Below are 53,675 nucleotides of genomic sequence, written 5' to 3'. Positions count from 1 at the left end.
CTCAACCATGAGATGTTAGGAATTGACTTCGCTTAAGAGAAATTCCCTAGGCTGCGTTTGGTTGCAATGCAATTTTAATTATGGCAGTGCAAATGGTTTGATCCAAATTCTAATTTATTTTTGTTTCAGGTTCGACTATGATATTGGAAAGATATGATATCCAAAAAATTTCCAATTAATCAAGTGGGATCGTAAATGTGGTAGCCAATCAGGTGTTATTAATCAAAATTCAAGCACGGGTTTTGATTGGTCAAAATTCTTCCAATAGCATATCCAAGATTTGAAATTTTGATACGTATCAGCCAATACGTTTTGTATTAGTGACTTCCCAATACACCCCCAGAGGGGGAATTTTGGGGTTTAATCTGGTTCAGAGGGTAGACAGGTCTTAAATCAATCCCTCTGAACCAGCTTTAAAAGAAAAACTAAAAAAATAGGAGAAATCAACTTTGATACAGGCCGATACACCCCTGCATATCTTTTCCACATCATAGATTTTCCCTTTTGTTTCATTTATTTTGTTTGATTTCAGAACACAAATGAAGTAAAATGATGAAGCTGAATAAAGTAAAACCCAAAACAAAATTAAACCAAAATTTCATTCTTTTCATTTGTATTCCCATACGTTTGTGTGCAAAAAAAATTGCACTGCAACGGTGCAACCAAACACAGCCTTGGGTAGATAAGATGCTTTAATCCCATGATCAGTACCCTAAGTTCAATAATATGGGCTTAGACTTTTTCTTTTTGGCCTTTTGTCTCCTTTGCCTTTTCAAACGAATTGTCTTTTAAACTTGTATATATACTCCAAAGTCTTTTTTAAGTAAATATACATGTTCATTGCACGTGATAATTTCAGATAACAATAATAATTTCAATATCCTTATTAGAACCCATTAATCAAAGCATGGTGTACTGATGGATTTAAATTTTGTATTTTATTTTATTATTAATAAAAGTACTTAAGTATCATATTTATTTTATTTAATATGATAAATATACTATATTAGAGATATTCACAAAATTTCATATCTTCTATAATGGTGTATTTCTATATATTTTTTGAGTTTTTATTATATAATTATGACATCATGTGTTGATCTATTTGACTTGAAAGGAAAAGTGATCTCATTTTTGGATAATTTTAAATTTTTAATATCATTTTCATTTCATAATTAAAAAAAAAATCTTGTTTCACTCTCATTCACACTCATCTTTATTTAATATGATAAGTTTATAATATCTTAGATATGTCAATCTTTCATATAAATTTTATGTATTTTGTAACTTTTACTTTTTCTATCTATTTTTTGTTAATTTTTATAGTTATTTATAACATCATTGATTAGCTCATATCAAAATTATACCATCATGGTGCAAGTCAAATAGGTTGGGCCAAATGTAAGCTCAACCAAGCCCAACCGTATGCATTGGGCCCAAGGCTCAAGACCAAAGTCAAGCTTGACCTGTCCAACCTGGCCCCAAATTGCACTTGAAATTTGATGCACTTGGTAGTGGCTTGAATTTGTGTTTGTCAATCAGTCGCACAACAAAAATTTGACATAAATAATAGTATATGCTTGTATATATGAAAATATGCGTCTATATATGTATTTATGTATGTAAATAGGTATGCCTAACTTGGGCTATATAAGGGATAGGATTGTGCCCAATTCAAAAAATAGAAAAATCTTTACATTTGAGTTTAGGCTTAGACCTAACTCAAGGATTATACAAACAAGCATGTCTAAAATTATGACCTGGGTTAGTCAAGGCTTCCCCTAAGTCTACCTAACTTGCATTCTTACGGACCATTGACCACTGATTATATGCAAAACCGATTTTCATTTCAAGTTAACTTACTTTTTTATTATATTTCTATTATTAATAAAAATAATTATTATTTATTACATTTATTTTTCTTTAATATAATGGATAGAAAATATTAGAAATGCACTAAAATGTTTTTTTTACAAAAATTATATATTTTTAATAATTTTTTGTTTATATATTTTTTTCTATTATTATAACATTGTGGATTGACTCACTTGACCTAAAAGTTTGAACCATTGATGCACCACTTGAATAGGAAAATAGTTTCTTGTTATCAGTCAATTTTAAATCTTGTATTTTATGTCAACCATTAATAGAAATACTTCTTATTTACCATACTTATCATTCTTTAATATGATAAATATATAATATTAGAGATGTGTGTAAAATTTTTGTAGGTTTATATTTTTATTTATTTTTAAATGTTTATTATTAACTATCATGAGACCATTGGTTGACCAATTTTGACGTGGATGGTTAAACTACTTACCCACCACCCTTTTAATTAAAAGGGAGATCTTACATTCATTTATGTTTTGTATTTATTTTTCTTTTAAAATTTTCATTATCTAACTATGACATCATGGATTGGCCCCACTTGATCTGGATGGTTGAATTGCTTACCAGCTACCAAAATGGAAGAATGGTTTTATTTTTTAGTCAATTTAGAAATAAACATGGGTTCAAGATATATATGTTCATTGTATGATCTAAACCGTAAAACTGAACCAAATCAAATTGAATTTATGGCTTGGTTTGATCGATATTTAAAAATGACTTGAATCGGTTTGACATTTTTCTGAAATTGTGACTTACGATTATGGTTTGGTTTTATTGAATTTTATAAACTATAAATCACAAATGGCAATTATATATATATATATATATATAAACTGAATGTATGCAATTATAAATATATAATAAACTCTTTAATTTCATAATGAAATAATAAAATAAAATTTTAATTTTTTACTTGTAGGGGTGTTATTTGGGCTTTCTAATTGGGTTAAGCACAATAAAATTATAGAACGACTCAAAGTCCCCTAAAAACCACACCAAACCATAATAAAATAGATTGGTCTAGTTCGATTCGAACGGTTTAAGATTTTAGTTGGGTCCAAGACCTCCAAACTGCACCAAGCCTGACTGTAAACACCCCTACTCTCCATTAGTCCATTTCTTTGTGAGAAGAATTTAAGATTTTAGCACAGACATTGACTCCTCTATACTCTAGTCCTTCCCATCTACAAGTCAAACTTGGCTCTTATTTGGTTTGATTTGGATCGAAAGCACTTACGTCGGGCTTGGACCTAGGCTTTTTGTTCAGGCCCAAGTCAATCATGGACCCACAAATTTCAATACTAGACTTGAGCCTAATACTTCAAACCTAACTTGGGCCCAACCCACCCTATATATTCATCTATATCTATAATATAAAGAGGAACAAGAGAACGCAAAAGGGCTCTCACGAGGTTGCTCACCTGAGTACCTCTGCTCTCTCCCTTCTCACATGTGTATTTTGTTTAAATTACAAAAGTAATCCTTAATGTTGATATTGCCACGTATAGAGCTATTAAATTCTTTTTCATTATTCCCTATTTATAAAGAAAATTATAACTGACAAATGGAGACAATAATAATCATTTACCATGTTATTAATGTGTTGCCTAGAGAGATTTTATTCCCCTAACTTGAACTATTTTCTTCTATCCAATTTTCCCTTCCAGCTAAGTTTGGAAGGAGTGCAAATACAAATATGTACAGTACAAATGCATACAAAATAATACAAAAGATAAGGTTTTTCACTCTACATATTTGTATTTGTACTCCTTCCAAACTGAGCCTCTATTTTTTTTTCTCCTGCCCTCATATAGGGGTGTCAATGGACCGGTTTTGGGTTGGACTCTGTTCAAATCAAAATCTATTTGGACGGATTGGATGGACCAATAAGACATATCGAATTTGGACAGACTGGATGGACCAATATGACATATTCGATTGGACCTGGTCCGTCTATAATGAATTTATATTAAATTGAGCCAATATCTGGTCCATTGATAAAAGATAAGAACATAGGTGTCAATGGGCCAGGTTTGAGTTGATACCGATCTAAATTAACAGGAATTTGAACAGATTGAACGGTCTTTGGACTAGTCCAAATTGGTCCAAAATATTCATTAGACTGATTTGGACCAGGTCCATTTGTAATGGACTCACAGTGGATTGGACCAAATCCAGTCCAATTGACACCCCTACCCTCATCCGTTTCTCTAAACCCAATTTGGTAAGCCCCTATATTTCACTTTGTAAATAAACCTTCCTTAATGGCTACCTGCACACCCCTTTGTAAATGAACTGTTACAAGTTGATATGTTTAGCTCTCTTAAATGTGTAAACTCTTTCAAATGAATACGTTTTAGGGCTTTTTCCAAAGCCGAGCTAATTTTTATGAGCATTTAATTTGTTTTATTTGTAAATTATTGGTTAACCTCACAAACACTTCTCTCCAATTTCTCAATTATGTGCTCTATATAACTTTTCATGGTAGAATATTCTTAGATCTTTCCTAACCTAATTTTTGTACATCTCACATATTCTCGACTTGTTCTCAACAGTGTTTAAATCTCAATAATCCTCTTCCAGCTTGGAATGGTTGGTAGAAGTATATTAAAGTCTAAACACTTTTTAAATCTAGGTAATGGCTGCCTAGATCCTCTAAGGCCGATTTAACGACCTCCTCACCCTCCAGTGCCAATTTTACTAACAAAGAAGCCTAGCCTGTCACTTTGTTATGATTGATATTCATAATATTTTTCTTACTTTTAAAATTTATCCCACATCCTCAAACCCTCCTACTCTATTGAGCTGAATAGTCTTATTCTTAATACTTTAACTTATATCTCGTGTGTATTTTGATTTCACCCGATTCAACTATCATCAATTCTATATGCTCCGGTGCATTGTACGGGTTTTTCGCTAGTATATATGTGTTTCGTATATAAGGTATACATATACATATGTTATTTCATGTAAATATTATAATCTTATATAAATTATATAATGCATAAAATAAATTTATATAAATACTATATGCCATTTAATATAAAATGTTATGTATGTATATTATACATATAAAAAACAAAGGGGTGGAATAAGACCTTTGTTCACCCAGGGCCGTATATGCAGGTTTATGTTTCAGATCCGAACCCGGACAGGGCTGGGCCCAAGCCTAGGTGCCCAATTTATGATGACATATGTATATGTCATCATATTTGCATACAAAATGCAAATATGTATAGTATAAATACATACAAAATAATACAATATATAAGGTTTTGCATTTTACATATTTGCATTTATATTCCTTCCAGAATGAACCTTAGGCTGTATTTGAATGTGGTGTAAATCAAGAACCGATGTAAAATTTACATCGGTTCGTTTTTATAAACGTAAAACTACACTCTGATTTAATTTTGCATGCGTTTGCCACGTGATAGATTTAAAGATTATTCATCAGTCTACCAAATAATGTTGAAAATTTCTGGGCAACTCGGGAGGGATGAACCGATGCTGGAATAGGAGGCTATTTCTGGCCAACCAGATGTGCCACATAATGTTGAAAATTTTAGTACAAATTGGGATCGAATTCATTACCAAACCTGAGTCATATGAAATGCATTCCTATACCCAATCTGCAATACTTCTTTCTGGGTGGGATGATGATGGCTTGAAACATAAGTTCGAACCAAACCATACCTTGCATGCATAATGACATTGTAAGAATAAATGTCAAGAGTTACCAACTGAGGGCTAGTTTGTTGGTGTGTTAGCTGGTTTATTCCAGTATTGACGTGGAACCGAATCCCGCAACCAGCACACTTTGGGTAAAAAGGGGGTCAAGGGGAAGTTATAATACCAAAAAAAAAGGTCAAGACTCAAGAGTTTTCTCACAATTTTCACACAGAGGACAAATAGAGTTCATGTCTTTGACAAACTTCTGCAAATTAAACGACATCTAGTATGAAGAACATTGTTGAGAATACACCATATGAAGATCATCAACTTATGGCTGGTATTTTTTATGCTCCAGAATTTGCACCATGTTAATGAAGTTGTAATCAACTGTGAGTTAGATGTAGCTGGCTGTGTGGAAAGAAGTAATTTGTAGCTGGCTGGTATTTAGAGATGTTTACCTGTTGACCAGACCAGCCACAGAATTTGGATAATTAGAATGATGAGAATAGTGATCACCTCTCTATCACTACAGCGACCAGAGAATAAGAGTCTGTTTGGTTTGCAGTCAGAATTGGAATTGGAATGGCCTATTCGCATAGTCTGTTTGATTCAGACAGGAATGAGAATGAGAATTGGAATAAACAGGAATGAGATTTCATTCCTAAGGGAGGGGCAGAGAATGATTATTCCCTCAAATGGGATAATACCATTTCAACAAAAATGGTAATGGGATTCCAATTCTACTCAACCAAACATTTGGAATCGAAATAACCCATTCCAATTCCAATTCCAGACCCTTATTCCTGCAAACCAAACGGGGCCTAAGATCATTTGCAAAGAGAAGATGGGACAAATGAACACCCAAATTTGTATCCCTGCAGAGCATCAAGCCATACATAATATAAAAAGATAAGGTGAAAGACAACCTTATGTTGGAACTCAGTTGTAGGCTGTCCCTTGACAAGAATTGACATTTTGCAAGTGGACAGACACACGACAACAAATCAATTCTTAGAATTCCAAAGAAAAGCCCAATTGATATAGAATAACAACCAAAAAATTCCATTAAACTCGACCATAAGCTTTGAATAAATCTAACTTCAATAAGAACAGTTTTCATTCTTCTTGTGATAATCTTAGCTACCAGTTTGTAGAGAATATTATACAAACAACAAACTGATTGTGATTGGACGAATATCTATTGCTGTTTCTACATTTTTTCACTTCAGGCATGAGGCAAATGTTTGTGTAATTAACTTGACTGATGTCTTGAGGACAGTGGAATATGTGCTGAACTACCCACCCAGTATGGAGGCCATCATGCTGCTTTCCATGGTTTCATTGAGAATAAAGCTGCTTGAACCGGGTCCGGATGTAGTAGGCACGTTAGGAAAGCATATTAAGTAAGCACCTAATAGATGTGTGACACCTGTTTTACCTATTAAGTGCCTTACATCCAAACGTTTTTGTTCTGTTAGGTGTTTATCTATTATTTTATTATTTGTGTAAAAAAATAAAAAAGGAAAACCTATCCTAGTTAATGCGCCTTTCTCTCCATCTCCAACCTTCTGCCGTTTAGGGTTTTCCCACCTCGGGACCTTCAGCCGTTGCAACTAGTTGGTTGGGGCAGCTGTTCTTGAAGCCCTCACTTGCGATTTCATCTCAAGAAACCCATTCATCCAATCTCTAGTCATCGTATTCCTCATTCGCGGGTTTTGAACTTCTGCTATGAGTGTTGCTTTTTAGGGTGCAAAAGGGCAAGAAAACTACATGATTATCATAAAATTTGTAAGTAGAAATAGAGGTGTAAAGTGGGGCCCACGCAAAGTGCGGGCCATCATGGGTCGTGCCGCCCTCCCTAGTGAAAATTTTGGGGGTTGGCCCCGTCCCGTGTCGTGCCGCACTGCAGGCCGGGCTGGCCCATGGGCCGAGCCTTGGGCCAGGTTGGGTCGTGCATTGGGACAAAGCTATTTATTTAAAAAAAAATGACAAAAAACAAAATTTTAATTTTATATGAATTTTGTGTATAAAATTGCTTATATATGCAATAAGCCAATAATTAAATAAATTAGTATAAATAAATTAAAGAAAAATATTTATTTTATTAATATATTATATACTATATATTATTATATAATTATAACTTATATAATATTATATAACTATATATATAATATAAATATATATGGACCAAGCTGGGTCGGGCTAAGGGTTGGGCCGTGCTAGCCCACGGGCCACAGGCGGCAACCTGCTCGGTCATGCCGTGTTGTGCTGGGCCTGGCACGGCCCACAGACCGTCGTGGCGGGCAGCACAACCTGATTTACACCTCTAAGTAGAAACACCTGTATTAATTCTATTAGTTCATCACAATAGTTTATGCATATTCCTAGAAAATTGATTCATGTCTTTTTGTTAGAATTAATTATTTCTTTTTTGGTCAGAACCATAATAGTTTATGTCTTTCTCAATAAACAAAAACAAGACAAGACAAATACAATAAACATTAAAATTCATCTATGCTAGTATCATGAAATAAACAATTTTTGCAAAAACTAGTAATTTACTTAAAAGTTTTTTATTTTTGGTGAATGCTCTAAAATAAACAAACTACTGCCCCAACCAACCAGTTGCAACGGCTGAAGGTCCAAAGATGGGAAAAGTTTAGAACCCACAAATGAGGAATACAATGGTTAGAGGTTGGATGAATAGGCTTCTTGAGATGAAATTGCATGTGAGAGCTTCAAGAACCGTTCTCCCAACCAACCAGTTGCAACGATTGAAGGTCTAGAGGTGGGAGAATCCTAAACAACAAAAGGTTGGAGATGGAGAAAAAGGCGCATTAACTGTAACAGGTTTTCTTTTTTATTTTTATTTTATTTTTACATAAATAATAAAATAATAGATAAACACCTAACAAGAACAAAAACGTTTGAATGTAAAACACCTAATAGCTGAGACAAGTGTCACACAGCTATTGGATGCTTAATGTAGTTTCCTAACGTGCCTACAACATCCGGATCCGCTTGAACCTCCGCAAGGTCAAAAGGATGCATTAACACCAATTTGATATCATGAGAAACTACGAAGAGGAAGGAAAATTAAAATCAGAGAACTTGGATTCAAGGAAAATAAATTTACATTGTCCACAATGATAATAACATTTCACACACACACACCCTGTGGTCTTATAAATAATATAATACTGGGCCAAACAATTTATCGCTTGGATTAGAATCTACCAATCTTCAAATCAAACAATTAAAATTAGGGCTGTTCACAAAACTCTGGAAACCGATAAAAAATCCGACTCGATCCGGGTTAGTCGATTTCGATTTAGAAAAGTATCGAATCCAATTAATTGGTTTCGGTTCTCAATCTACCAATCTTCAAATCAAACAATTAAAATTAGGGCTATTCACAAAACTCTGGAAACCGATAAAAAATCCGACTCGATCCGGATTAGTCGATTTTGATTTAGAAAAGTATCGAATCCAATTAATTGGTTTCGGTTATCGGGTTATGATTTTATAATCCGAACCGCAATCAACATGAATACAAAAGAACCGACCCATGTACAACCCTAGATTTGTAGTTGAACCTTGAACGGTTGACCCTCTCATCCCTTCTAATCTCCAAAGCTTTCTTTCAGTTGAGAACTGCAGATCGAAACAAACGTCTATAAACAATACAAATAAAAACACCGTCTCTGTCGACTGTCGATCCATCTTTGTATGGGCGCCTAGGCGGGCTAAAAAAAAAACACGAACCCGGCGAGTCATACAAGGTTGCAGAAAGCCGGAAACCCTGAAATCACGAAACTCCACTCTCAGTTCGCCATAGTCATGGAAGATTAGCGAGCTCACAGAAATACCGCATCTCGACGGTCTCTTCTCCACTTCTCTCACCTCTCTCTCTTTAAGTGCGCGAGAATGCCCTTTTAGGAGACTCGGAGGAACTGAAAGAGATGGGTCGTCCCGAGCCTGGTATCTTGTTCGCTCAGACATTCGTTCATCCCCAACTCGATGAATACGTCGACGAGGTAACCTTACCCTTGTTGATTCCTTTTCTATATTTTTTTACTCTTTTTAGTATGCTTCTAGCACTGCCTTTTGTTCATGGATTTTGTATATTTTCTCAAATTTTATACCATCTTCCACTGTCATAAATTTAGGAGAATCTCTTATGTGGGGTTATAGATTTTGGCTGCTTTTATTACTCTTTTCAGTTGTACTCTTTTTCCTGTTTCTGATGCAAGTGCTCAGTGCTAGGCATTGTTTTGTATTATATGATGGGGTTACCTCTACTTACCATATTAAGCAAATAAATTGTTTCCAGTTTGTTGCTGATAAAGAGGTCATCTGCCACTCATATCCTTTCAAATCCTAGAGAACATATCAACCTTAATCCTGTGTGTGTAAAACTAAGTACTCCCTAATTCTCTAGTTCTATATACAATTCAGCATGCATATTAATTAGAAAATAGCATTTTTCTTTATTAGTAACACTAAATTTGCTCTGTAAACATGGAAAATCAATAATATTTTAATTATATTAATTTTGATACTTTCAAAAATGATATATAATCATATCAATTTAGCAACTAAAGAAGGTTAGAGAGGGAGAACAAATTGTAGACCAACTCTTTGTTGCAAATCAGAGTTATCAAGACTTGAGAAGGATTGGTCTTTCTTGGCTTTTGTAAAGGACAAATGTTGGTTTTGGACATAGTGGAGGAAATGGATAATGGGATGCTTGGTAAATGATGTCACTAAAAACCTCTTTCCTACCAAGATTTGACTAAAACAAGGGGATCCTTTGCCTCATTTTCTTGTCCACAGCTATCACTGATGTTTCTAGCAGGTTGTTTTCAAGAGTGGATATATGTGAAATCGTGAATTAGTTAGAGGTTGGAGAGTAGGTAGGGATAGGATAATGGTTAAGCATATGCAATTTGCGGAAGATATTATAATCTTTTGTGAGGATAGGGGGAAGGTGGTCGTTATCTTCAACTTTTGATCAAATGCTTTGAGAGTCTTCTTAACTTAAAAATGGACTTTGGGGCTGTCCATGGGCAGTTTTTCAGTTCAAGGGGTCTGAACTATGGGCACCCTTTGTCCCCATATCTGTTCATATATGTTACAGGGGAACTGAAATGATTGATTTCTAGGGCAGGAGATGGGAGCTTTGTGGAAGGATTTAGAGCGAGCGGAACAGCTGAGAGAATTTTTCTTTTACGTTACAGATGATATGCTATTATTTAGAGCGAGTGAAACAGCTGAGAGAATTTTTCTTTTACGTTACAGATGATATGCTATTCTTCTGTGGAGCTTCACACATCTAAAATGTATTTTGACCTGGTTTGAAGTGGTTTAGGCCTTTGTCTTAATATGCACAAGAGTGAGTTGGTACAAGGTACTAAGTTCCTTGCAGAAATTTTGGGCTGTAAAGTGGGTAAGTTGCCTAAGAGATACTTGGGGTTGCCATTAAATCAAAGGTGTATCTCCAAAGCTGTGTGGGATCCTATATTGGAAAGGTTTGATAAGAGTTGACATAATGGAAATTGAAATGCTTATCTAAAGGAGGGGGAACACATTGTTGAACAGCATGCTTTCTGGCCTTTCCACTTTTTATCCCTCTTCCCACTTCCAACTTGAGTGTCAGCACAACAGAAAGAAAGATGAGAAATTTTCTATGGAAAGGCTGGAGTGTGAATTAGAGCAAGCTGTGCTCACCTAAGAGTTGGGGTGGGTTGGGTATGAGAAAATTGAGATTGGTAAATGTAACCCTACTAGGGTTTGGTGATTCAATGAGCAAGCTGACAAATTATGGAGATAGACCATAGTAGCCAAATATGGGTCAAGAAATCTAAATTGGGACCCGAGGCTGGAGTCATATGGCTGTGCCTGAAAGGGGTGGAGAGAAGCTATAAGCCAATAACCATTTCTCAAAAGGAATAAGGTATACGGTGGATAATGGTCAATGAGTCATTTATTTATTCTATATGAAGTGGTTGGCTTCATTTGGAAGTTGTTATCAGCTTTATTTGGGTGAGATATCTTTAGCCTGCTTCTCCTTCACAAATTTTCTCCTTGTGGACAAAGACTAGAGGTAGTAAGAAGGCTAGAGTGCTTTGGAGCTGCATCACATTTGCTATTTGCTGGTGCATTTGAAAAGAAAGAAATAAAAGATTCTTCGAATACAAGTGCTGGAGTCTGACAAGATTAGTGGCGGTATTGGCAAAGCTTCTTCCGAATGGGTGTTGGTTCATCCAGAATTTGCTCAAAATAAAAAGGAAGACTTGGGGGAAAGACTATGGGAGGTGTTAGAGTTACAAAGTTGTGATGCGACATTGATAATTTCTTTTACTGATGTTGTGTATGCCAATAGTTCTGAGTTGTGTTTTGTAAGTGTGTGTTGTCTCAACACTCTATCTGGATTTTATCTTTCTTTTGGTTTGGCTAATGACAGTTTTCTTTTTACTTATCCAAAAAAATGGTCAACGAGTCAGATTCTCTCTGGTGTGCTAACAGACTGTGGAGTTGTTTCTAGCCTTTTTTTTGGCTGTTAAGAACATAAACTCTTCTGTGGTAGATTGTTTTCATGTGTCAAATGATCATTTGGTATGGAATTCTTTATTAGTCCAATAAAAAAAATGTTCTTAGAAGAATATAAATGACTGGGAGGTGGAAGAAATGGTGGAGCTTTTACTCTGTGATTCAAAAGGTAAAACCTGATGTGAGTCAGGAGGACAAGAGGATCTGGATGTTTGAATCCTCTGGTGCCTTCTCAATCAAATCCTTTACAAGTCTCTACAAGGCCAACCAATCTATCTTTTCTCATGTTCAAAGGTGTGGCTTCCTCAAATTCCCACAAAGGTTGTCTATATGGTATGGTTGACTGCCTTAGGTAAGTGTGTGGCAATGGACAGTCTGAGTAGGAGAGGGATTATTTTGGATTTAGTGGAATGTTTGTTATATCAGCAAGAGGTGGAAACTGCTGATCACTTATTTCTGCACTATAAATTCTTGTGTGCTCTCTATGAACCAGATTATGAGATGCTTTGCCCTTTTGGTATCAAGGAGTGTCTACTAGCAATTTTGTTAGGTTTGTTTTGGGGGTTGACATCCGACTGGTCTAAATAGGAAGGGGAGATCCATTTAGGAGACCATATCTGCTGTAATCATTTGAAATGTTTGGAAGGAGTGAAATGATCGGATTTTTGATCAGGTGTTGGCTTCAGAGGAATCTGTGGTACAATTTACCCTTGGCTGTCAATTCTGAAAGTCTTCAAAGGAGTCTATTACAACAGTTTTCTTTTCTTTATTTTTTTTTCAATCATAGGCCAAGTTTGGGAGTGCTTAAAAATAAGCGCTTATTTTTTAAGCCCAAATTTCTAGCTTTTTTTTTTAAGTGCTTAAACAATAAGCACTTATTTGATTTTATTTTCTACCAAAAAAGTCTCCATTTATTTTTGAAATTTCTAATTATGCCCTTCAAAAGTAAAAGCTTAAGGTTTGACACATCAAGGCTTTCTCTCCTTTGCCTTTTGCAACCAGCGGCAGAACTGAGGTAGAGGAGAGAAGTCGTCGGAGCTCTTCTTCGACCTGATATGGCGTATTTCTTCTTTACTAGAGATATACTCAAGGTGGGCATCAAGTATAGTGAGTCGTGGTTCTGCTTGATGTATAAAGGGGTTCCGCTCAGGGTGGCAACGATGCCATGGTTTTATCAACCAACACACAGTGTGAGGCGGGTGGATACCACCGTGGGTTTCAATAAAGTCAACTTGTTTTCGGCGAATGCCACTGATTTGGTCAGAGATGCCTCTCTTAATGACTGGGTTGAGCTCAGGATTACTTGTGATGTTGGGGAAAAGATCTAGATTTTGGATATCACTTTGCCCAGAGTTCAGGTTGTAGTGGATTGTGCAATAGTGATTAGTCCAAGGAAGCAGTCACTGACATACAAGCAATGTGGAGTGGATGGCTTGAGCGTCTGAGATGAGGAAGCTCCCATTCTCCTTGTATCTCTCTGTACCCATCTATGCTTTTCTAGGACATCCAAATTTTTACGGCTTCAGCTCCACTCTCCAAGCAAGGAATTTGGTTTGCTTTTGAGAGGGAAGAAAATGGGAGCAAAAGAAATGGGGTTACCCTTCTCCCACTGTACGAAAGAAACTTTGGGGATTTTGGGTCTTGTTTACTTTACATTGAAATATGAATTGTTATTTAGATTGAAAATGGAAGGAAACTCAGAGTTAGCATTCAACAAAGAATGCAAATTCAGATGAGGAGCTCAGAGAGCTTCAGGGTATTTTGAAAATTTGAAAGAAATTGAAGGACAAAAGAGTCAGAAGTGCTTATTGTAGAAAAAGAGCACCAAATGCCCAATATGAAAAAGTTGGGTGCCAAATGCAAATAAGTGCTTATTCAAATAAGCATTTGTTTTAAGCACTTATTCAATAAGCACTCCCAAACATGGCCATAGTATCCTAGTGGTGATCATATATTAATTTACAATCTTGTGGGTGCAGAATCTTTTGTACAGGGGGCTATGTCTTGTAATACTTTTGTTTCGTTTCCAGTATTGAAATATATTCCTCACCATTTTCGGAAAAAAATCTTATGGATTTTATCCAATGAACTGCATTGACCAAATGTTTTTTTTTTTTTTGATAAGTAACAAGTAACTGATTTCATTAATATAAACAGAATATATGTACACATTAGGATCCCAAAGAGAGGTACCTCGTAAACCATTTGATTTGTTTACCTACCTCTCCACAATATAACAATTTTGTACAGAGCCCAATACAACTGTCCTCTATTGACCCCTTTTTAGCTCTTGGAACCCTAAGTATTGTTATTATCATGTTCTTGTTAACCATTTGACCCCATATCAATTGGGATAAGGCTTGGATGATCATGATGTTCCTGTACCCCATAGTTGTCAATGCAAAACCTAAGTTGGTGCACAAGTGATGCCTAGGTGACAAGGTGTTTTCTGGGTGATGTTTTCTTATAATTCTCTTTTTGCATACATGTTTGGCACCTTCTTGATCAAGGAAAAGGGCAAGGCAAGCACCTTTTAATATCTTATGTACTGTGTTGTACTTTATTTATACTCTATGATACATATACTCATTTAGGGGGTGTTCGCCATTTAATATCTTATGTACTCTGCTTTGGTTCACTCACTTCGCTTGCTCACCGAAGCTCTGAGAACCCCCCCCCCCCCCCATTTGCTAATGTTGTTCATTCATTCATTGCAATAAAATATCTTCTTAAAAGGCAATGAAAGTTATAAAGTCATTATTTTTTATGTGAGAAATAAGAATTTCAGACCCTAACATCAACTTGTTCAGGCTTGCCTTGAGGGGCGTGGTACAAAAGCAACTCATAGAATCAAGAATGCAATATGTTTTACATCAAATTACCTATCCATGGGAGGTAGAATAACCCTGGTTAAGTCCACATTGACAAATCTGCCTGTATACTTTTTTTTGGTGTTTAAAATGCCCAAAGGAATATGTGGAATTTTGGAAAAGTTGATGAGAGACTTCTTATGGGAACCAGGAGAGGAGAAAAAGGATCATAGGGTCAGGTGGGATATAGTTACCAAAACCAAAAGTGATGGTGGGCTTGCTTTAGGCAATTTGCAAAAAAAGAATGAAGCTCTGCTGGGGAAATGGCTTTGGAGATTGTCTTTGGAAAGGGATAAATTATGGGCTCAAGTTGTCTTAAGTATTCATGGGCAAGCGGTGGATGGCTGGGACTCTGGAGTTTCAACTAGGGCTGCGAGAGCTTCTCCTTGGAAATCAATTCATGCCATACTTCCTTCTTTTCTTCCTTTAATCAGGTATGATATGTGCTCCGGTAACTGAGTGAGATTTTGGGATCATGTTTGGGTGGGAAGCACTCCGTTGAAAGAACTTTTCCCTTCCTTGTATTCTTTATCTCGATTTACGGTCTCCACTGTTTTGACCACCTCTAATTCAACCATTGATTGGAATTTGGGTTTTAGAAGGGCCCTTAGAGAACCGGAACTGAACCTCATTGCTGACCTGCTAAATATCCTTGAGGGGGTGGTTATTGACCCCCTTAGGAGGGATAGTAGGATTTGGGCTCCTTCTCCTTCAGGTATCTTCTCTTGCTCCTCTTTCTTCAAGGAACTGGATCATTCCCTTCCTGTCTTTGGAATCCCTTTTCCAGTTTTGGAAGTCTGGGGTAGACCAATTCCTCCCAGAATTAGTGTTTTTTGTTGGGAAGCTTTCCTTGAAAAGTGTAACACTTGCGACTTACTTCAAAGAAAAAGGCCTAATTGGTGTTTATCCCCACATTGGTGCATCCTTTGTAAGAAGAATGGTGAGACTTGCTATCACTTATTGGTTTCTTGCCCATTTGTTTCAGAAATCTGGTGTTGGTTTTTCTCTCTTTTTGGTGGCAGGTGGACCCCTCCCCCAAATGTTCAAAGCCTATTTCATTCTACTACTGTTAGGGGGCTGAAGAAGAGAGAGAAAATTCTGTGGAGGTGTGTAAGAGCAGCTGTATGTTGGACAGTCTGGGAGGAAAAGAATCAATGAACCTTTCATGGGAAAGAAAGAAATAAGGGTGTAATCATTGAACTGATTTTTATAAGGGTGATCCATTGGGTTTAAACTTTGCAAAGTTTTGAAAATTATTCAGAAGGAGACATCATCAGGAAGTGGCTTGGTCAGCTCCAAGAAAGAATGTATCCCACCCAGTTTGGTCCCCTCCAGTTTCAGGTTTCACTAAACTAAACTTTGATGGTAGTAGTGAAGGAAATCCAGGTCTGTCGGGTATAGGGGGAGCCTTCAAAGATGATGAAGGTTGAATTATTGCATTGTATTCTGGTTCTATTGGATGGGGGGACTCTCTTAGAGCTGAAATATTGGCCGTCTTGGAAGGGTTAAAAAGAGCGCAAGAGTTAAATATCAGAAAATTGATAGTGGAAGGTGACTCTAAGTTGGCTATAAATTGGTTGATGAAGGATACTTCTAGTCTGTGGAAGTTTTTGAATGAAGAAAAGAAAGTTAGATATCTCACCCAAAATATGGAAGTAAGTTTCAATGGATAAAGAGGTGTGCCAACTCCTTGGTAGATTCATTGGCCAAACAAAGGGGTAAGAAGAGTTAATTTCTTCTGGGCAACATTGTAATCTGAATTGCTTTCTTGGGAGGGTTAAGAATTTTTACCCCTCCTTTTGTACCTTTTCTATTATTATCTTTTAATAAAAGTCTCTGTTATTTATCAAAAAAAAAAAGAGATTGTGGGTTTTACATGCTTGAAAATGCTTTATATTTTTGATTTTATTTTTAAATTTTCATTTGAATACGCTTTACATGTTATGCTCATGTATTATAATTTTAGATAATAGGTTTTTTTAAAACATTTATTTTAAAATTTAAGTTTATATTTTTTATTAACATTATGTTTATCATTTTTTGATTTTTTTGTATATTTTAAAAATTTTTGCGTTTTTTTTTTGAATTTTCTGACTTATTTTGTAATTTTGCACCTTGCTTAGAAAGGCGTGCACCTCGCCTTGCGCCTTGCGTCTCAGGCGCAAATTGGCCCTTGTGCTTTTAAAATACTGAGTTTAGTACAACTGTTGGAGATTTCCAACACACCATAGTCACTTGAGTTTACACCCAAAATAAATTAGGTCTATCGACTCCTTGTTTAGCTAGAATATCTGCCACCTCATTTGCAGTTCTTCTCACCCAGCTGACACTAGAATTTATTTGCTTTGCTATGACATCAATTTCCATAGAAGTTTGTTGATACTTCCAAGCTGCTGATTTGACTTGCTTTGTCCAACGAATAACTAGTTGTGAATCTCCGTCAACTTCAGCTGTAGTGCTAGTCACATTCCTTGTGTGAGTGCCATTATTTCAGCCTTGACTGAGTCCCCTAAGCCAATTGGATCTGAAAACATCACTACCACCACTGCTTGGTGTTTTCTAATAACTCCCTCAATGCCTGCTCTTCCCGGATTGCCTATAGAGCTGCCATCAAAGTTCAGCTTCAACTTATTTACAGCCAGGGGTTTCCTGTCCATTCTCACTTCTTCAATGCGTCTAACTTGTGCTACTCCAGACCAAGTTCTAACAATGTTATTGACTGAAAAGTCTCTGAATAACTCCAATGTGCAGCTCTAACTAAGATGGCTTCAGTTAGTTCCTCCTTAGACGGTTAGACTTGTTCTTTTCATTCACTAGTTTATTGTTTCTTTCTTCCCATATCATCCAATCATTGCTACTCTTACTGCCTTCCACATGATCTTTCCTCTCTTTTCCTTGAGCCTCAGGAAGTTGGGATTGAATATACTTTTTTTTTTGATCAATAATTGGGATTGAATATACTTACCACTTCTTGTGGGGGGACCCATCTACAACCAAAGAGAGAACAGAAAAAATCCCAAACACAAAATACGAAAGGACAGGAGATTAAATTCCCTTTACTGGAAGATTCACCCCCAAGAATCAGAGTGAACTAAAAGGTTAAAGAAAGAGGCACAAGAGAGAAAACCACCAGAGGATGGAGTCCAAACCCTAACATCAAGAGTATTTTGGTCCACAAGTACAGTTTCCAGTTTTGACATCAAAAGAATGAGGGAATCACATTCATTAATATTTGTTTATTGCATGGATTCAATGTGTTGTAATGTTTGTTTGCTGGATTCAATGTGCTATTGACTTGTTATTATGAACATTTATGGTTTTAAATATTCGACTGCTTTGCTGAATGGAATTAATAATACACTATTGAAATTTATGTTTTGATTTAATAAAACCTTTACTTATCAAAAAGATATTGAAATTTATGATTAAAAGTGATATTGCCTTGTTAAATTTATGATGTAATGCGTCTATATGCAAAGCTTATCATTATTAGCTTTCTTTTACTAATTTTCAATTCAAAAATAACAAACTAAATATATAGCACATATTAACATGGATTATTTCCAATAAATTGTGGATCTTATTTGTCAAAGAAACAACCAACCTATTGGTTCCTAGACGCCTGCCTAAGCACAGGTGACAAGGTGGAACCCTTCTGCTCTGTTTCTTATTGCTGCCTTGACAACTATTTCGTGGCCTCTGCTTTGTCATGGTGTTGTGATTGTGATAACATCTTAATGGTTTTATAAGTTGTTGTGGTTTTTTAATTTCTGCTTTGTGGTTTTAATTTACTGTAATTCATGTTCTTGTTGAACATATTTTAGCATGTTCATTATCTTTTCAGGTAATGTTTGCAGAGCCCATTGTTATTACTGGCTGTGAGTTCCTTGAACAGAATGCATCGTCAACCTCTTCAGCCATAACACTTGTTGGGTATGTCTTGTGGTCATAGTACCTGGTTCGTGATGATTTATTTCATTTTCAATTATTTTGTTTGCAATAGCCTTATAGTCTCTGGTTTTCAATCGTCTTTTCATTTTGAAGAATAAATAGAAACCGAATATTATTTTTTTAGTAAATTTGAAGATTGTATTTGGGCTGTTAGCAAATTGCCTGTTTTTTTTTTCAGCCTCTTTTCTTTTTATTTAAATTATATTCATATCTTATCATAAAATGTCTGGTTTATATTCTATGGTAATTGGTAAATTGGTAATATTGTTAGTATATTCTGACCATTGTGATGGTTGCAAGTGATTTCCTTTTTCCTTTGCAACATTGCTCTAAAAAGCACCTCCAGGCAAGGTGCTAAGGAAAATTTTTGAAGCATACAAAAGAGGCACTGACATGCTTGAGGTGTATGCCTCTAGTATAGAGGTGCTTATAAAGGCATACATCTCTGTTGCACTTTAGTAGGCATATGCTTTATATGCTCTTACCTTGTAAGCTAGTTTTTGATAACAAAATGTTATAAATATTATAAATAGTACTAGTTGCTTAATTTTACCATGTTCGCCATTACAAATTAACGTAATACAGAGGAGGTCCAAACTTGTTTATTATAGTACTTACAATACAGTATTATAAATAGAAGTGGGGGCTCTATTTCTTTGATTGTTTGAATTACTTTGCATTCATTTGAATATGAGATGACACCAGTTGACACAGATACAGGAGTTGGCACATGCCCTGTATACGCCAGTAGACACAGATACAGGAGTTGACACTAAGAGTCTAACTTGGCAAGATGAGAACACATGGACTCATATACACGTTTATAAAAAAAGTATATACTATTAAAGTAGTTCATATTTTTGAAATCTAACATTATGTACTTAGTAAAAAAGGGATCTAAAATGTTGCCTTTGTTACAAGTAACATTTGATACAAATATTTCATTCATCTTGTATATTAGCTGTTCATTTATGTCAAATAATCTAGGAGATGAAAAGGAAATGTTATGTAAAAGTACTTGGGTTAACAGACATCAATTATTCTGCTTCTGGGCAAAAATGTAAATCTTGGCATTTGGGCTTGGTTGAAATTTTCCAACATTGTACTAAACTTTTATGGAGCAATTCTCTTGATTCAATGCTGGACTACTCAAATAACAAGTGCAACTTGATTCAATGTTGCTAAAGAGAAGGGCTGGTCTGCTCTAACCATTAGAGGAGACTCTGCAAACACAATAAGATTGCTAGGGGAGAAGGTGGGAGGCCCTTGGAGACCAGCTCATTACTTGGCTGAGGCCAGAGATATTCTGAACACCATGACTGTAAATTTAATCTGGATCTCCAGAGAATTAAATACTGCAGCTGATGGTTTAGCTAAATTGGGTACCTTTAGGGAAATAATGTACAGTGAAAGAAATCGGCCCCTGTAATTTCCTCTTGTTGGTTCAGCTGTAGCATGTACATCTCCTCATGTGCCTGTCTTCTTTTTTAATATAATCAGGTAACTTTTTCCAAATAAAAACATGAGACATCCTTTGGGTTTTGAATGAGTAGTTTTTGGGTTTCTGACCTGATGTTGTCCTGTCTTTATATATTACTGGTTTGAATAGTTTGCTCATATTCTGGCAAATCTATGGTTGCTTGGTCTCACTTCGGTTTTTGTACCTACAGGGCCACTTCACCTCCATCATTTGCTTTGGAGGTTTTTGTTCAATGTGAAGGGGAAACCAGGTTTAGGCGTCTCTGCCAGCCTTTTCTATATTCTCCTTCTTCATCAAATGTTCTTGAAGTGGAGGTACTAAGATAAATTCTTGTTTGCCCTTCGTATTATTGTTTCCATTCTCTTATTAGTTGTGTTTTGTATTAAATGCCTTATACAATTTTCTACCCTCTGTTGATAGCCTTAAATCTCCTTGTTTTCTATTCTTTTCTATCAGTTTGACAGGTTGCCTTACTCCAATTACATGTAAAGTTTTTGAGTGTCCAAAAGTGTCTGATAGATCAAACTCTGGAATTCATGTGACAAGAGCATGGCCTCGAGTGCATGTTAAATTGCATTAATAATACAAGAATTTAGAAGTAAGAAATTTAAGGAAAAATATAGAAGTTCAGAGTGTTGCAGTGTTGTCAAGGACTGTTTAGTGCTAACTTGGTGGTCCAGCTGGTTGTAGTACTGCTGAACCATTTAACCTAGTCAGCATGCCATGGGATTGGCTTTAATTTTCTTTTTTTTTTGCATTTTTAGTCATTTACATCATTAACAATAATTCTCATTTATCACACTTATTTTTGTTTAATATGAAGAATATATAATATTATACAAATATGTGATTTTCCCATTGTTATGCATATTTATTTATTTTTTTCATGTCTTTGTAATTTGATTTATGATATCTTGGTATGACTTATTTGACCTGAATGGTTGAACCAATGACATGTCACCCGGAGGGAAAGGCAATTCCATTTTCGGATATTTTCTTTTAAAACATTGATGCAGATTACTATTAATGGTAAGAAAATGGGATACAACTTTTATATTTGCATATGGTCCATGGATCTATAGGATATATGTTGTTCCAGTCTGGATAAGGTCCATGGAAGCAAACACACATCCAATTCATTTTGGATTCAGTCATTTTATCAATACAAACTCACTAAATATAGATACTGTTCAGGGTAGATTTCAGGTCAACCCACTTCATTCAATTCCCTGTATTTGGTAATTAATGGAGCAGTTGATAAAGAGAAGATTAAGGAGAGATTTAATAGATAGTATGACTTGGGAGATTAAAAATTGGAAACATTTTAATGGATACTCCATATTTCACTTTCCAATGTAATTGTGTGATAGGGTCTTGAGACACAATGGTGAGGAGAGAAAAACTGCTGACACAGAACTGGTCCTTTTTCTATATATAATATAGATTTGGCTTTTTGACTGATTTCTTAGTCATGATATTAAGGTTTTAGTTCCAAGGATGGTAATTTGGATTGACAAGAAAGGGTAAAATGGTAACTTCAAAATGGATATTCTAGTATTTTTTTAATGAGTACATGGAATTTTCTAGTCTTCTTAAACATGGGTAATGTAAGTAATTTTAGTTTCTAGTAGTTATTTCCTTAAATGAAGTTTGTTGAGTCAAAGGTGAAGCTTAGAAAGTTGTTTTTTAAATCCCTGTATCTACTGATAAAAAAGTCCTGTATCAATTAATATCTTGGAAAGTGTAATCAATATTTAAGTTCAGCAATGAATTTGTGGTGTTTCCTGTGTAGTGTTTAACAACCAAAGAATGTATTAGACCTGGGTAAGTTTAGGCTTACTGTAATCCTAGATTTTGAATAGAGAGTGCAGATATATGGGTCTAGGAAGCCATTTGTAGTGGATCTCAAACATAACATTTCTTAATTTATGAAAACTCATGCTTTCTTTTGTTTGTCCAAACATAATTGACTTTTCCTCAACTGTTCTACTTGCCTCTTTCTGTTCATTCTTGTACGATTTGGTTTACCATCTTGGCTCATAGATCTTTGATTTGTGTGGTTACTCCCAAGGTTATCTTTTCTGTACCAATTAAAGAAATATGGAATGTTTCAGCTTTGTTCAAGAAAATATTTATTATTGTCTTTTAACTTTGATGGATTTTGATATTGGAATATCAAGTTTCCATAAAATCTCCACAAAGAATGATTTCTTCTGGGGAATAGTAGTGGGGTTGGTCCAACTCTTGTGATTTTGTCTATCTGTTGTTGTATCTTAACTTCATGGCATTTTAAGAGCAATACTCTAATTGGATGCAGGCTGTAGTGACAAACCATTTGGTTGTACGGGGCAGTTACCGCAGCCTTACCTTGGTCATATATGGCAACACAGCAGAGGATCTGGGACAGTTCAATATAGAATTTGATTTGGATAGTTCTTTAGCTAACCAGGTTTGTTTGCCATCTGAAGGAAAGCTTGAGGACCTTCCTCCTGCATTGCATTCAAACAAGCTATCATTTGAGGAGACGATATTCTCCCTAAAATCATTATCTTTGCCAGTTGCCGAGTTAGACCTTTCTATCGAGATGAAACAGTTCATTCAACTTGTTCTTAAGATATTTGAATTGTCAGATTCTGGGGATGGTATAAATAAAGTTGTAAATACTGTTGTATCATCAGTTTCTTCTTATGCCAGTAGTAGGAATGGTGCTGCAGTTTGTTGGAGTCAATACAAGAAAAGCAGCTCCGTACATCGCAAGGAAGAATCACACCGTGTTCTTATTGATGCTAAAAGTGAGCTCCTCGAGGTTTATAAATTGCTTCAACATGAATCAGGGAATTTATCTGTTGAGGCATCTGGAGAGGGACTTGTTCTTGATTTTGCTGCTGATTTGGCAACTTCAGAACTGTTAAGTGAGGTGTTCAACAAACATTTGTGCATGAAAATGAAGTATGCAACTTTTGGGTTTCCAGTGCTTTCTCAGGTGATTTGTATTCTAGCTGGTAAAAAGCAAAATGTAAAGAGAAATCAGTTGTCATGTATAATAGTTTGTGTTGTATTTCTGACCTCTGATCTTGTTTTGCAGAAAAAGAACATGATTGTACTACTGGCTGTAGTTTTTCTCTTGTGCTCCACTAGGGAGAGTTGCTTTCACTTTGTGAATGGTGGAGGAATGGAGCAGCTTGTACATATTTTCTTCCATGAGATGCCGAAATCTACAGCTCTTCAATTGATGCTGCTTGGAGTTATTGAGCAAGCTACTCGACATGCCATTGGGTGTGAAGGCTTTTTGGGTTGGTGGCCTCGTGAGGATGAGAATGTGCCAACTGGTAGTAGTGAAGGCTATAATCAAATATTGAAGTTGTTACTCCAGAAGCAGAGGCATGATGTTGCTTCTCTTGCAACTTATATACTTCACCGCTTGCATTCATATGAAATTGTGTCCAGATATGAGGTACATTCTTATAAGATATAGGGGAAGCTGCACTTATATTTTTAGCTTCTGTAGAAGGGGGAATTCAGTCTCATTGTTTTTTCTGGCAGGCTGCAATACTTAATGTACTGGGTGGTCTAACTGCTGTTGGTAGGGTTTCTGAAATTACTTTGGACAAGCTTATCAGTGCCAAATCTCAGCTTAAAAAACTCTTGGTTAGTTGAAAGCATCCATCATTTAGGTGCTCTTTAACGAATGTAGTTGTTATTGTGTCAATTGCATGGCTTATTAATTTGTATATGTCAATGAGTATGATGCAGAAGTTGTTAAATTCATGGGGGCCAATTGAAGATCCTTCACCAATGGCTAGTATTAGCAGATCATTGATTCTTGGCCAAGCAGAAGGATTGTTATCTTACAAAGCAACAATTGGCTTCATTGCATCGTCTAAATGCTGCTTTTCAAATTGGGATATTGATCCACACTTACTATCACTGCTGAAGGTATATGTTCCTTTTAGCTATGCATCATTCTTGGTAATTTACAACTCTGTTTTCTTCAGCATATGTTTGCTATCCAAGCTTGTTGTATTTAAACAAGTAACATTTAAAGGAATATTTTTTATTTTCTAGTTAGTTATAGAACTTTACTAGAAGAGACCTGTTTGATGCACAGACTGGTGTTGAAAAAGATGCTCATGTTATATTCAGTTTCTTAACTGAATTGGTTTTGGGCGAGCTTAAATAGACCCATATTTATTTATTTTTATTTTTAAAAATTCAAAAAAGCACAAAATTCTAAAAGGGTTGGGAAGTAATATGAGGTGTCTGATGTGGACAACTGCATTTTTGAATATAGTATAGATGATAGTGTGATCAAATTGTTGACAAGTTGACCAAACTGAGGGCCATAATGCCTACTACATCTTCAACAATTTAGTTGATAGTTGATACTCTTCTTCTACACATCTTCTTTTCTAAGTTTTCTATGACTGGGTTCCAAAATCTATTCTCCTTAAGGTTTGCACCTGGGGGAAGACCTAAATGGGTTAAAGGCCAAGAGGTGGTAGAACACTCTATACAGGCCGCCACAAACACAACAACCCTCTCCTCCAAATTGATTCCTGCAATGCAGCTCTTTCCAAAGTTGATTTTCAGATTCGGAATCAATTCAAACTTTTTTATCAACTCCTTTTAACTTACTTGCCTATGTGGTATCCCCCCCCCTCCCAAACATAAAAGAAATAGAGAAATGGCATAGTAGAGAACTAATTCTTAATTGAATTTATTCGTATCGCCTGAATCATAAAGATTCAGTGATCAAATCTTAGGATTTGAAGGGACTGAATGTATCATGAATTCTGTGGGTTTTGATCCAAAGGAACTTTAGGAGCCATTACTTGGTGTAGTGGTAAAATCTCGGGTGGTAAACATGAGAACATTGGTTCAAGTATGAGAGCAGCCACTTTGTGCAAAAAATGCCAAAGGTTAGGATTGTATCCAGTCTACTCCTCCCATGACCCCAGATAGCTGGGATCAACATTGGGTAATGGCCTTTTATTTTATCTTTGATGTTAGTTTTGATTTGACCACTACTGAATTTACTGTTATTTCTGGTGTTTTTCCATTCAGAGACATATGCACACACACACACACACTCATACTTGTGTTGTGTATACATTTTTTACCTCAAAAGTTGTGTGAAAACAGGAAAGGGGTTTTCTTCCTTTATCGGCTGCTTTGTTGTCTTCTACTATTTTGCGTTCAGAGAAAGGACATATTATGGATGCCTTTGTGAAAATCACATCATTGTTTGAGCGTATAATTCTTTCTCTTCTTTTTTGTCGTTCAGGTATTGTTAACCTCTGCTCAGTATTATGATTTTTTTTTTTTAACGTTGACTTGTCTTCATGATAATCATTCTACTCTTTCTTTCTTTTCAGGCCTGATTTTCCTACTGCTTCAACCTGAAGTTGCTGCTGCTGTAACTCTTTCTCTTCAGGGTGCTGAAGATGTGAATAAGGAAGATTGTGTTCCTTTACGGTATGCATCAGTTTTGATATCCAAGGGATTCTTGTGTCGCCCACAGGTGGTTGGAATGATTACTGAACTGCACATGCGAGTGGTTAGTTCTGTGACTTCTGTCATCTTGTTTCTGAAGATTGTCATTTTCTTCTTTTAATTTATATATTCCTGACTATGTTGATAATAAATATCTGAAGTCTTCTCATTCTTGGATCCAGGTGAATGCAATAGACCGCTTGCTTTCATTGTCTCCTTGCTCTGAAGAATTTCTGTGGGTTCTGTGGGAGTTATGTGGTCTGTCCAGGTGGAACTATCATTTCAGTTATTTTCTTATGTATTTGAGTTTTTATGTTGTGTGAATTATTTTCACAAACTTTGGTAACATGATTGCCAGGTCTGATTGTGGACGCCAGGCTTTGTTGGCTCTAGGACAGTTTCCAGAGGTACTCCCATTGTTGCAGCCACAGGGACTGCACATAACTGTTTTACCAAACAGCTATCATTAACATTCAAGAACCTTGAAGTTTCTTTCAAGAAACAATTGAACAATGTTCTGAAAATCGTAGTTCTATTGTAAATTGTAGACAAAGTTGAATTGAAGAGAATTATGAATCCCATTGTAAATTGAAAACTTATTTCTTTTTTATACTTGTCAAAAAATTAAAAAGGTTTTAATAAAAATCTAAATCTATATAGGAAAATGATTTTACCCTACTTTTTTATAATTAACAGAACATTTTTTTTGATGTTTTTTAAACTGGATATTGTATTAGATATAAATAGATTATATAGAACCAGTTAGTGGGGAAACCCCACCTAATGCCATACAAGAACCAATCTTAACTATACCTAAATTACAGCTTTTCCACCTTAGTTCAGGAATGCTTATGTTTTAGCCCTGAACAAACTATCCACCCACCTCTTGTATAGCAAACTTATCAGCCAATACATTAGCTGATCTTTGTACCCATTGTCTGAGATAACCATATCTCTCCAATCAGCTGATCTCCTTAATTTCTTTCTACTGCCACTTTCCCCTGCTTAAATCAGCCAACGAACTAATTACCACCTTCATCTCCAACTGCCTGTACTTCAGTTCTAACCGAGTTCCCGTTACCAATAAGACATGAGAAAACTGCCACCAATGAGCCATTTCCATCTCTAAAAACCCCTCACTCCTGATTGACTAGGATTACCAAGGGTACACCCATCAAAATTTAATTTCAAGTTTTCCCCTTGTGGTGGTGCCCATTGTACTCCTTTTGAGATCATATAACATCTTTATGTTCTAAATCCCAATGATGTTTCTAGACTTTTAATCTGCTTTTGTTTCATTTAACCATCCAGTACTTCCTCTTTCACAATTTACTAGTTATGTTTTCTCTTGTTTTATTGATTATTTAATCTCTCTTCTCTGTCCAGTCTATTTTTGCTTGGTAAACCTAAGCTAAGTGTCAAACTAACAAGTTGAGAGTTTGCGGCTTCAATCTGGTTTGATTGGACCCATTACATCCATTTCAATTAGTTGCTGTTTGGGTGGGTTTGACATCAATCCTGTTACAATTGGGACTCAAAATACAGACTCAAACCTTGTGTATTGGGGTCTGATTGGTTGATCTGTTGGATTGACTGGACAATCGACGGTTATACTTTTAACTAACCTCAACAATCCCTTTTATAAAGCTTCCTTAGTGATTTTCTTTGATCTATGTTCATGAAATCTATAAGAACTGCTATTAATTAAATTAAGCATTTGACTATTTGACCTTTCTTGACTCTTTGGCCCATGGGTTTCCATGCTTTAGTAGACATTTTATTCGGTACATTTCTGGCTTTCATAGAATGAGATTGCAGAACATCAAACTCCTTTTATTTCAGGCTTTTCTGGGTCATAATCTACATTAACAATTAATATCTTATTGAAGGCAACTTGATCATTTGTAGAATGATAATGCTTTAGTCTTCAGATCATCTAAGACTTGGGTTGATACATTTGGGTTGCCAAACTGGGAGGGTGGCATATTGAGGATGACACTAGAATTGTGTTTTACAGGTAGTTTCTCTGTTGCTTGAAGCACTGCACTCAGTGAAAGAATTGGAGCCAGTGACCCCAACTAGTGGTAGGCCTAACTATTCTTTCTTCTACCCATTAAATATTTGTACTTTCTGCTTGTTCAGCTGTGCATGATGATTGATACTCATTTACTTGAAATCCTGGACAGGTTCCTCACCACTTAATCTTGCTATCTTTCACTCAGCAGCTGAGCTATTTGAGGTCATTGTTACTGATTCAACTTCCTCTTCTCTCTGTTCCTGGATTGAACATGCTGTGGAGCTTCATAAGGCTCTGCATTCATCTTCCCCAGGGTCCAACAGGAAGGATGCTCCAACAAGGCTGTTGGAATGGATTGATGCTGGTGTTGTTTATCAGAAAAATGGGGCTATTGGTCTTCTACGATATGCTGCTGTTTTAGCTTCTGGAGGAGATGCACACATAACTTCAACAAGTGTCCTAGTCTCAGATTCTATGGATGTCGAAAATGTTGTTGGAGATACCAGTGGTTCTGACATTCAGATTATAGAGAATATGCTTGGGAAACTTATTTCTGATAAGAGCTTTGAAGGAGTTAGTCTTCGTGACAGTTCTGTAGCACAGCTGACAACTGCATTTAGAATTTTAGCATTCATTTCAGAAAATCCGGTATAAATTATGTTCTTTACCACTGTGTGATTTTAATATATTAGTGCACATTCAGGGCTAAATATTGTTTCTATTGGTGAAGGCTGTTGCTAGTGCTCTTTATGAAGAAGGTGCAGTTACTCTAATATATGTCATTCTTGTGAACTGTAAGTTCATGCTTGAGAGGTCATCCAACACTTATGGTAAGTTGGATAGCACTCATTGATTTCTCATGTGGTTTTACTATACATTGGCAGTATATCAAATGGCATGGTTTTCCTTGTAATTGAAGGCAGTGAACTGGTTCTGTAAGTCTTTCATGATGAATGTATGTTTTTTTTTGAACTATTTTCAAGATATAATTTTGTATAAACTATTCACTTACAGTTACAGTTATATGTGCCTATTTATTTTCTTTTCTTTTTTTTTGCTCCAAGGGAATGAGTATCCCATCCCCCAAACCCATAAACCCCCCAACCCAGGTGCAGGCGGGATTCAATCCCAAGTCTCTGCTACAACCAGCAGGAGACCTAATAGTTATATGTGCCTATTTATTTTCTTGAGATTTGAGTAATATAATCTTAAAATTTTATAGTCCTTTACTATTCTATCTAGTTGAAACTCTGCCAAATTGGGATTTAAGAAAACAAATAAGAAAGCTCATTTCATTGATAAAAAAAAGGAAAAGAAATCTCCTTGGAATGCTAGTTAAGCTTTATCTGTTACTGATGAAAAAACAAAAATGAAAGCTGTAGAGCTATGGGAGCAGAAACAACTTATCTATTGTAGAGATTTTATGGAGTCCTGTTATTGTCATGAATGTGCAATTGGTACCGCTAACCACCTTGATTTGCATTGAGATAGATAGAGTAGTTTGGGGGCTCTCCTCTTGAATTGGAGACTGGCAGATATATCTCAGTGTGACCTATTTTGTTAACTTGGTTTGATAATCCATAACAAGGGAGAGATTCAGAAGGGTGTTGCCTATAGAATTACAGTAAAGAATGCAACTCATGCCAAAAGGAGAATCTGATAGAACTGTTATAAGGCCAGCAATACTGTATGGAGCAGATGTTGGACAACCAAGAACTAATATATCCAAAAAATGAGTAGTAGAAATACAGTTGTTGAGATGGATGAGCAGGAAAGCTAGAAAGGATTAGATCAGAAATGGACATATCTGCAGGAACTTAGAAGTAGCCCCAAATCGAATAGTTGATAGAATGAGTGAAAGACTAAAAAGGATTGGATCAGAAATGGACATATCTATAGGAACTTGGAAGTAGCTTCAATGCAATAGGTGATAGAATAAGTGAAAGTAGACTAAGGTAGTATGCAAAGAGGATCATCTACAGAACTAGTGAGAAGAAGTGATCTATTGCAAGTTGAAGGGACTGGAAGAGCTTAGGGCAGGCCAAAGGGCATAGATTTTAAGTAGTGAGAAATTATTTAAGAGTCCATAATTTAACAATCGTCATGGAAGATGGAGTGAGCTAAAATATCTAAGAGCGAATAAATCAGAGATCTGGATCTCCTGAAAGCAAAAACTGTGTGTATGACATCCAGCTGCATATCGGGAATATCTCCTTTACCCTCCAAAAAAAATCATGGGGAGATATTCCCAATGTGTGGTTGGTTGCTTGTACTTTCAGGGTGCGTGCAGAAGATCCTGTCACACAAATCGGTAGGAGACAGAAATTGAGATTTGGGTGAACTAAAGGAGATGGCAACATAAATCTTTTTTTTTTTTGGATCAATCTGGCAACGTAAATCTTTTGTTTTCTAGCTACCAGTAGATAAAGGAAAATTTCATTTTGAGGCTTATAAACAATGGGGTTTAGACAAGGGATTCTTGAGATTGAAGACATTTTAGTTTCCTATTTCTTTAATTTTTATAACCCATCTTGGAGAAGATGACCCATCATTAATCACTGCAATAGAATATTGTCCTTAAAAATGGTGAATTTTGATTGAAAAAGGTTATTCATGGAGGAAGTGAGAACAATGGTTTTTGGGATGAGAAATCAAAAGTGCCAAGGCCAGATGGTTTTTAATGATATTTTTATCAAGAATGTTGGGACATTGTTAAGTGGTGATATCATGAATGTTTTCGGGGAATTCCATTGATTATGAAAAATTAACAAAGAAGTGTGAATATGATGTTCATTTCCCTTATCCTCAAAACATGGTTTCCACTTCTCCAACTTAGTTCAGACTGATTAGACATATCAATTTTTATAAAATAATCTTAAAAGTATTATCTTGTGGAAGACATTTTGAAATAGATTTTAGTAGCCAATAAAGTGATCGAGGAAGTAAAGCTAGCAGAAAAGGAAAGCTTCGTGTACAGACCATGATGGGTTTGGGAATAGCATGGATTGAAGGGATGATAAGTTGTGCAATTTCAACACATTTCTCCATCATTGTCTGTGTTTCTGCTAGAGGTTTATTTTGTGCTACTAGAGGGTTTGGAGCCTTGGACAAGGATATCCATTATCATCTGCTGTTTATTCTTGTGGTAGAAATTCTTGGCAGATTGTTGCAGAGATCTGACAAAAAAAGGAGATGTTTGGGGGTTTTAGAGTTGGGTGTGAAAAGCCACGTTACTTTTACGGTTTGCAGATGACACAATTATTTTGGTTAATTGAGGGGAGGGGAATATTTATGATGTTTGAGGAGTATTATGGCAGTTGCCAAGAAAGTTTGTGGCCCAAGGACAAATCTATCATAGTGAAAAAGGCTCCTTCACTCTCTGGTCTCTCCCTGATTTGAGACATCGATTGTTTTTTCCTTCAAGACACCCCATCCCAGATAAAGAGCTTTTTTCACATAGAAAAAACGACTGGTGTCTCGAATCAGGGAGAGACCAGAGAGTGAAGGACAATAATATAGCACTTCTTGGAAAGTAAATGTGGGCATTTTCAAAGAATACCCAATCACTTTGATATTCAGTGTTAGAAAAAAAAGGGTTTCACAACCTCCTCCTAGGGACAAAGCCTTTTATTGGGAACTAGGGAGATGCTTTAGAGAATAAAATTCAACCGGTACTTGTCACTTCATGTGTGCATCTTTTGCTTCAATGATGGTGGGAATGCAAACCATTTATTGTTTTCTCGTTCCGTTAACATCTAAGGTATAGCCTCATTTCTCCTTGCTATTTGGCTCCCACTGGACTGCATCATTTCTCCTTGCTACATTTTGAGATTCCAAGGAAGTATAATGTGGGATTAAGCAGGTGGTTCTACAATGCTGGTACGGTGTTTTGGGTATGAGGAAGGAGAGCGGTTCGGATCTGAGTTCTAGTGATTCCTTTGCATGCTTGGAGCTTAAGTATGTTCAGTGATTTAAAAGGCGTACCTAGGCACACTTGCAAGGCACATTTTAGGGTATGCACCTTGCCTAGGTCCTAGGCACAACCCTTTCAAAAGGCGCATGCCTGGTGTGCTTAGGCATGTGCCTGATGCGCCTTGTGCCTCAGCCCAGGTATGCACCTTTTAAAATTTTACTCTTTTTAAATTCTTCTTGAAAGGCAAGTAAAGTTATAAAATCGCTATTATTTATGTGAGAATTAAGAATTTAAGACCCTAACATGGACTTGTTTGGGCTTGCCTCGAGGGGCATGGTACAAAGGTGGCGTGTAGAATCAGGAATGCTATATGTTTTACATCACATTAACTATTTGAAGTAATGCAATTGAGGAAAAAGAAGAGATTGTGGGTTTTACATGCTTGAAAATGCTTTATATGTTTGATTTTATTTTTAAATTTTCATTTGAATACGCTTTACATGTTATGTTTATGTATTTTCATTTTAGATAATAGTTTTTTAAAACATTTAGTTTAAAAGTTTATATTTTTATTAATATTATGTTTAATATATATTTTTTATTTTTTTGCATTTTCTGACATTTTTTGATTTGTTAGCATTTTTTTTTTGTATTTTTGCACCTTGCTTCAAAAAAGGCGCATGCCTCACCTTGTGCGTCGGGCACAAATTGGCCCTTGCACTTCTTTTTGTGCCTTGTGCTTTTAAAATATTGGGTATGTTTATGGAGGTTGGGAACAGATGTGGAAAATTTATAAAACTTGATGATAGAAACATAACTTGGGTGATGGTGGATTTGGCGAGGATTTTGGTGGAGGTGAATGCATTGGAGGGTATACTTTCAATGATGAAACTTCTTATGCAGGCAAGTTGTATGAAGAAATTTCAATAGTTAGAGGGAAGATGGAAGTTGGGATAGTGAAGAGAGTTGAATTTGTTAAAGAAATTGGGGATATTTTGAGAGTGGGAACTGACAAGTCACTCTAGGTTTTAAGAGGAGTTTTGATTGGGGACCACCGACCACCTTACAAAGTTAAAGTCAAAGGGGTCAAGTTTTGGTAATCGATTGAGTCAGTTGGGGGTCTTAAGAGGACTCCAAAAAGAAATGAGAGGTTGGGGATTTTTAGTAGGGAAAGGGGTGTGGGCAAGGATAAATGGGGAAAGGAAGATGATTGGAGTTGGGTGATAACTAGATACGACAACACTGGTTAGAGGAAATGTGGTTTGAAGAATGATGAAAGTGTGATCTGAAGGGGACTAACAAAAGTAGGTTTGGATACAATCTGTCCAGGGAGCAAGTTTGCCTGATCCAGGTTAGGAGGTTTGATATTGATGTTGAAGTTATGTCTGTTGGATGTTTAGAGGGGAAAGGAGAGGGGGTTGAGGCTGTTTTGGAGAATAGGGTGGAGACAATGGAGGTGAGTAAAAAACCTTTATGAAGGTTGAGGAAGAGGGCCCGTTGTTGAAGGAGATGATGGTGTCGAACTTGACGGCAGCTGCTGTCTGTTGAATCCAAGATGGTGCTTCAAAAGTTGAGGCTGTTGCATCTGATAGCTGCAAGGATCTTCTCATTACCAAAGACACCGATGTGATGGTGGGCAACGGATGTGGACAAGGATGTTTCTGTTGCTACCCTAGTTGTCTTGAAGAAGCCTAGACTTTCAAGCAGAACTCATATTGTGCATTTCACCATTCTTTTTTTTTTTGTGATTAAGGAAGTCCTAATTGGGGCAGGTCCTACCAGCAAATACAAAAGAATTTATAAAAGAAAAGGTGTGGAATTCAAAGCTTCGAACCAAGAAGACCTTGCAGGGTGAACATTGAACCTTGAGAACTTGTAGGGACAAAGGATCAGTTGTTGGTCTTATTAGAAGGAAAGACAGAAACTCTTGTTGCTTCAGAGGTGAAGGAGAAGGAGGGTGGTTTTGAAGAAAAGGATAGAGTTGACAAGATATATATATATATATATATTTTTTTTTTCTTTCGTTTTTTTTACTGAAGGGGAAGGAGGAGTTGGAAAAGATTGTTGATAGGGATGTTGAGGTTGACAAGCTGTTAGGTTTATCATTTTTGGGTGGAGAAGGTTTTGGCTGAAGAGCATTTGTAGAATTTGAGAAGAGAAAGATGGAAATGAGGTGAAAGTAAACAGTAATTGGAGAAGGAGAGGCATGGAAAGAGGATGGCAAAGGGCAAGAGGAAGAGTTTGATGGGGAAGACTAACAGTGGTGATGTTGGTACTTTGGTGGAGAAGTTTCATGTCCCTTCCATTTTGTGCTTTTCTTTTTCTTTGTTATGTAGTTGGATGTTGTTTTCATTAAGTGGAGGTGTTACCTTAATTGAAGTTTGCAATTAGCCTTTTTTTTTATTTTAATGAATCTTTTTATTTTTACTATAAAAAATATGTTTGATCTATTTTCTTTGGAACTGATTCTCTCAACCACAAAGAGGGGAAAATTATATGGCCTGCACTGGAGAAGCAACATGAAATGAAATGATGTTAAACAACAAGGTGTTTCGATGGACTCTAGCCTACACTAGGTTGGTCATGCACCAAGAAGACAACGTAATATAGAAGCTTGGGAAGGGATGTAGCTAGAGTAAAAGCTAAACTTTGATGGATGTGGTCTTGGTAATCTGGTTCCTTGGAAATTGGAGCTGTCTTTAGAATTCAGGAGTCAGGACGGAGAAACTTTGCTCCACAGTAGTGGGATGGTGGGTGAAGGCTTAAAGACATGGATTTTACAAGGGATTTAAGTGTGGTCTGTTATCAGGGCAGACAGGATTTTTCATTGAAGGGAATGGTGAGGTTGTAATAGGCTGGTTATTGTCAAGAGAAGATGGATCTTAGACCCTCAGACATCTGATAAGGGAAGCATGGGTTTTGGCAACTTGTATGAACTGCTTGGGAAAGCGTTAATCTGAAGGGAATTGGTGTGCGGTTTACCTGGTCCTGGGAGGGATTTGTTGCTTCATGGATCATTTTGTTAGTGACAATACTCTTGAAGTGCACTGAAAGGGGCCTACTTTTTATCTTTTTGTTTCTGCATCATTGTAAAGACTCAGGAAAGAAGTGCTTTTAATGAACTTTTACTTTTCTGTTGCTGATAAAAAAGAAATGTTTCCCATTGTTTAGTGTAAATACATGGATTACTCTATTTTATTTGCTGGCTGAGGGAAGAGATCTCTTGTCCATAGTTGCACCTTCACTCTATTATAGGTGTGAGTTCCCTGGCTTCCAGCTTGAGGACTTTGTTCAGGTCAGAAGAAAGGTCATCAAGCTCATTGGATAGAGAGGGGTCTAGTGGGGATGAATTGTATGGAGTCTTGATCAGGGTGGTGGTAGTTAGGATGGTTTGTGCATATGAGTACTACTTTTGGGTCTCTTGCCTGATCTTAGCCTACCAAATTATATCTATTCCTACCTTTTTCCCTTTTAATAAAATTCACATTGATCTATTATTGAAAGAAATTGTCAATAATACTGTGTGCTGGTTGCAGAACTTGTGGTACTTCATTGATAGAACTTCATTGTAGTGTTTTAGTTGCAGAGCTTGTCCTTCATTCATGTTAAATATGGGGCAAAATGATTCACATGTACTGACACCTATATACTGTCATATGGTGCAGAGTTTGGCAAATTTTCATTTTTCTTGCTGATGTTCTTTTGCTTTCAACTCTGGTGACTTTTTAACCTTGAATTTGATTATTTGATACAGATTACCTCGTTGATGAGGGTGCAGAATGCAATTCAACGTCGGATTTGCTTTTGGAACGCAGTCGCGAGCAGAGCCTTATTGATCTTATGATACCTTCTCTTGTTCTTTTGATTGCACTTCTGCAAAAGTTGCAGGTATGTGGTGCCAATTTTCTACTCAGAAATTCCCTCAGCAGGGTTTTATGTGCTTATATTCTGTTTCTTTTGTGCATTTTATAATTTCTTCTTTAATCATTTAGAGTAGCAGTAGCAGTAGCAGTAGCTTCTGGATGTTATTTCTTAATTTAGTGATATTTGTTTATAAGTTTTGTGTAATTGTTTAATATTTCCTTCTCAATTTAGATTCTCCTTTAAAGCAACTTTTCTGTTGCATAGTAGGTACATGATTTATCCATTGCATCGTGTTGCATGTATACAACCTGGTTGAATGATTTCTGTAGATTTTGGAATTGGTCTAGTTTCAAACAAGAGGTACTGTTTCAGGATGATGGGTGGCCAACTGTAACTCTGAAAAAAGGTTGTTGATAAATTGATTAACATAGAGAGGATAGTGGAACTTAACAATAGTTTAGGCAATCAATTGCGTTACTGAAAACTTCTAGACAATTGATTTTTCTTGTTGCAACTGTAGAAATCTGTTCATATAGTTCTTTTGTTTTCAAATGGGTTAGCTATGATGTTGTATTTTGAGTGAGAATAAGAATATCTGAGGATATTTTCTATGTGTAGTGTATGTGCTCCCTCTACCAAAGGTTTTGCTCTTTTTATATTGGGGGATGTAGTGGAAGAAAGATCATACAAAAATTAAAAGGGAAGGAAAAGTACAATAATTATCTCTCCCCGGAGTGTAATTTGTATTATTGTAATTTTTGTTTATTAATGAATAGTTTCTGTTGTGGATAAAAAAGTACAATAATTATCCACAAGATTTTCATATAAATGTATATTTATTTTTTATGTTGAAGATATTTTAATTCTCCAAGATGGTGAAACTTGTGGGAAATTCAGCATGAAAATTTGAAAATACAAATGGGATTCAATGATTGGATGATTGGCTTACTATTTTGATATGATTCACTAAGTCACTATAATTCAAAAGAAAAGAAAGAAGGCACACATCTACAAAAGAGCATTCTCAATCTGATCAGAACTTATAGTAATAAAAACGACAAAAGTGGAAAGTGTTTAATGAAGGTAAGATCACTAGAAAGTGTGTAATGAAGAAGAAGAAGAAATAAAAAAAGATAAAACAGGCCCATAACAAAGGCCCACTATCTACTGACACAAGTCATAAACATAACCATTTGGCCCATTATCTCCACCAAAATTGCACACCATGATTACAAGCTGAGGGCAATAAGCATTCTAGAGTATCTTAGAGACATACTTAATCTTGAATTAAGGTGGTTTTGGTATGGAGATTAAGTTTAGGTATTGGAAGCTAATGGAAAATTTTCGTCATAACTGTTCTATGGTTCATTGGGATATGGTCTCCCCTTAGATTTTGAGGGTAGATGATATTGGTGATGCAGGTGCAAATGAGCAATTATTTGTAGGCCTGTCAATGATACCTGAAAACCCATGGCCCGATCTGATAATCTCGGATTCGGATGGATTGGATTCGGGTCGTGTAAGTAGAATCCGATTAAAAATTTGATCGAATTTTGATGCACCCACCTGATCCGATAAAAGTCCGAATCCGATATATATTAATAATATATATAGTATATTATGTTACTATTTATACATTAGTGTAATAAATGGTATCTTGTAGGGGTAAATGAGGAAATCTGTTCCTCAAACTCCCAGCCTGCCAGCCCTTACCTAATACAAGATCTTACACCTAGGGTTTTTTCATTCTTCTCTGTCTCTCAAACCCATTGTTCTCGCCTCTTTCACTCTCTACAAGTCTGCAACTCTAAATCAGTGTGAGGTGCAACAAAACCACAAAGGAGATGGCCAGATGATGGACAAGGGACAACAGTGTGACGAGATGGTGAGACAAGATCTGGTTTCGCTTCAATGGCTCCTGTCCCTTTTCTGATTTCATTCTTTGGATCTGGTTGAGGCGTTGAGCTGCGACAGTGAGACAAGATGAGAGATGCGACACTGATGACAGACTGAAGAGTGAAGGCATTTCCAGTTCAGTTCTTCCAAACGAACGACAGACCGCCCATTGAATCTTCTTATTTTCTCAACCAAACCAAAACGGAAATTTCCTTAATCCTCATTTTTTTTTCTTTTTATTTTGATTGATAATTTTTTTTACTTATTTTGTTTTAATTGGTTTCTTTGTTGATTTATTAATTTCTTGCTGCTGTAACTTTTGTTCTTGTTCTGTGCACATCAGAGTCAGATGAAATCCGAAATTTGAAAAATTTGATTATGTTTGAATTCATGCACTATACACGGATCCGATCGGATTCCGAATTGGAGTTGGATGTAGTTAATATCTTATTGAATTGAACTTGGGTTTATATGAATTCGATCAGAGTCCGGTCCGATTACAGGCCTAATTATTTGAAATCATTAGTTATTATTGGCTTCAATCTAACTCGGAAAGATAATTGCCTGAAGTGTGCAACTCAACTTGTGTTGTAACAGCCAATAGGTTGGGCGCATGGCTGGCCCTTGCCCCATGGACCTGGAATCGAGCCTTAAGTCTGCCAAAGACAAAGCACCTTTGTTTCATGGCCTGCCCTGGTCTTGTTCAGTAGGGTGAGGTCTTGCTTAGTCCACTGTTTGTGCACACACATGAAACAAGAGAAAAAGGATTAGAGTCATTAATGTAGGTTTTTTTTTTATCAGTAAAAAGAGATTCTATTAATATCAAGTTCAAGTATTACAATTAGGTAGGGGTTTTCTCCACCCGAAAGACAACTTTATCATTTATAATTTTGCCCAAAACTTTGGTGCCTAGCTGTCCCTTGTTTAGCCATGACATCTGCCATTCCATTTGCTGATCTTCTCACCCATTTAAAGTAAACTTTCACCTTGCTTTTTATGCTTTTTATTTCCTGAAACGTGTGTGTATAGATCTATGGGATTTGGGAGCTACATCTTGTCAGACACCTGTGAGTCCCCTTCCACCTCCAAGTTGTGGAATCCAAATTGTTTAGCAAATTTTAAACCATGGAGTAATCCACACAACTTTGCTGTCAATGTCAATGCATTACCACCATCTTCTAAGGGTCCTGAAAACAATGTTAACACCTTTCCTTCTGTGTCTCAGAAGACCGCTCCCAGTCCAGGCACAACCTGATTACCAATATAACTCCCCATGAAGGTTGAGTTTAACAAAATTGGTTGCTGGGGGTGTCCAGTCCATATTTACTCTTTCCTTGGCCTGAGCTGATAGTGCCACTTCCTTCAAAGTTCTCAAAATGTCATTCACTGAGAAGCCTTGGAAATCCTCCAGGGTCTTCACCCAATGTTGCACTTTGATTTTAACTGTATCAAAGATCACCATCTCTGTTCTACTCTTTTCACTAAACATCCTCCCTTTCCTTTCTTCCCATGCATAACATGGCAACTCTTACTGCTTTCCACATAATTCTTCCCCTGTTCTTCGGTTGTCTCAAGAAGTTTGGATCAGAGAGACCCACCAGATCCTGAGGAGTTCACCTGCACCCAAAGAACAGGATAAAAAGTATGGGATATGGTTTCACCATTGTTTTTGCACAAAAATCACATGTGAGGGGATATGCACTTATTTGGCCTTCTTTTTTGCAGCATGTCACGTATTAATCTTTCCAAAGAAAGTTTCACAGGGTGGAAGCCATGAATGTAGTTTTTCATCCATCCTTTTTTATAAATTTTAGAAATCCTTGTCATGGGTTAGGTGATCCTGTGTGATATTATGGATCATGTGGAGTTGTCACCCTGAACCTTTTATAACCTGCAAGTGCTTGTTGTGATGTTTGTTAGTTGTTTCATTATCTGTTTCCACCGTCAGTGAGATACCATTGAATACTGCATATAGAATTCAGGATTTATCTTTTCTATTTTCAGCACTGGAGGTGCTTTCAGAGATTCAGGAACTTTTTTTTGTCTTCTCTTGTCTATGTGGATCAGCTAACGTTAACATTGTTCAGGTCCTTGCTCTCGTTTTGGTAAAACACTTCTCGTTCATTGGATTTTGACCTTTATGATGTTAATGATGGAGACTGTTTTTCTTTCTCATAGATCAGATGTGCTTGGGAGTCATGGGTTCGTAGAAATGTTAAAACCTTGGTAGTGGCCAGGGCTTTGGTTATAGGTTGAATATCTCATTCCATTTGGTACCAGTATTGCACAATTCATTGATCAAAAAGATTTTCTCATGTTTATGTAATAAGATTTTCTCATGTTTATCAATTCATTGATCAAAAAGGATGGAGTGATGCACAAGAAGCCAGCATTTTTATTTTACAAAGATGGTGTTGATCCTTTTTAATTGTTATCTCTGGTTTCTTGCCATCTTCATTTGCATTTCCTATCGGCTGAGATACTACAGAGATAATAAGTAATGGCATTCATCCTTTTTACAATACATATTCTAAACTTTGAAGGATCTTTGATATATTAAGGGCTTCTTTCAGTGTTAAAATTTCTTTTCCTTTCTTTTTTATTTTTTGAGGGAAGGAACTCTACTGTGTAGGGGACATAGGTGTGGTCCAAGGGGGAATAGAGATTTGGAATCTGGAGTCTGGACATAAAAAAATTCTATAAGGTTGTATTTGGTAGTAGGATTATTTGAGAGACCAGGTTTACCTTACTAATGCTGGGCTCCTGCTTTGATGAGCCTGACCAGCTTGTTCATAAATGCAATTCAGATGTGTCATATTTGGTTGCAGTATGCTCTGTTATATGGTACTCACAGGTTTTCCTTGTAGAGAGCTGTTCTGTATTCAAGAATTTGGGTATATTATTCTCCTTGCCATCATCACTTCACTTGGATTTTCAGTGTTAATTACCACACTATCATTGCAGATGAGTTTGTTGTACTGTAATATTTTCCTTCCCATTATCATTTCATTTGGCTTTCAGTGTTAATTTCCACACTATCATTGGAGATAACTTTGTTCTGTAGATCATTGTTTTAAAAGCTCAAGGCGCAAAAAAAGCGCAAGGGCCAATTTGCGCCTGAGATTACAAAAAAAAGCTAAAAAATAAAAAAAGTCAAAAAATTCAAAAAAATGCCAAAAAATTAAAAAATGCAAAAAATAAAAAAAATTAAACATAATGTTAATAAAAAATATAAACTTAAATTTTATAATAAATGTTTTAAAAAACCTATTATCTAAAATTAAACTACATAAACATAACATGTAAAGCGTATTCAAATGAAAATTTAAAAATAAAAGCAAACACAGAAAGCATTTTCAAGCATGTAAATCCCACGATCTCTTTTTCTCCTTAATTGCATTGCTTCAAGTAGCTAATGCGATGTAAAACATATTGCATTCTTGATTCTATGAGTCACCTTTGTACCACGCCCCTTGAGGCAAGCCCGAACAAGTCTATGTTAGGGTCTGAAATTCTTATTTCCCATATAAAAAATAATGAATTTATAACTTTCATTGCCTTTTAAGAAGATATTTTATTGCAATGAATGAATGAACAACATTAGCAAATAGGGGGTTCTCGGAGCACTCCTGGGCTGAGGTGTAGGGCGCATGCCTAGGCGCACCAGGCGTGCACCTAGGACCTAGGCGAGGCACATACCCCAAAATGCGCCTCACTTGTTGTGCCTGGCGTGCCTTTTAAATCACTGCTGAAGATAATGTACATGTGGGATTAATATTTGCTCAAATTTAACACAGTATACCTATTTCGTAGTTCATGCCTAATTGTATTTTCACTATTATTTGGTCAGTAGCTACTGCTTGCAGAAACAACACCCATTCAGGTTTTGTCATACCTTTGTTGTTCCAATACTCTGCAGGAAGCTAAGGAGCAGCATCGAAATACAAAGCTATTGAATGCACTCTTGCGACTGCATCGAGAAGTAAGGTGATTTTGAATCTCCATTCCAATTTGCCATATTTTCAATGGATTTTATGCCTGTATTGTAACTCTGGATTATAATGAGTGCAGTCCGAAATTAGCAGCATGTGCAGCAGACTTGTGCTCTCCTTATCCTGGTTCTGCGCTTGGTATGGGAGCTGTCTGTCATCTTATTGTGTCTGCGCTTGCTTGTTGGCCAGTTTTTGGTTGGACTCCTTTCCTTTTTCATTGCCTTCTTGACAGCATCCATGCAACTTCATTACTTGCACTGGGTCCAAAAGAGGCCTGCAGTTTGTTCTGTCTTCTAGTAAGGAGTTCTTTGTTGTCTGTTTATTTTGTTGTGTGATTGAAATAATATTATGTTAATTCCGTGTTATTCTTGGGAAGAAATAGTTTTCTTTTACTTTATCTGTGAACCCCAATATGATATCTCATGAATCCTTTTCTCTTTCCCATCAACAGAGTGATCTACTTCCAGAAGAAGGTATATGGCTTTGGAAGAATGGGATGCCCCCATTGAGTGCTGTTAGAACATTGGCTATTGGTACATTATTAGGGCCTCAAAAAGAGAGACAAGTAAACTGGTACATGCAATCCAGACACCTTGAAATGCTTCTTAGTCGGTTGAAACCACTTTTTGACAAAATTGCCCAGATTATCTTTGATTTTTCCTTTAGTGTAAGTTTTTTATTTGTCATCTATTTTTCTTAATGTATTCTTCTTTTTCTGGTTGCAAAAATATCTTTTTCCCATGAAAACAATTCTTATTGAAACAGGCATTGGTTGTCATACAAGACATGCTTCGAATTTTCATAGTTCGTATTGCTTGTCAAGATGTTGATGGTTCTATTATTCTGCTCCGACCAATAATATCATGGATAGAGGCTCATGTTTCAAAGAAAATGATTCTGTCTGATTTGGATATCTTCAAGGTGATATTTGCTACTGGTGTTCTACTTCATTCATCTAGGTTACTTTGACATCCATCAATTTTCTGTGTCCAGGTGTATAGATTGCTGGATTTTCTTGCTAGTTTATTGGAGCATCCATGTGCCAAGGTTGTGCAGACATCTGGATCTATTTTAAAATGAAATTTGCAATATGGATTTTTTTTCTTATTGTCTTCCTCTTTCTTTTCAGATGTTGTTATTAAAAGAAGGTGGTATTCAGATACTAACAGCAACACTTGAGAGGTGCATTGATGCATGTTACTCAGAAGGGGAGCTTCCAGTTAAAAATGGGTTGACTTTACTTAGTTGGTGCCTTCCTGTATTTAAGGCCTGCCTTTTGATTTGTGATTCTCGGTCATCTCTGTCACCTTTTGGATCATATAAGTGAGTATATGATGAACCTTTTGATAATTACCTTCTTTAATCCAGTGTTGGCTTGATGGTTTAATTGGATCATATAAGTGAGTATATCATCTCTGCCACCAGTTTGTGCTTAAATGCTGGACGCTAGGTCCAAGAAGGACCACATGGCTGAGTCCAGTACTGAGTAATGGCCCCTTTTTGTGGACAGTTAATTTTACTGATGCGCACAACAAATATGTTTCTGGTTCTTGCAGGAGCAACATAGAGAACTTGAGAGTTGAAGATCGTTTCTTAATTTTGATCCGCATTCTTAAGTTATGTCAGGTAATTTCCTGAAGATGCAATCTTGATATTTTTGAGTTATATATATATATATATACAATTTCTATTGTTATGCAAGTCTTTAGGCAACAAAAAAGAAATACTTCTTACCTATTATAATGGTTTTTGATAAATACTTACCTATTAAAATCAATCCACCATTTTCTTTAATGTATTGTTAATGACAAATTTTATTAGAAGATACAGAAGGTACATGGCCTAATGCCCCCAGCAGATTTCTCTTGTTCTTATAAGTTTGTGATTATGTTTAAAGAAACAGAGGATCTAAGACAATAAGATGTTATGTACTGCTAGTGTTGGACATGATGTGTACCTGATAGTATGATACAACATTATGCTGCATTGACATATAACAAATCATATTATAGAACATCTGTTTATTTTAGAAGCTTACTTAAATTTGGCAAGATACAAGTATTTAGAAAAGAAAAGATATTCAACTTGAAAAATTAGATATGAAAGCATGATACAATATTAAATGAGATACCTTTATGGGATCACGGGAATAGAAAGTTGTATACCATACCTGTACAATTGCTCTCATATGCATCTGTATCTTGGTCTCCACTAGACCTGTTCATGGGCCGGGCCGGGCTGGGCTCGGGCCGGGCTTTTAGTGTTCATTAACAGAAAAATAATAGGCCCGAGCCCGAGCCCGGCCTGACCAACGGGCCTAGAAGTTGGGCCCGAGCCCGACCCTGATAAATAGCCCGAAGCCCGAGCCCGAGCCCGAAGCCCGACCTAATAAAAGAAAATCAAAATTTTCCCTATTCAAATAGACATTATCTATTTTAATTCAGATGTTTTTTTCCCCTATTTAAATGAACAATGGGCCTACAAGTGAATCAACAACCTTCTCAAATCAAAAAAATTATTCAAATGGACATCACATAGGGTTTTTACTTAGGTTTAACTATAGGTCGGGCCGGGTTTACTTAGGTTTAACTATAGGTCAGGCTCGGGCCAGGCTATTTTGGCAAAGCCCGAGCCCGGCTCGAATTTTATGCGGGCCGGGCTTTTTGGCCCGAGGTTAAGCCCGTGGGCCAAAAAGCCTGTTCAAGCCCGTCCGGGGGTCGGGCCGGGCCGTCGGGCCACCCGGCCCATGAACAGGTCTAGTCTCCACCAAAGCAAAGACTAACCTTCATGTTAGTGTCTCAGCTTCATCACCAACTTGGGGAACCTTTCACCTTCTCAATAACTGTTAGGAGTCCTCTTCTATCACCATCCTCATCCCAAGACTTAATGCAATCATTAATGCCTGAGAAAGGCTGAAATCTTGGCTCTTACACAGTCACCAAAAGCCAGTGGTGTAGTAAAGGCTGTCTAATGATCACATGCTTTGTGAACATCATCAAGCATGGGGGATCCAAGTTTCTGGAGATCATTGTATGAATTTAACTTTTGCGGGATCTATACGTGCACAAGCTCCTCATGATTCATGAAAGGGAGAGGATGTTGCAATTTGGTGTCCGTTTCTAGTAAGTGAATCTATTGAAATCCGTTCGAATCATGCATTTCAGTAGATTTTGATGAATTCACTATTTATCAGATTTGGCTGTTACAATGGGTCTACACCAAGGCCTCATTTGTTTTTCGGGAAGTAGGGGCGAGTTGGTAGGTCCCACAGAAAAGAAATAAACCTACATTCTTTTACCGTGTTAGTGGGTCCCGTGGAAACAAATGATTCTTGAGCGGCTCATTTACCTTAGGAAGTAATACTCTTCTCAGACTTGGGGAAATTACTTGCTCATGCACACCGTAAAATCACTAGTACGTGATGGGACAATATTGTCCCTTCAGTAATGCCACTTTTTTGGATAAATTGGCCATTGTACACATTTACTTGGGGAATAAAAGAACACTTGTAATGCTCTTATCTGGATAAGTGTTTCCCAAGAAACATTTGCATGGATAAGTGCATTTACCTAGGTAAGTCATTAACCAAGACGCGAACGAGACCCAAGGATCAGCACTTTGTCCTTGTTTATTTGCTCTAGTCATAGATGAATTGACTAAACATATTCAAAAGGAAGTTCCATGGTGCTTCATGTTTGCTAATGACATAGTATTAATCACTGAAACTAACAAAGGATCAAATGCAAAATTAGGTTTATGGACATATATTAGAAACAAGAGGTTTTAAAATAAGGACTGAAACAGAATATATGCAATGCAAATTTAATAATAGTAACAGTAGTGCAAACTAGGATACACTTAGGATTGGAATCCAAGAGATAACTCAATGTGACCTTTTCTGTTACCTTGGTTCAATAATTCATAACAAATGGGAGATGGGGAGGATACCACTCAAAGAATTTAAGCAGGATGTGAAAAATGGAGTGGTGCATCCAGAGTCTTATGTGATAGGTCAATGCCACTTTGGCTAAAAGGAAAATTCTATAAAACAGTTGTAAGGCCAGCTATTTTGTATGGAGTAAAATGGGCAGTTAAGTAACAGCATGTCCAGAAAATGAGCATGACAGAAACACGTTTGCTTAGGTGGATATGTGGTAAAAGAAGAAAGGATAGGGTCAGAAATGAAGTCATATGAGGGAACCTAGGTGTAGCTCAAGTAGGGTGATAAGATGAGAGAAAGTAGACTGAGGTGGTTTGGTTCATGTGCATGGAAGACCATCTGCAGTCCTGTTAGAAAACTAGGAAAGTGATTTGTTACAAGTTGAAGAGGCTAGAAGAGCTAGGGGCAGACTGAAAAGGAATTGGTGTGAGAAATGATTTAAGTGTGCATAATTTGACAACAGATATGACACTGTACAGAACAGAATGGTGAAACAGGATTCATGTAGCCATCTCCATACAGTTGGGATTAAGCATAGATGATTATTGTTATTGCTGTTATTGTTATTGTTATGGCTATTAACCAATGATGGCCCCAGCTATCTTGGGCCTTGTGAGGGGTGGACTGGATATGGATCGACACATAAATGGCCAATCTAAGACTTGAACCTGTGTTCTCATGCTTGTCATCCCAAATTTACGAAGCATTCTTCTGTTAATGCTTGTCATTATTCTAACTAGTTTAAGATTGGATTTATATTCCCTTACTACTAATTAATAAAATCTTTTTTCCTTTTTTCTTCCAGGTCCTACCCATTGGAGAGGAATTACTTGCTTGTGTCACAGTCTTTAAAGACTTAGCTTCTTGTGGTGAGGGAAGAAATGCTTTCTCATCCATCTTTGAACATTTGAAGTGTTCTAGTCAGGAGGATCTGGGTCCTGAGAACGGACACGAAAGCGTCGGAACTGATACTGGCCATGATAGATATGATATTAGAAAGCATCCTCCTATGTTGCATTGCTGGAGAAAGTTACTAAAATTGATAGATGGAAAGGAAAGTTTCCCAGCCTATGCCATTGAGATTGTCAATGCATTGACATTAGGTGCTTTAGGCCTTTGTGTTGAAGGTAAAAGGTGGGTTTTTTTCTTGCATCACTGGTTATTCTCTTCTGATTTTTGCATGTTGATTTTATTTTGTTGTAGAATTATTATGTTAGGTGTTGCATGAAGTTTTTGGAATTAAATGTTGAAATCATGTTGGTTACATATTATATAGGGGAGAATCAAATAATTTCTGTTACATTACTTCTGTCAATCCATGACTTGTGTTATTTGTATATTTGAGGAGCAATGACCACTATAGAATTCATTCTGAACTAATTTCAATTCCAACACACATATGTGACTGGTTCTTGGATTAGCAATTTGACTGCTTGTCTATTCAGGTTGGCTTATCAGTTAGATCCAATGGCTTATAACTTCCCTACATTTCTTTCCTTGGCATATCTATTTAGATTTGAAGGAAAAGCAATGGGAAAGATATTTCTTATCGAATAAAGAAAGAGAATAGAGTTTTGGAAATTTGAATTATAATAGCATATTGATGTAGTGCAACATGTGGATGTTGAAGAGACAACCGATATGTTCATTGAGAATTGAGAAGTTGGGAGAATTTACGAATGAAGGACAATGTGTTGACACCTAGTTTTGGTTTTTTTTTTTTTTGGTTTCTATTTTCTAGTTTCCTTTCATTTGTATGTCATTTTTTTAGAAATTGATTAAAGTGGCGGTTCTAAAATTAGAACAAATTTACAAGTTAAAAAAATTATTATGTAATACTCCTATTGATACTTAGTGCATAAATATTACTTTATATGTTTTACTTAATATAAAAGTTATGATTTACATATTATTTGTCCTTACATAAGAGTTCAGAATATCTAAATGTCAGCCATATTTTTAAAGACTTACAGTATATGTTAAGATATATTTCATAATATTTAATGTTGGCAACCATAGAAGTGGGAATGTTTTGACATTTTAAACCATGTTTACAATCACCATCTCTTACAAAAGGCCACTCTTGAGTCTTGACACAAACCACCTTTTTTCTAGGGAATATCTAAAAATGGGACTGTGCTCTAAGGCTCTTACTACCTTGGATGAGATATTTCAATCCCTAGACTGTTCCATAACGTGCCCAACCAATAAATGGTGAAATATTGATTTTCCACTTTCTGCACTATTGCACTAAGGTGAGTGTATAGGTCACTGGGTTGGATCTGGCACAGGTTTGTTTCAACCAGGAACCTGACCCAAAACAGTGCCAACTCAAACCTGGGCCAACTTGGTAAACAAAGATGCAATACTGAGCCTGATTTGACCCTTTCCAAATATAGAACATCTTGCTGATCCTATCCTAACCCCTATAGGGTTGAGTCAATGCAGGTTTACCACAAAACAGTTTTGTTATACATGCTATTTTCAGTTAAATTTTAAATTCTCCTATCTCCCCAGCAAGAAACAAGGAACAAATAAATACCCATTTTCCCCTAGAATCACAAAGTTTTATGCCATGTCAAATTTGTACAAAAAATCCCCCATGTTTTGAAGGGCCAAGGCTTCTCCTGAAACTGTGGTTTAGAAAAAGAATAAAATAATGTTTAGAATTATTCAGATAACCCCTTTTGGCATCAATGATAAATTGAAAGTGGTGTTGCTCTATTTAGCTGTTCTTTGTAAGGCTTGGAAGGGTTGGTGTCATAGACCCAATAAGAGGCTGTAATGTGAGGTCTTGGCCTTCCAATTTTTTTGTTGACATCCTAGGTCCTTGTCATGGAAGGTGTAATCAAGCCCATTTTTAATTTCTTTTTTATTTTATTTTATTTATAGTATGCACTCTGTAGTTGGATAGAAGGAAAACAATATCTAGTGAGTTCATCAAATTCCCCGTGATTTTTTTTTTTTTTGCCTTTGCAATTAATCGTATTTGTAGAGAGTAGAGTTCATTCCTTCTGGGTTCATGCCATTTGACCATATTTTAAGCTTTTTTTTGGCTCAAGGCGTATTTTGAAATTCCTCTTTGATTTTATGACAGTTTGCCAAGTCTTCTGGAAAGCTCAATTCCACTTCCACAATAGGCTATTCTTCTCTTTTCTGGAAATTACAGATTTCAAGTCCATGCTTCCATTTCTATTGGCTGAAAACTTTCCAATTTGCAGGATCTTTGACAATGTACAACTTGCTCGTTGATAAATTGCAGTTATGAATATTCAGTTCTATTAGATTTGTATTACACACTTAACAGCCACAATCAAATATTTTTCTTTTATGTTCAATTTTTAATGCTTGGGTACAATTTCATGTTTTCAAGTCGCAGAGTTACTAGATTAAGTATTCTGGCTCTAATCTAAATGTCCTAACAATCTGAATTGGGACTGTTTCTCAGCTTGAACTTGGAGGGTGTGGCTATATTGAAATGCCTATTTGGGATTCCTCATGATATGGGTGCAATAGACAAATTCTCTGAAGAAAAATTCAAGGAGATAGAAGAATTGGTAACTCTTTTAGACAATAGGCTCAGTGAGGATGGAAATTTAGCCATTTCAAGTTTGGAAACCATTTTACCTCAGGTATAACTTATTTAATCTTTCATTGTGTTATTTTGGTGAGCAACATCCATTTGACATCACTGTCAATCATCATCATCATCATTTGTTATCAATTGTGCAGGTGATAGAATCTGCTAGGTTCATGTTATTGTTGCTGCAAAAGCCTACTGTTTCAATTAAAGTGGATGACATCATTTCTAGTGAAGTTTTGCCTCTGATATCAAATAATGTTGTAGTTCCATCGAAAATCTTTCCTCCTCATTTCTTATGGCCATCCTTAACTTCGATGAGCATTACAAGTGTTGAAGCTGGGTCATCACTTCCTCTGGTCAGGAAGACTGAGGATAGTGCGGAAAAGGCTGATGATTACTTTTCCTTTGAGGGTCTTGCAGAGAAGTTTCTGTGGGAATGCCCAGATTCTTCTGATAGGTTGTCAATGCCATCACTCCCTGTAAAGAGAAAACTAGCATCAATGGAGGGCTCTAATAGACGTTCCAGAGTAGATAATTCAGGTGCAGAAACTGTGGGTCCTAATTCATTTTCACGAGGATTGGGGCCACCTACTGCCTCTTCTGGTCCTACTCGTAGAGATACCTTTCGGCAGCGGAAGCCAAATACTAGCAGACCTCCTTCTATGCATGTGGATGACTATGTTGCCAGAGAAAGAAATGTTGATGGTGTAAGTAGTGGTTCAAATGTTGTAACTTCTGCTCAGCGTGGAGGATCTACTGGTGGCAGACCTCCATCAATTCATGTGGATGAATTTATGGCTAGAGAAAGGGAGCGTCATAATCTTGTAACTGCATCAATTGGGGAACCAGTGGTACAAGTCAAGAATGTTTCTGCTGAGAATATTTCAGATTCCAGTAAGTTCAACAAATCTAGGCAGTTGAAGGCAGATCTGGATGATGATCAGGAAATCAATATTGTGTTTGATGATGAGGAGTCTGAATCTGATGATAGGCTTCCATTTCCTCAGCCAGATGATAACCTGCAGCCTGCCCCTGTCATCATCAGTGAAAGTTCTCCCCATTCAATTGTAGAAGAGACTGAAAATGATGTGAATGAAAGTACCAAGTTTTCTCAGTTGGGTACCCCTTCAGTTTCCATTATGGATGAAACTACACCAAGTGACTTTTCTTCAAGGAGGCCAGTTTCACGGCCTGATATGCCATTTAGTCGTGAAGTGAGTATTTCTTCAGAGAAGTACTTTGGATCAAATACAGAGAGAGGGTTCTTCCAAGAGCAATCTGATGATGTGAAGAATGTTGTTCCCATTACATCCTCTGGTGGATTTGATTCTTCTGCATCAGGGAACACATCAGCATTTCCTGCACAATTTTATAATAAGAGTTCAGATTCTAGAACTCCTCCACCCACTTTCTATCAGAGGGACAGTCCACAACAAGCTACTAACATTCCTATAATTACTGGAGCTCCAGGGCCATACGATCAGAAGGTTCTGCTCAACCAACCGCCTCTACCTCCATTGCCCCCTCCGCCAACAGTGTCTTCTGCAATTTCTCAGACGGCTGAATCTGTTCAAAGTCATACCTCTCCATATGGTCACTCCATGAGAGATTTGCAGCCACCACTTCCAACAGGTTTCCCACCACAAGCATTTGATACTAATGGTCCTAGTACAGTACCAGCTTTCCATGTAAGAGAATATGAACTTGTTCATAGATCTTTTGTTCAGATTTTTTTTTTCCAGGTATCTCTTTGTAGAGTACTAAGTGGATATTCTAATGTGCAGCTGCAAACAGAAAACCAGTCTGCATTTAACAGCAGTGCTACAGCATTAACAACTCATCATCATATGGTGGATTCGAAGTACCCTTGGACTTCAGTCTCTTCTGGTAGGTTGCATGATGAGATCAACACATCTGGTGGGTCTGCTAGGCCTCCACTACCACCACTCCCTCCCATGCCACCACCATATTCAGCTCCTCCAGTTACACAAACAGCTGTTAAAACTTCTGCTTCCCAATCTTCAGGGTATAATCAAACAAGTTTTATAACAACCCAACTTCCACTGACTTCTTCTGTACCTTTAAGTGATGTAAGGTCAGGTATCTTTTCTGCATCTGGAGGCACTCTGAATTATTCACCACCACCACTGGTACCTCCCTTGCTTCTCAGGCCTCCATCCATGCCTGCAACTCTTTTTAGTGGTATGCCAACTCAGCAGCAGGGTCAGAATCCACCAAGTATTCCACATACTGTTACTGTCCCAACTCCTCAAGTATCGATTCAGTCAGCACAACCTCGTGCACAGTTGCAACCACTGCAACCGCCACAGCCTCCTCGTCCACCTCAGCCTCCTCAACACCTTCGGCCGCCCATTCAAGTTTCACAACAGCAGTCAGACCAAGGAGTTTCTATGCTACATAGCCCCATCCAAATGCAGGTGCAACCATTACAGATGCCACAACAACCACATATTTCTCCTATTCATGTATATTATCAACCCCAACATCAAGAGCACCTTTCACAACCCCAGCAACTGCAAGTTGATAATTCGCATACACAAACATCGCATCACCAAGGTGACAATGTGACCCAACAACAACAAGATTCAGGGATGTCATTACAACAGTACTTCAGTTCTCCTGAAGCTATTCAGGTATTCCTTGAAATTGAATATAATGTTCAAATCAATTTTGATGCGCATGAGAGTTGTTTTATCAGTTCTCTCTTTTAACTGGTTCTTTTGTTTCCATGAAGTCTTTGTTGAGTGATCGGGAGAAACTGTGCCAGCTTTTGGAGCAGCATCCAAAATTAATGCAGATGCTTCAGGTAGGACCTTTTTTTCCTTAAATGAACTGAATGCAAGAAACATTTTACTCTGGAAATCCGAGTACTAGAATTCTTTGCTCCGTTATGGCCTAGTTTGTTTTTCTGGTAGTCATTTACCTGGGTAAGTGCACTTATCCGGGCAAATGTTTCCTGGGAAACACTTACCCAGGAAAGTACACTTACTAGTGCTTTTTATTTCCCAGGTAAAGTTAAACAATGACCATTTTATCCAGTAAAGTGTCATTTTTGAAGGGGTATTGCCCCATCATGCATTAACAATTGTCCCTGCGGATGGGAGAGTTATTTACCCAAGTGGGCGGAGGGTGATACTTACCCTAAGCTGCATGGGAGTCGTTCTTCTCTTTGGGACAACTAATACCAAAACACGAATGTGGGTGAGTTGGTCAATGCTTGCACTGACCAACTTACCTGCCCTTTTTACCAAAAATACTAACGAGGCCTATGAGGAACGTTAACTGCAGATCAAGGGCATAACTCAGTCGTACATGCATGAAGGGCATAACTCAGAAATTCATGCATGAAACCATGTTTATTTCTTTTCAAGCTTCTCTACTCGACTGAAGTCGCATTCAATCCACACTCTGATTTGAGAACAGTGCAAGAATATAAAATTGCATTACATTCATTGAAACTTGAAAGAATGGACGGCCAGAACTTTTAGTGGTTGATTATTTTGATTTGCATTAATTTCAGTGCCATTTTCAATCTACATCTGAATCAGTGCTCTAACATATTATGTGCTAGAAATTTGAAATCTTTATGGTTTTCTCACTTGGGGGTGGTGTGTTGTATGAGGATACTGCTGCATCTGTTTTGAAATTGCCCTTAAGACAAGCTTTAGTAGTTACTCGTTTTTGAAAACCAATACCTAAAATCTGTGTTTCTCGTGTCTAATCAGGAACGGTTGGGCCAACAATAGCAGCATTATATAAAACCGAGGTTGTTTTCACTTCTGGGAGGAACTATTCATTCAATGATTCTTTCACCTTCGCCTTCTGAAGACTCGCGGCTGGAATCCAAGTGACATCATCACCAAAGAATCATTCCACTCCCTTCTATCGGAATTGGGAAAGAAGTTCCCTAATAACCTTGTTTTAATGTATCCATGTTTCTACATGTGTAAACTTTATTTCTTTTTTCCGTGTACCATAAGTCTAATATGATTTTTGTTTTTTTAATCGGTGACATCCGATCATCTACTAATTTTCTTTGTCATTAGGAAATAGTTGTAAATATTATTCTTATATTTAAGGTTGTACACTCGTAATGGGGAGTGGAGTAGGGTTAAGGGTCGACAAGAAAGTTTTGAAGCTTGTACGCGGAAAATAACTCACTTCGAGTGATGGTTGTTTGAACTAGCAGATATCTAACATGCAGCTTACATGTAAAAGAAACTCTTGTCTCCTCAGAAAACCCAATTAAAAAACTTTTGTTGAATGGATTATCCAAGAAACTCACCTTGGTGACTGTAGTTTGTTGGTTTTTGCTATATGCGTTATAGCTTGGAAGTTGTATGATTGATAGTGTCAGCTAGTTTGGCATAGAGCATGACGCAACGTGCTTTGGTGGCTCCCATGGTACGATCTCTAGCTATTTGTAGTGAAGACCTAGCATCAAATCCTTTTGCTGGGATGGATTACCCTCTGTTGAGTAAAGGCCTTATGTATGCATTTAATAAGTATGCATGTGTATTTTATATCAAATA

General features: G+C 36.8%; 1 protein-coding gene across 1 annotated transcript; it reads left to right on the top strand.

Moving 5' to 3' along the window:
• The first annotated feature begins 9,183 nt into the window (after nucleotides 1-9,183).
• Nucleotides 9,184-53,423, top strand: EMB2016 (mRNA methyltransferase EMB2016). Its single transcript, XM_010248996.3, has 28 exons — nucleotides 9,184-9,608; nucleotides 18,838-18,926; nucleotides 20,615-20,738; nucleotides 22,742-23,407; nucleotides 23,510-23,878; nucleotides 23,968-24,072; nucleotides 24,178-24,360; nucleotides 25,567-25,708; nucleotides 25,800-25,981; nucleotides 26,100-26,185; nucleotides 26,276-26,324; nucleotides 27,935-28,001; nucleotides 28,104-28,582; nucleotides 28,665-28,764; nucleotides 35,602-35,735; nucleotides 41,527-41,594; nucleotides 41,679-41,895; nucleotides 42,051-42,266; nucleotides 42,365-42,520; nucleotides 42,593-42,646; nucleotides 42,729-42,922; nucleotides 43,156-43,225; nucleotides 46,345-46,673; nucleotides 48,988-49,171; nucleotides 49,272-50,810; nucleotides 50,907-51,776; nucleotides 51,878-51,949; nucleotides 52,869-53,423. The coding sequence occupies exons 1-28, from the start codon at nucleotides 9,534-9,536 to the stop codon at nucleotides 52,887-52,889; spliced, it is 6,840 nt and encodes a 2,279-aa protein (XP_010247298.1). The 5' UTR covers nucleotides 9,184-9,533; the 3' UTR covers nucleotides 52,890-53,423.
• The last annotated feature ends 252 nt before the right edge of the window (nucleotides 53,424-53,675 follow it).

This window comes from Nelumbo nucifera, chromosome 6 (genome assembly GCF_055504915.1).
Source record: "Nelumbo nucifera cultivar China Antique chromosome 6, China Antique-T2T, whole genome shotgun sequence".
Taxonomy (NCBI): Eukaryota; Viridiplantae; Streptophyta; class Magnoliopsida; order Proteales; family Nelumbonaceae; genus Nelumbo; species Nelumbo nucifera.
This window is presented reverse-complemented; position numbering and strand designations above follow the sequence as displayed.

Coding starts and splice junctions, on each gene's coding strand:
- EMB2016 (XM_010248996.3), top strand. CDS start 9,534: ATGGGTCGTCCCGAGCCTGGTATCTTGTTCGCTCAGACATTCGTTCAT. Junction 24,361..25,566: donor ACTTACTATCACTGCTGAAG/GTATATGTTCCT, acceptor GTGTGAAAACAG/GAAAGGGGTTTTCTTCCTTT. Junction 25,709..25,799: donor TCTTCTTTTTTGTCGTTCAG/GTATTGTTAACC, acceptor CTTTCTTTTCAG/GCCTGATTTTCCTACTGCTT.